The sequence below is a fragment of the Rutidosis leptorrhynchoides genome, chromosome 4 (assembly GCF_046630445.1).
Source record: "Rutidosis leptorrhynchoides isolate AG116_Rl617_1_P2 chromosome 4, CSIRO_AGI_Rlap_v1, whole genome shotgun sequence".
Taxonomy (NCBI): Eukaryota; Viridiplantae; Streptophyta; class Magnoliopsida; order Asterales; family Asteraceae; genus Rutidosis; species Rutidosis leptorrhynchoides.
Genome location: NC_092336.1, coordinates 375,588,260 through 375,660,348, shown reverse-complemented (window position 1 = coordinate 375,660,348; position 72,089 = coordinate 375,588,260). Strand labels below are relative to the sequence as shown.

The 72,089-nt window shown below is 33.5% G+C and overlaps 1 protein-coding gene across 1 annotated transcript; it reads left to right on the top strand.

Annotated features, from left to right (window-relative positions):
* Positions 1-35,950: 35,950 nt before the first annotated feature.
* On the top strand, positions 35,951-44,382 carry LOC139843927 (glutathione reductase, chloroplastic). Its single transcript, XM_071834111.1, has 17 exons — positions 35,951-36,127; positions 36,334-36,499; positions 37,312-37,376; positions 37,657-37,726; positions 37,914-37,985; positions 40,407-40,610; positions 40,803-40,876; positions 40,957-41,040; positions 41,785-41,872; positions 41,974-42,055; positions 42,398-42,471; positions 42,565-42,672; positions 42,780-42,844; positions 42,957-43,070; positions 43,529-43,628; positions 43,854-43,907; positions 44,014-44,382. Exons 2-17 carry the CDS (start codon positions 36,362-36,364, stop codon positions 44,107-44,109), a joined length of 1,488 nt encoding a protein of 495 aa, XP_071690212.1. The 5' UTR covers positions 35,951-36,127; positions 36,334-36,361; the 3' UTR covers positions 44,110-44,382.
* Positions 44,383-72,089: the final 27,707 nt, after the last annotated feature.

Sequence of the window (72,089 nt, the reverse complement as noted above, 5' to 3'; positions counted from 1 at the left end):
ATAGATTTCAAATCTACCTCTGGAGGCTGTCAGTTTCTGGGTAGCAGACTTGTGAGTTGGCAGTGTAAGAAACAGACCGCTGTTGCACAATCCACGTGTGAAACTGAATATATTGCTGCGACAAGCTGTGCATCTCAGGTTGTTTGGATTCAACAACAGCTGCGGGATTAAGGTTTGCATATCTCGAACACTCCTATCTATGTTGATAATACTGCTGCTATTGCTGTAACTAAGAATCATGTTAATCATTCTAAGACCAAACACATAGGGATCAAGTACCATTTCATTAGGGACTGTTATAAAAAGCGATTAATAGATGTCCTTCAGATAGGTACTCAGACTCAGCGTGCTGACTTATTCACTAAAGCTTTTGATCGACCACGTTTCCTATTTTTACTAAATGTTTTGGGTGTGAGAGAGAGGGCATATGTTGTGTCCGATAATGAGTTATTGAAGTAACCATCCAATCTGTTTCATTTGTAGATAGGCATCTGCATGTTGCATCATTTTTGCATGTTACTTAGTTCTGCTTCTGCTAGCATGTTAATCTCTATTTCAATTTATGTTCTGCATGTTTAACATGAAAAACCCAAAAAGATTTGCTTGTTTAATAGATTAGTTGAGAAAACGGGAACACTCGAAAATTCAAAAACAATATAAAGCTGAAAATCCCATAAAAAGTTAAAAAAATTCGAAAATGAGTAGGTGCTTTGTGAAAATGAGAGATGATTGTATTACTGAACTTGCATGTTTATCGTTTTGCGCACAATGTATGTAATACATGTTTAGTTGATGAATGTTGATAAATTTTGATGATCAAATTTTAGAATGAGATGATCACACATCAAGTAAATAATCTTGACAAGGAATTCATGGAAAGGTCTAAAGCGGTTGACGGTAGTCACCTAACTATCACTGAGAATGTACTGAGAAACGATCGTTCAGGAACTCAACAGATGGTTGAGGTCTCCCCTACTACGATTTGTACTCTAGTGAAGGACTGCCATGTAAATCAACAAGTTGAGTATACTCTGTTAGAATGTATACTTGTTTCTATTCACCTTTATTGCTTGGGCCAAAACGCTTCATTAGGTCATTCAGGTATTCAAAGGGGGTATTCTTGGTTTAAAGGATTGAGAAGTGCAATTCTGTATCACGGATACTTTCTTTTGGTTTGAGAAAGCTACTTCAACTCCTAGGATTTGATCTGCAGTGTGATTCATCTACCAGAAAATAGAAATGATGCATCATCATCAATGTATAGCCTATTTATGTCAGCTATAGCGAATATGCAACATCATAAAATCCAAAAAAAAAAATTGGATGATCATGTATATATGATGTTAAGATCTAAATAAGGATGATGCATCACATAAGAAACAAGTAGAACACACTACGTGCTGAGCAATATTGATTTAAGTTATCTTTATCCGAGGGGGAGAAGTGTCATATAGATTCAGATCTAGAAAACTCAAATAATTCGAATCTCAAATTATTATCTGGCAAGATAGTGCTTCTATTGTCTGTGATATGGATTGTGCTGATTGATCTAGATAGCTGGGGATGTCTTCTGGAGAATATGCTGACTTAGAATTCCATCACTCCAAATATCATAACATTCCATCAGAATTAGCTTTCCACTCAAGCATGGGGTTTATAGTGACCGGTATTTGAGTTCTTTCGGATTATACAGTAAAATTGTGATAAGCAAAGCTCTCCGAAGTAAAAGGTATGAGTTTAAGGTAGAAGCTCATGGCTGACAGGGTTGCTAGAAACATCGTGAGATGCTTTCTGTTAGATTAAATCGAAGTACATCGAAGTGATAGCGAACAGCTTCAATAGATTTGTGCTCAATTGACTACCTAAAAAATTTGTGCGATCTCATATGAGGACTGAGTCCAAGATTTAAGCAGACACAGAAATGTGTTCAAGTAATTAAATGCATATAAGAATATCCTCTATCATTCCGGGACATCCATCGGACATGATATAAAAACTCGAAGTACTAAAGCATCCACTACAACGGATGGGGTTTGTTGGGCCCAATAGATCTATCTTTAGGATTCGCGTCAATTAGTAGACTGATTTACTAATTCTTAGGTTACCAAGTAAAAGGGGCATATTCAGCTTCGATCGTTCAACCATAGAAAGTAGTTTCATGTATTTGTGTCTATTTTGTAAAACATTTATAAAGCTGCATGTATTCTCATCCCAAAAATATTAGATTTTAAAAGTGGGACTATAACTCACCTTCACAGATTTTTACTTCGTCGGGAAGTAAGACTTGGCCACTGGTCGATTCACGAACCTATAACAAATATGTACATATATATCAAAGTATGTTCAAAACATATTTACAACATTTCTAATACGTTTTAAGGTTTTAAGTTTATTAAGTCAGTTGTCCTCGTTAGTAACCTACAACTAGTTGTCCATAGTTAGATGTACAGAAATAAATTGATATATATTATCTTGACCCAATCCATGACCCAGTGTATACACGTCTCAGACTAGATCACAACTCAAAGTATATATATTTTTGGAATCAACCTCAACCCTGTATAGCAAACTCCAACATTACTGCATATAGGGTGTGTATGGTTGTTCCAAATAATATATATAGATGGGTCGATATGATATGTCAAAACATTTGCATACGTATCTATGGTATCCCAAGATTACATAATATATTAGAATTTATGTATTATACAATATAAGTTAGCTAGGATATGATTAATATAGATTTGTTACCAATTTTCACGTAGCTATAACAAGTAAAAATATCCAATGTTGTTTTACCCATAACTTCTTCGTTTTAAATCCGTTTTGAGTGAATCCAATTGCTATGGTTTCATATTGAACTTAAGTTTATGAATCTATACAGAAAAAGTATAAGTTTATAGTCGGAAATACAGGTTACAAGTCGTTTTTGTAAAGGTAGTCATTTCAGTCGAAAGAACGACGTCTAGATGACCATTTTGGAAAACATACTTCCACTTTGAGTTTAATCATGATTTTTGGATATAGTTTCATGTTCATAAGAAAAATCATTTTCCCAGAAGAACAACTTTTAAATCAAAGTTTATCATAGTTTTTAATTAACCCACCCAAAACAGCCCACGGTGTTACTACGACGGCGTATATCCAGTTTTACGGTGTTTTTCGTGTTTTCAGGTTTTAAATCATTAAGTTAGCATATCATATAGATATAGAACATGTGTCTAGTTGATTTTAAAATTCAAGTTAGAAGGATTAACTTTTGTTTGCGAACAAGTTTAGAATTAACTAAACTATGTTCTAGTGATTTCAAGTTCAAACCTTCGAATAAGGTAGTTTTATATATATGAATCGAATGATGTTATGAATATCATTACTACCTCAGGTTTTGTGGATAAACCTACTAAAAATGATAAAAATAGGTCTAGCTTCAAAGGATCCTTGGATGGCTTGAAAGTTCTTGAAGCAGAATCATGACATGAAAACAAGTTCAAGTAAGATTTCCACTCGAAATAAGATTATTATAGTTATAGAAATTGAATCAAAGTTTGAATATGAGTATTACCTTGTATTAGAAAGATATCTTACTATAAATAAGAAAGATTTCTTGAGGATAGATGATCACTTTACAAGATTGGAAGTAAGCTAGCAAACTTGGAAGTATTCTTGATTTTATGAAACTAGAACTTATAGAATTTATGAAGAACACTTAGAACTTGAAGATAGAACTTGAGAGAGATCAATTTGATGAAGAAAATTGAAGAATGAAAGTGTTTGTAGGTGTTTTTGGTCGTTGGTATATGGATTAGATATAAAGGATGTGTAATTTTGTTTACATGTAAATAAGTCATGAATGATTACTAATATTTTTGTAATTTTATGAGATATTTCATGCTAGTTGCCAAATGATGGTTCCTACATGTGTTAGGTGACTCACATAGACTGCTAAGAGCTGATCATTGGAGTGTATATACCAATAGTACATACATCTAAAAGCTGTATATTGTACGAGTACGAATACGGGTGCATACGAGTAGAATTGTTGATGAACTGAACGAGGATGTAATTGTAAGCATTTTTGTTAAGTAGAAGTATTTTGATAAGTGTATTGAAGTCTTTCAAAAGTGTATAAATGCATATTAAAACACTGCATGTATATACATTTTAACTGAGTCGTTAAGTCATCGTTAGTCGTTACATGTAAATGTTGTTTTGAAACCTTTAGGTTAACGATCTTGTTAAATATTGTTAACCCATTGTTTATTATATCTAAAGATATGTTAAATTATTACATTATCATGATATTATGATATATTAATATATCTTAGTATGATAAATATACAGTTAAATGTTGTTACAACGATAATCGTTACATATATGTCTCGTTTCGAAATCATTAAGTTAGTATTCTTGTTTTTACATATGTAGTTCATTATTAATACACTTAATGACATGTTTACTTATCATTTATAATGATTAAACATAGTGTATCAATATCTTAATATGATTCATATGTATTTAGTAAGACGTTGTTATAACGATAATCGTTATATATATCGTTTCGAGTTTCTTAATTCAATAAACTCAATTTTATGTATATAACTCATTGTTAAAATACCAAATGAGATACTTAATTATCATAATATCATGTTAACTATATATATATTCATATATATGTCATCATATAGTTTTTACATGTTTTAACGTTCGTGAATCACCGGTCAACTTGGGTGGTCAATTGTCTATTTGAAACCTATTTAAATTAATCAAGTCTTAACAAGTTTGATTGCTTAACATGTTGGAAACACTTAATCATGTAAATAATAATTTCATTTAATATATATAAACATGGAAAAGTTCGGGTCACTACAATTTAGGTCTGCATTTATTTCTATTTCTATGCTTGATAATTTGATAAAGCCAAAAAGATTTTAGAATTTTGTTTAGTTTCTTCGTTATGCATGTTAATATTGTACATGATTGCATAACAGTTGGTGGTTATTTCATAAACTCCATATGTGTGGACCAGGGGGAGTAAGCGTTTGAGATAGATTCATTATACTTGATTAGGTCGGATATTAGGTTATTTGACCTAGTTTGACTCGAAACGGGATCTTGGAAATGTTTGTTTGATTAGAGAGTTCTAGCACGATTAGTTGACTCAAGTTTTGACCAAATCATCATTTATGATGTGAATCGAAGGCTAGAATGGAAGGGACTTAAATGTAAAATTTTTAATCTGTTTGAATTGTTGATATGCATCCGGACGGTTAAACTGTGCAACCGAACGGTTACAACATATAACAGCCCAGATAGGTAATTGTTAAAGGGTTATTGAGCTTAATGTACAACCGCAAGGGTAAAATATGCATCCGCACGGTTACATAGTTTTGGCACGGTTACACCACTGCATCCGCACGGTTGCAAGTTGGGCGTAATTTTCAAAAAGGGTGAACAGGAGTTTGATCTACTTTTACATCTTGTGGTGCTTATTCATTTATCACATTATTTCCATAAGTGGTATAGCAGGTCTCTTTTGAGTTTATCTTTAACCTCTAAACGTGCTATTTTGATCTTTGCTTTAGATCAAGGTAATGTTGAAACTCTTTTACCCATCTTGTTTTAATTATTTGTTTGAAGCGAGTATATCTTGTGAAGTTAAGTATGGTGTAAGGTATTTGATCTTAAAATGTTAATCATCATGCTTCTTAGGATAGATAGGTTGGTTTTTGTGCTAATGTATGAATAATCATTGTCATATTCATTTGTTATGGGTTATAAAAACCACCTCTGTTTCGAAGGATGCATTCGTACGGTTGTAGTTTACAACCGCACGGTTGAGCTCTCATCCGTGTAAGCTAATCCATGCAACCGGACGATTGTTCTGAGGAACTATACGGTTACGTATACCAGATTTTGTAACAAATGATTGCTAATCTGATTTGTGTCTTGATGAGTGTTTTGTGCCTCAGTTCATCCCCATGGCAAACTGGGCTTCGAGAAGACTTTCTCAGAGTGAAACGAAAAGTGCAATTGCTGAGTGAAGAAATTCAGTAGCAGATCGAGCAATTCTCACGGGATGTCTCGTTAGTTCACAACCAAGTTTCACTATGTATCGGAGGGGTATTCATGCCGGTGTGTTTCTCCACCAGGACAGAACTTTTTGTCCTAAGTTGGTTAGGGAATTTTACACTAACTGCGTGTTTGATGAGTGAAAAGTTAAATGTGTTCACCTAAACATGTTCGGGTATCCCTACAATTGGACCTTGGAAGAATTCGCTGAATAACTTGACATACCAGCTGGAGACTTCAAATTCTTCAGTTTGAGCAAAGACGTGAACAGTGCTCCAAGAATTTCTACCACTGGTAACCTGTTTTCATCTTTTGGGTTCGTGTCAGGGTTATGTAAACCAGGTTTTAATTGGACTAGTCGTGGGCCAGTTATCATCAGAGAGGAAAATATCCTATATAAGTACAGGCAAATGATGAGAATCATCAAGAAAAACGTCATGTTTAGAGACGAGGAGGATGTGGAACTCTCTGTGACCGAAGTTCTGATCTTGATGTGTCTGGTTAGTTAGATTCCCATAAACTTGGCTTATGTGGTGGCAAAGCGAATGGTGGGCTTCCTGCAGCCACTGGAAGAGGACTGCCCTACGGGATGCTGCTAAACAACTTCTTTGCAGATGATGACGAGTTGGTGTTTCCATCTGATGTTGAGGAGGTGGAGGCTGAAACTGTGTACGCTGCCTGATGGTCGGTCCTTGGTGTTTTAAACTTTTGAACCTATGAACTTTGAACTTGAACGTTAAATTCTCTTATTTGATTTGGTTGTAATAACTTAGACTTAAACGTTTATCTATGTACTGTTATGTATGTTAGATTGCAGTTGGTTGGTTTGTTTTGCAGGTGAAGCTTTTTCTTGATCTGGTTAATGAACTGGGTCCTAGGGGGAGTTTGTTGGTGCATTATAGTCCCCAGGTTCATTACGATCAAGTTGGAATGCGTAAACGTTTAATCTTCACCTTTGGAATGCAACCGTACGGATGCAGTATACATCCGTATGGATACACAGTGCAACCGGACGGTTGCAGGGGTGCAACCGTACGGTTGCACACGCTGTGTATATATATATAGAGAACTTCGGTTTCATAATTAGGTTAACGATCCTAGCCACACTAAAACATCTAAACTGATTCTCTGGTCTTCTAGCATTCATCTGGGTAAATCTTTAACACCCTAAAGTCGTTCTATATCTAAAGATCAAAGTATATTTGTGTGTTTTGAGTATAAAACCCTATATCGAGATTTTCCGCACTCAATATAGTAGATTAGGTCATTTAATCTGGTTTACACGATCCTACAAGTGGTATCAGAGCTTGTGTACGTGATTGAACGATCGGTTTTTGTCAAAATCGTTGAATTTGTTTGGTCAAGTTTTAGGTTTTTGGGGTTTTGTTGAAAAATCCATAAATCAGCTTATAATATAACCTTGTACACCTGCTCTATGGATTTTGAGCCCTTCTTGAACAATCTTTTATCTGTTTCTTTCCACAAAAAATTAAAACAGAAGCACCAAAAAGCAGCTTTAAGGTCAATGATAGACGAGTGTTTCCGTTTAGCAGGGGGGTGCCCCAACTCTATAAAATCCTTTCAGCCATCACTAATGATAGAAAAATCCATGTGATGATTAACCAAAGACCAAACCGCATACAAGAATGGGCACACAAAATAAATGACCATGAGAATCTGCAACTTGGTTGCACAATGTACAAACCATGGATGTAGCAGTGTTAATCTCCCACGTTATTTTGCGTACGAAGCTTTTGCCTAACAAACACCCAAACCAAAAAAGAATGTTGTTGGAAATTAATTGTTACTTACACCCACAAACCTTTTGAATGACACTCATTAAACATTGTGATTAATGAACTAAAAAACTACTAAACTACAAATCAGTTGTTGGGAGTAGTTCAAAAAGTTGGGAGCAGTTCGGGAGTTGTTGAACCGTTGCCATCTCATTGTTTTTATAACAATTCATAAAGTTGGGAGTGGTTGGACATAATAAGTGTGTGTATAACTAAGAATAGTGAGAGGATTTCAACACACAAATTAACAAGAGAAAAACATACAATATAAAAAGAGAGAAATCGTGAGTGTTTTCTTGTTCAAGTAGAACATTGCAAACCGTCGAAGGAACTTAGGCCGTGAAACTTTAAAGCCTTCCTTTTGGAGATCGCTTTCCCGATCGGTGATCTAAACCTCGATCCTATCCGTTTCCGCTACTAGTTTCGGGTATGTCTCGAATCTATCTAAATACTACATTGATATTTACTTGTCTCATACTTTATAGTATATTATTAGTTCATATGATTTGATATAATGGTATATATGTTTGTAGTTTGTTTCTCAAACATAAGTGATTAAAAAAAATAAGTCGTTGTATGCGATTTAATTAAAAAAAAAAAGGTTCATTTGTGTAGTTTCATGACTCTCGTGTTTTGGACTACAAAGTTACATAGTTATTTTCGTAATAACTATTATTGAACTTAGTATAGTGCAAATACTATTTTTGAGCCATTAAATTATCTTTGTGAGAATTGTTATAAACATTTTTTTTCTTCTATATACGTTATAGATATTATATTAAAGAAAGTTTTGTATCGAGGACAAAACTTGGTTAATCATTCTATAATGATTATAATTTTATTTCTTTTGAATTAGTAATTTCGTAATGAAATTGTGATCATGACGATTAATTATTTTTAGTAATAATTATGATAAACTTTCATTTCGTTTGAAAGTAAATATTATACCTTCTATAGTTTGGAATAGATATTTCTATGTGAAATACTGAATATATTAACCATTTGTTAGTGTAAATAAACATTTCCTCGATTTGGTTTATTTATTACTCAAATCGATTCATGTTATTTTGGTTTTGACATGAAATGAGGTTATGTATCCGATTTTTTTTTCATAATTCTATATTTGTTATAGAAATTGTTGAGAAAGAGAAATAAAAATTTATACAAGGACCAAATTCATTTTATATTTCTTAGTGAAATATTGTAAACATGAATCATTACTAAGTGTAATAATTAAACTTTATTTACGTTTGAAAGTAATTTCTTAGTGAAATTAGAACCTTTATGAAATTAGCATATGTGCTATAATTAGATAACTTTGCATGATTTATTATGTTATTTGTAGTTTCATGGTAGGCTTGTGGACGATAATTGGGAACATTGTGAACTTTTTCTTCACGACCTACCGTAGACTATTATTTGGCATGATTTTATTATTGACAAAGTGTTTTGTATATATTGATGGATATTAATTAGTCTTGCATAATTGTCTATGTATTGAATGTTGGTTCAATTTAAAACTGTCTCATTTGAAATTTATGTTCTATGATGACTTTCACATCCAACAACGTTGTTTAACTTAACGAGGATTTTAAGTTAAATATAAACAATTTTTGAAAATTGAGAAGCATGAATATTGGTTCAAGATTTAGTTATTTTCTTACCTCAAAGTTTGGAGCATATGATATTGCACCTTACTTATAATGAAAACATCAAGTTTCGTTTTGGATTGTATATGGTTACCATGGTTGATAAACTTTGTGTTTGCATCTTGTTCTCTGTGGATAGTAGGTCTGAACATGGGAAACCATTTATTAAAGAATAACGAAATCTTTGGAGAGTTTTGATGAATTTCACTTTTTTAAGTGAAGTGGATATATGTGAGAAATAACTCTCTAGATGGAGTTGTTAAGAACGGTTCATACAAGTTAGTCTTGAACGATGATCAAATTTATATCCATACATGATTGTTCATTAAAACAAATATCTACGTGATATTGGTTTTCATTATTAATTTCACGAAATGCGGTTGAGTTCTCCTTAAGAAAAAGCTCATTTAATATTAGTTTTATTCTAAATGATTTTATCGTTATCTAAGTGATAACTAAATGAAATTTCCTCACTTATAACTTCAATATGTTTGAATGAAGTAAGTACGGCATACTAGTTTAGTCATATTGACTAACAATACTTCTATCTTAGTCTACCATGTTTTACTGGCTAGATAGTGATAAAGTGAAAATGTGCACTTGTAAGCATCGCCAAGGAAAAAAGCTACGAAAAATCATGTAGAAAATAAACTAAATTGTTTATTCCATTGTACATGACTCATTTGAATTATGTGATCTTATGAACGTTAGAGAAAGAGAAAGGACATATTGTTAATAATTTCACCGTGTTAGTTGATTTCTCGAAAATCCAAAGCGTTGGATTAAATTTCAAAATTATGTAAATTTTGTTGAGAATTAACTTACGCGAAAAATTATTAAAGACATATACTCCGTATAAAGGTCCAATTGAGGATGTGAATATCTTGTGATTAGTTCATAGCATTGTGTGATGCTAAAGGTATTCAAACGCCATTTATTTACTCCAATAACTCCATAACAAAACGATGTTTTGGAAAGTTGGAATAAACGATCCTCGAATTGGTTAAGGCGATGATGGGGTAATGTGAAATCCCACATTCGTACCTAATTGAATGTCCTTGAAAATTAGTAACTTCCACACCATATAAGATATGAAATGATTATGACCAAAATTACAATGTCATAGGACATTTAGGTTGTGAAACATACATATTAAATTTATCAAATAAATTTTGGAAAATAGGTCCAAGAGGTGGAAATTTGTATTCACCAAGTACGTTAACAATCAAGAAGTTACATGTTCATATGTGAAGACGTCAGTGGGAGTCTAACTCATTTTAAAACTTGAAATATAACATTCTTGGAAATGAGTTTTCAAAATCTCTAGGTACAAATAAAGTTTCGTCTTCATTTGAGTGGGAGAAATTTGTTTATCTCATATAATTATCTCATTCGAGTGGGAGAAATTTGAGGAATGATGTTAGAAGATTTGTTTATCTATGCACAAGATAATTTGTTTATCTATGCACGATTCCTCAAACTATTGCGAATGAGAATAATTCTGATTTGAGTGGGAGCTTATGAGATACCAAGAATTAGTTTCAATAAAATCTCAGTTACGACAAAGAAGTTGTCAGTATAAACCCTATTCGAAATGAGATTGAATAAGAATAATGGAATAAGAATTGGAGTGGGTATCCTGAAGTTACAAAGGTCAACATGTGGCATAAGGCTACAACCAACAAGAAAAGTTTACTTTGTGAGAACCTCGTATCTTGTTATAATTTCACCAAGTTAGGTTGATTCTAGCCATAATGATAGGCAATAGACCGTGAATTACATTATATCATTGTTAATAGTCTTAACTTCTCAATGAAGAACTGTAGCAAGAAATCAATGAGTAGATTTTTTAAACAATGGCCACAAACATATGGTTTGTAGATTTTTTGAATTAATCTATGGCCTCAAACAGTCTTTAAGAAAATGATATATGTACTTTCACAATGTAATCATATCGAATGATTTCATTATGATCAATAAGGATCATGAGTATGTACTAAAAGGTCTAAATATTTATTTTATCGTTATACGTTGATGATATTTTTGTGGGTTGAATAAATAAGAAGAATGTTATTGTGAGAGAATTTTCATGTATTCTTGAAATTAGAATTTCAAGAGGTTATTCATGGAAGTTAATATCTCTTTCACAAGAGCTTATATCAATAAGATCCTTGAACGTGTTAAATAATCTCACTGAGAATCTTATGGTGAATATTGAGCATATATTTTTGTCCTTAGACTCCAATATGAAATGAGCAAATGAAGTTTGTTGTTTATGCGAATAATGTTGGAAATCATTTGTACGTTATGCAATGTACAAAGTTGATTAATTTCCATTTAAGATGGAAAGCAATTGAAAAGCCATGAAAATGATACTAAGGTATCTAAGTAGTAATGTTATCTTATTGTGCTTTAATGAAAATGATTTGAAATCAAAAGGCTGTACACATATTGACTAGGTTGTTATCTCATGGAGTAACAAGAATTAGTCGTATGAAGCCTTGTTTACAATGGAGGCTGAGTTTTTATGTCAACTAAGGTTCAATAAGCTGTTGTAGCTTAACCAATCTTTTGAGAAACTTGGAGTTTATAACAAAGTTATTGATTGAGTACTAATTTACTCAAATAGTTAGTACTTTGTAGTTCATTCCAAGGTCCATTGTAAGTCAAGCACATAATTGTAAAATGCATCATTACTTAGAGACATGGTTGCAAGAATTTTAGTAAATATGTAGTACATATCTACGAATAAAATGGTTGCAAATCATTTGAGAAATCCATGCCTAGAGAGACATGTTTATGTGACATGTCACGTTTCAAAGGTTGCGTAGATTTTGAGATTGTATTGAGTTTTTATTTTTCCCAACATATTTACTGTTTTAATATTCATGAGTGACAATGTGTTTATCAAATCCTATATACAAAGTATTTTTGAGAGAAAAGTATGTCGGACAGAAGTGATCAGCCCACTCACATGGGTGATCCGCTCCATCATTTTAGTAGTGACTGGTGAAGTAGCGCATTTTAAGTATTTTGTCTTAGTGACAATTGAGCACAAACTTAAATATTTGATGCTACTTTTTGTAACGTTTACAACAATATGTGAATTACATAAATTTCACATTATCTGTCTTTTATATCCAGATGTGAGTTCTTGTGAGAAAGATGTGTTTTTATGAGTAGATAAGTGAACTCGAGTTTGAACATTGAGTGTGTTTAAACTGTCATCTGTGCAACATAGATTTAAAGACATAGCTCCATTGGGAAAGGAGAAATGTTGTAGCATGTGATTCATACCACATGTGATCAAGACGACCAATAAGGGAAATAGAAGAAAAGGATCTCTACTTCTATGTAATGTGAGTCCCTTGAGGTATTAGTAACCTAAATTAATATCCTTATGACTTTTTCTTGTCTCTTGAGGCTTAGTTTGATGTTTGCTATCTTAAGGCGTTGCTTAAGGGTTATGAGCTATTCAACCTGGCGGGACGTTCTTAGAAAAGCAAGTCGAGTTAAGGCCAAGGGATTTTCTAAGAGAAAGGAAGATCATTTGAAGTTCACATTGATTTGTATTCACCGGTCGGCCAATTATCTTGTCTCAGTGACAAATCTTAGTGATAAATGATAATTGAGAATACAATATAGTTTTATAAGCAAAACTGAGATCATGTGAGTTATTAATGTGATTAATGATCTAGGATATTGCATACTAAATCTACTCTTGTCATTTTGTTTTGAGACGCTATATATTCCTAACAGATGTATAGCACGTGTGCTCTCAAAGTATGCCGGTCGCACAGCCTAGTTCCCAGTATGAATGGTTTGCGTACTACACGGTATGTTTTTTTCAAGATATATGAGTATATCAAAATTGTTTGTGTGCGAGTGAGAGATGTTGGAAATTAATTGTTACTTACACCCACAAACCTTTTGAATGACACTCATTAAACATTGTGATTAATGAACTAAAAAACTACTAAACTACGAATCAGTTGTTGGGAGTAGTTCAAAAAGTTGGGAGTAGTTTGGGAGTTGTTGAACCGTTGCCATCTCATTGTTTTTATAACAATTCATAAAGTTGGGAGTGGTTGGACACAATAAGTGTGTCTATAACTAAGAACAGTGAGAGGATTTCAACACACAAATTAACAAGAGAAAAACATACAATATAAAAAGAGAGAAATCGTGAGTGTTTTCTTGTTCAAGTGGAACATTGCAAACCGTGAAAGGAACTTATGCCGTGAAACTTGAAAGCCTTCCTTTTGGTGATCGCTTTCCCGACCGGTGATCTAGACCTCAATCCTATCCGCTTCCGCTACTAGTTTCGGATATGTCTCGAATCTATCTAAATACTACAAATGTCTAGGAACGCAATGCGAAAACCCTATTCATTGCAATACATTCATTGCAATACACACGCTTGTAATCAAATGCCAACTTGTAACTTTGCCTAAAACGAGGTACAACACACCCAATTTTTACAAGTATTACTGTTGGTTTATTTTGGCTAGTAGAAGATATGTGTATCCCACATAGGTGGGAGGAAGATGTGAGGGGTGAGTGACTTGGTTATATAAGAGGGGCTAAGTCTTCATTCCAAATCGCACCAATCAATACACTTTAAGTATTTGATTATTTCTTTCTTTCTTACCCTTGTTTGAGAGTTGTATAAGTTAAATATTTTGGAGAGTGTAGTTGGCTTAAGAGAGTTGTCTATATCATTGTAACAATTTGTGATATAGTGTATTTCTCTCTTTGGGGGCCGGTGGTTTTTCTCCTGTTTTGGAGTTTCCACGTTAAATCTTGTGTTGTGTATTGTTCTTATTTCTTTACTATTATTGTTGGGCTGGGTGGTGGGAATTAGTGAGACCGTAATTTCCCAACAACTGGTATCAGAGCGTCAGGTTTGACGGAGGTCTCGGTTATAGGAGTCGGAGTATGCTCTGTGGTTGCCACGGGAGTGGATCGTCCACATCAGAAACGAGTTCTAGTGATCGTATAGGGTATCTGGTTAGACAATATTTTTTCTGATTCGTAGTAATAGTTAGATTTGTTAGTGGCGAGTTGTGGATTTCCGATTTAAAGGGTCCTGGCTACCTGCTACATCTTTTGGCTATTCGAAACGTGAGCAAAATCAGAGAAAGTTGTTGTCTATAGGATACGGATACGATGTCGAAGTTCAGTCCAATGAGGTTTGATGTAGAGAAATTTGATGGGATGATCAATTTTGGCTTATGGCAGGTTCAAGTCAAGGATGTGTTGATTCAGTCCGGTTTACACAAGGCTTTGAATGGTAAACCCACCCTTGTTCCCGGCAGTGATTCTAGCAAGAAGTTCGATGAAGAAGAATGGGATGATATGGATTTGAGGGCGGCAAGTGCGATTCGTTTGTGTCTTGCAAAGAACGTGCTTGCAAATGTGCACGGGTTATCAACGGCAAATGAGCTTTGGGTTAAACTAGAGCAGTTGTACCAGGGCAAGGGCATCTCAAATCGGTTGTGTCTTAAAGAACAATTTCATACTCTGCGTATGGATGGGGGTTCAAAGATTTCAGATCATCTAAGTATTCTTAATGGTATTGTTTCAGAACTTGAAGCTATTGGAGTTAAAGTGGATGATGAAGATAAAGCTTTGAGGTTGATATTATCTTTGTCATCGTCTTATGAACACATGAAACCTATTTTGATGTATGGGAAAGAAACTCTGAAGTTTGAAGACGTTACTAGCAAGCTCCTATCCGAGGAGAAAAGACTGGAAGGTAACGGGATCTCGTCATCAGGAGATACGATAGTGTTGTGTTCGGATAGGCGAAAGAGAAACTCTGGGAAGAATCTGGTATGCTGGAGGTGCGGGAAGACTGGGCATGTAAGGGTTAATTGTCCCGGTGGAGCTAATCCGGCAAATGGCTCCAAAGACGCTAACATTGTCTCCGTTGTTACGGAGAGTGACGAATTCCTCTGAAGTCACGTCATCCTCATGGTGTGTCCGCGCCACCGTGGAAAGGGATGTTCGTTAGCGGTTCCACAATTACACATGGGCATTGGTTTGGCGTTGATGCAGGCTGTGTGGTGGAAACTGATGTTGTAGCTGATGGGACTTTCGGGAAAGCCAAACAGGGAAGTTGCACCATAAAGTTTCAGCTGGTTGTTCAACAACATGTGCCGAGGTGAAATGCTTGGAATGTGATATTCTAAGTGCTATACTCTTAATGGTGGAGTATGATAATTCTGTTAAGAGTTATGATTGTCTGTGATGACAATGATTGTCGGGTATTGACAATGTTTGATGAAGATGCAAATTTTATTTCTTGGGTTAGAGATAATGTCAACGGCATGAAGATGAGGATCTTGAAGTTGTCGTCGAGGAAGCATCTACGTCGGTTATCTTCGCAATGTGGAAGTATGGTTATCTTCTTCTATCCAAAAGGTGGAGATTTGTTGGTTTATTTTGGCTAGTAGAAGATATGTGTATCCCACATAGGTGGGAGGAAGATGTGAGGGGTGAGTGACTTGGTTATATAAGAGGGGCTAAGTCTTCATTCCAAATCGCACCAATCAATACACTTTAAGTATTTGATTATTTCTTTCTTTCTTACCCTTGTTTGAGAGTTGTATAAGTTAAATATTTTGGAGAGTGTAGTTGGCTTAAGAGAGTTGTCTATATCATTGTAACAATTTGTGATATAGTGTATTTCTCTCTTTGGGGGCCGGTGGTTTTTCTCCTGTTTTGGAGTTTCCACGTTAAATCTTGTGTTGTGTATTGTTCTTATTTCTTTACTATTATTGTTGGGCTGGGTGGTGGGAATTAGTGAGACCGTAATTTCCCAACAATTACATCATAAAGTAGCAAAGGACAAAGACAAGTTGTATGTCGTTAAACTCAATGAGATCACTCTAAACTCTCATTACGGTTTTCGCAATGTGTAATAGAAAAGCGAAATTTCATATGATGAACTCAACAGAGCTTAAATTTCAAAAGTTCAAAAGATACTAACGGATATCAATAGCGGTATGCACCACTAAAACATCAATCATTTCTACAAAATATGTGATGATAAAGTCAATTATAACTCGACAACCATTTTTGTTAACCTTGCCCCACACATTTCTTTCTTTATTCATGGCTAAAGCATACCCACATAATCAACATTCCTAAATCTTAAGCTATTATATACGATCGGATAAGAAAAACCCCCCGAATGGATCTGGATAAGCCGCCAAATGAAACCAACAACCAACCTGCTCGTGCCTAAATTATAATGTGGTATGTGTAAACCTTCTGTAAAATAAATCCCATTAAATACTACTGATAATGCTAAAAACGAACATATATTTCATAGCATTATTCCTCAAGAAAGACAAGCTTTTAGTTGCAATTGTTCTATTTACAAGAGATATTCGTTTAAATAATAAAAGGTGAAGACAAAAGGAAGATTCAACAAATTGAAGACAAAAAGGTCCAAAGAGCTAAAAAGTACAAGATACAATTAAAAAGGTTCAAAATATTGATGAGGAACGTCTCAAAATGACAAGAGTACAAGTTACAAGACGCAAAGTACGCGATATAAAATAATACGCGAGGACGTCTGAAAATCCGGAACCGGGACCTGAGCCAAGAAGAAACGCCCGACGCAACGGACCAAAAATATCTAGTCTACTATGCACAAGAATATAATATAATATATATATAATTATATATAATTATATATTATATATATTATTATTATTATATTACATCGGCAAGAAGAAAACAAATCCATTTGGCTGGATCCAGGGTGGCCATGCGACTCGCATGGCCAGAAGCACAAATCCATGCGAGTCGCATGGAGTGAGATTGCTGGTCAGGTCCTATATAAAGCCAGTTTTGTGCCGAGTTTTAATCATCTTTTTTCTCTTCCTCTTCATACGTAAATATATTTATATTTATAATTTATATTTTAATTTTAATTATAATTCTAATAATAAGGGTATGTTAGCGAATGTTGTAAGGGTGTAAGTCGAAATTCTGTCCGTGTAACGCTACGCTATTTTTAATCATTGTAAGTTATGTTCAACCTTTTTACATTAATGTCTCGTAGCTAAGTTATTATTATGCTTATTTAAAACGAAGTAATCATGATGTTGGGCTAATTACTAAAATTGGGTAATTGGGCTTTGTACCATAATTGGGGTTTGGACAAAAGAACGACACTTGTGGAAACTAGACTATGGGCTATTAATGGGCTTTATATTTGTTTAACTAAATGAAAGTTTGTTAATGTTAATATAAAGATTTACAATTGGGCGTCCCTATAAATTACCATATACACTCGATCGGACACGATGGGCGGGGTATTTATATGTACGAATAATCGTTCATTTAACCGGACACGGGAATGGATTAATAGCCACTAGAATAATTAAAACAGGGGTGAAATTACATTCAAGGGTAATTGGTGTAATTGTTAACAAAGTAGTAAAACCTTGGTTTACACGCAGTCGATAACCTGGTGTATTCATTAAACAAAGTATTAAAACCTTGTTACAATTCGAATCCCCAATTAGTTGGAATATTTAACTTCGGGTATAATAATAATTTGACAAGGACACTTGCAATTTATATTTATGACTGATGGACTGTTATGGACAAAAACCAGACGGACATATTGAATAATCCAGGACAAAGGACAATTAACCCATGGGCATAAAACTAAAATCAACACGTCAAACATCATGATTACGGAAGTTTAAATAAGCATAATTCTTTTATTTCATATTTAATTTCCTTTATTTTATATTTAATTGCACTTCTAATTATCGCACTTTTATTTATTGTTATTTTATTTAATCGCACTTTTAATTATCGTACTTTTAATTATCGAAATTTAATTTTATCGCATTTTTATTATTCGCAATTTCATTATCGTTATTTACTTTACGCTTTAATTTAAAGTCTTGTATTTATTTTATATTTTACATTAGGTTTTAACTGCGACTAAAGTTTTAAAATCGACAAGCCGGTCATTAAACGGTAAAAACCCCCCCTTTATAATAATAATATCACTTATATATATATTTGTATTTTTATAAAAGTAAACTAATATAGCGTTGAGCTTTGTTTAAAGATTTCCCTGTGGAACGAACCGGACTTACTAAAAACTACACTACTGTACGATTAGGTACACTGCCTATAAGTGTTGTAGCAAGGTTTAAGTATATCCATTCTATAAATAAATAAATATCTTGTGTAAAATTGTATCGTATTTAATAGTTTTTCCTAGTAAAATATAAGCTATTTTATATACACCTCGTTCGACATCAAGTATTTTTGGCGCCGCTGCCGGGGAATCACTCTTAAACGCCGGAAGCGCAACGCTAATATAAAAATAAAAAAAAAATTTAGTTACTTTTATTAAAAGTCGTTTTTGTAAAAATACGTTTTTAAAAATTCGAAAAATATAAAAAGAAAAACAAAAATATTAGTATTTTTAAGATTTTGTGAATATTTAAGTTTTATAAGTTTCTTTATTTCTATTTTAAGTTTATAAAAATATAAGTTTTATTTTTTATTTATTTAGAAAAACAGAAAAAAAAAAAAATAATAATAATAAGTAATCGGGCCAAGGTACTGTAGCAGCCCAACTTTTGGCCTGGATCCGAACACCATGCGAGTCGCATGATATTTCTACTAAACCCCATGCGACTCGCATGAGGGGTCTGACAGGGCCACATCCAAACCCTAATTTCGCATTTATTACGGTTAATATATTATTATTATTAATTAAACCCTAAATCTTATTATTATTATTATAATTAAGTTTTTACTTTATTTTATTTATATTACTTTTAAACTAGTTTTATAAATTTAATACTTTTATTATATAATATAAAAATAATATTTTTATAAAATATAATATTTTTATAACTTTTTATAATTTTTATATTTTGTCCCTTTTTAATCATTGTAGCGTAACATTTGTATTTTTAGCTCATATTTAATTTTAAACTTAGTTTTTGCTATAGTTATTTTTACTCCTAGATTTTTAGGCTTTGCCGTAGAATTCCTTAAGTGCTTTTTCTTTAGATTAAGATTTAGGTGCTTTAGAATTTTGCGACGCCTTTTTAAGTTTTAGTTTCTTTTTAAGTTATTTTCATTTGGGATTTAGTTTTTCCTGTAAGCTTTAATATTTTTAGATCTTTTACTATGTACCAATTATCATTCCAATTAGTAATTTCAATTTGCGATTATAATTTTAAGTTAGTTGTAATAATAAGGTTAGGTTAGTTAAGTATTTTTAAGTTTTTATAAGTTTCTTTTATTTTTCCGTCACCTTTTATTTTTCAACCATTTTTTCTTTTTCGACCTTTTTCGACGAACTCTTTTTCTCTCTTATTTCTCGCTATTCTAGTTTTAGGACTTAGAATTTTTTCTACTTCTTATCTAAATTTCTAAAAATTACGAAAATTTATTTTAAGTGGTTAAATTGATAGACATCAAAATTTTCTGGTTCGTAGTAATAGTTGGATTTGTACGTGGACCGGGTTATTGGAGCCAAACAGTCCTCAATTATATTGAGACCAAACGAATCCTGCCCCTCTGCTGCATCTTTTGGCTATTCGAAACGTGGGCAAAATCAGAAAAGTCTATTGATTGGATAACTTATTATAATTTTTCTTTCCTTTTTAAAACTAATAGGATATTCAGTGAATGCACCGAGCAAGACGTTCATCACCTTTTGTACGTTCACCACCTGTAACTCGATCAAGACATCGTTTAACAAATATAACCGCCGTTGATTTTTCTTTAGAATCGTCATCCAGTCGACCAAGTACTTCAGTTCAAATTTCCGATAATCCAGTTTTTGAAACAAACCTCACAATTGAGAATCCAGAAAATATTCAGGAACGGTTCGTAGATCCTGAACCATTAAACTTTCCTCCGGAACCACCAATCATTCAAACAGAGATTGTTGAGGAACGAACTATTAAATCAGAATCATCTAGTGATACCGATTCAACAAATTCAATTATGGAGAATCTGGAACCTTTAAGTATGGAAGACCGAATGAGAGCTAAACGCACTGGCCAAGGTCACGCAATTACTCATCCAGACATTAATGCGCCAGATTATGAAATCAAAGGACAAATTCTACACATGGTGACTAATCAATGCCAATTTAGTGGTGCGCCGAAGGAAGATCCAAATGAACATTTACGTACCTTTAATAGGATCTGCACACTATTTAAAATACGAGAAGTGGAGGATGAACAGATATATCTCATGTTATTTCCCTGGACTTTAAAGGGAGAAGCCAAAGATTGGTTGGAATCGTTACCTGAAGGGGCGATCGATACATGGGATGTTTTAGTTGACAAATTTCTTAAACAATTTTTTCCTGCATCTAAAGCCGTAAGACTTCAAGCAGAAATTGTTACGTTCACACAAAAGCCAAATGAAACTCTATATGAGGCGTGGACAAGATATGGAAAGTTGTTAAGAGGATGTCCGCAACATGGTTTAGACACCTGTCAAATAGTACAAATATTTTACCGAGGATGCGACATCACTACAAGAAAAGACATAGATATAGCAGCTGGTGGTTCTATTATGAAGAAAACCGAAACTGATGCTTACAAAATTATTGATAACACTGCTTCCCACTCGCATGAGTGGCACCAAGAAAAAGACATCATTAGATCATCTAAAGCAGCTAGAGCCGATTCTAGCCATGACTTAGATTCCATTTCGGCAAAGATAGATGCTTTCGAGAGACGAATGGAAAAGATGACTAAAGATATTCACTCAATACGAATTAGTTGTGAGCAGTGTGGAGGACCACATTTGACAAAAGATTGTCTCAGTATTGAATTAACAATGGAACAAAGAGAGAATATTTCATACATAAACCAAAGGCCTGGAAATAATTATCAGAATAATTATCAACCGCCAAGACCGATTTACAATCAAAACCAGAATTATAACCGAAATATTCCATACAACAACCAACAAGGTCCTAGCAATCAACAAGTATCCAATAATACTTATAATCAGCAAAGACCGAATTTTCAAAACAAACCACCACAACAAACCGATGATAAAAAGCCGAATTTAGAAGATATGATGACGAAGCTAGTTGAAACTCAAACGCAGTTTTTCACATCTCAAAAACAAACAAATGAACAAAATGCTCAAGCATTTAGAAATCAACAAGCTTCTATTCAAAATCTGGAACAAGAAGTAAGTAACCTAGCAAGGTTAATAGGTGAAAGAAAACCGGGAAGTTTACCTAGTGATACAAATGCTAACCCCCGGAATGAAACAGCTAAAGCTATTACCACAAGAAGTGGTACAACACTTAAACCACCTGAAATACCTGTAACTTCTGATGAAACTATTCCTACTCCACAAGAACCACAACCTGATCAAGATAAGGAAAAAGAACCGGTAGTTGAAAAGGTTAATGAAGATAACACAGTTAAGGATAAACCTTATGTTAAACCATACCAACCACCTCTTCCTTATCCGAGTAAAATGAAGAAAGAGAAACTTGAAGCCGAGCAATCCAAATTCTTGGATATGTTTAAACAGATAAATGTAAATCTTCCTTTCATTGATGTGATTTCAGGAATGCCAAGATATGCTAAATTCTTGAAAGATCTAATCACGAATAGAAAGAAAATGGAAGAACTCTCGGCTGTTACTATGAATGCTAATTGTTCAGCAGTGCTGTTGAATAAGATACCAGAAAAACTATCTGATCCAGGAAGTTTCACAATTCCATGTTTTCTGGGTAGCCTTAGTTCAATAGAAGCATTAGCAGATTTAGGTGCTAGTATAAATCTAATGCCGTATTCGCTATACGCTAAACTAGACCTCGGAGAATTAAAACCAACCAGAATAAGCATACAACTAGCCGATAGATCAATAAAATATCCTAGAGGGATAATGGAAAACATGCTAGTTAAAGTTGGTACTTTAGTATTCCCAGTAGATTTTGTTGTTCTGGACATGGAAGAAGATTCTCAAGTTCCTCTCATATTAGGAAGACCATTCTTAAACACGGCTAAAGCAATGATAGACGTGTTCGGTAAGAAACTGACCCTAAGTATAGAGGATGAGAGTGTTACCTTTTCAGTTGATAGAGCAATGCAACAACCACAATCTGCAGATGATACATGTTATTATATTCAAACTATAGATGCACATGCAGAATTATTAGAAGAATTTCCAGAATTACAAGGAACGGGAGAATGTTCTTTAGGAGAAGGGAATGAACCAATTGATGAAGCTGAAATGTTAGCTACACTTATAGCTAATGGATATGAACCAACAACAGAAGAAATTCAAATGCTAAAAGAAGAAGACAGATATCGATATAAATCATCGATAGAAGAACCTCCGAAATTAGAGTTAAAGCCACTTCCAAACCATTTGGAATACGCTTATTTACATGGTGAATCTGAATTACCTGTAATAATATCGTCTTCTCTTACTGAAAATGAGAAATCACAACTCATTTCTGTGTTGAAAGCTCATAAACCAGCCATTGCATGGAAGATTCATGATATTAAAGGAATAAGTCCTTCGTATTGCACACATAAAATCCTTATGGAAGAAGGTCATAAAACGTATGTGCAACGCCAACGAAGACTAAATCCTAATATGCAAGATGTAGTTAAGAAAGAGATTATTAAACTGCTAGATGCAGGTTTGATATATCCAATCTCTGATAGTCCATGGGTAAGCCCAGTTCAATGCGTACCTAAGAAGGGTGGCATGACTGTCATCACAAATGAGAAAAATGAGCTTATTCCTACTAGGACTGTAACAGGATGGCGTGTATGTATTGATTATAGAAAATTAAATGACGCCACCAGAAAAGATCACTTTCCCTTACCTTTCATAGATCAAATGTTGGAAAGATTAGCCGGAAATAGTTACTATTGTTTTCTAGATGGATTTTCCGGATATTTTCAAATTCCAATAGCACCCGAAGATCAAGAGAAAACCACATTCACGTGCCCTTATGGTACTTTTGCTTACAAAAGAATGCCATTTGGACTTTGCAACGCCCCTGCAACCTTTCAAAGGTGTATGATGGCGATTTTTCACGACATGATAGAAGAATGCATGGAAGTATTCATGGATGACTTTTCAGTCTTCGGTGATACATTTAAATCATGTCTAGTTAATCTGGAACGAATGCTAATTAGATGCGAAAAATCAAATCTAGTACTTAATTGGGAGAAATGCCATTTCATGGTTAAAGAAGGCATCGTTCTTGGACATAAAATTTCAAAAGAAGGAATTGAAGTGGATAGAGCTAAAGTAGATGTAATTGCTAAACTTCCACATCCCACCAATGTTAGAGGAGTTAGGAGTTTTCTAGGGCATGCCGGTTTTTACCGACGTTTCATAAAAGATTTTTCTAAAATTGCCACTCCTATGAATAAACTCCTAGAAAAGGATGCGCCATTCATCTTTTCAGATGAATGTATCAAATCTTTTAATATTCTTAAAGAGAAACTCACTAATGCACCGATCATGATAACACCAAATTGGAATCTACCATTTGAACTAATGTGCGATGCAAGTGATTTTGCAATGGGAGCCGTTTTAGGACAAAGGATTGAAAAACGATTTCAACCTATATATTATGCTAGTAAGACGTTACAAGGAGCACAAACGAACTATACAACTACTGAAAAAGAACTCCTTGCTATTGTCTTTGCTTTTGACAAATTTCGATCATATCTCGTTCTAGCAAAAACGGTGGTCTATACCGACCATTCTGCTCTTAGATACCTATTTTCAAAACAAGATGCTAAACCAAGATTAATCCGTTGGATCTTACTCTTACAAGAGTTTGATATTGAAATCCGAGATAAAAAAGGAGCAGAAAATCTCGCCGCTGATCATCTTTCTCGTCTTGAAAATCCCGAATTAGAAGTTCTGAATGAATCGGCCATACAAGACAACTTTCCTGATGAATATCTATTGAAAATAGATTATAAAGAAATCCCATGGTTTGCAGACTATGCAAACTACTTAGTTTGTGGATTCCTTGAAAAAGGATTATCGTACCAAAGACGAAAGAAATTCTTCAGTGATATAAAACACTATTTCTGGGAAGATCCACATCTGTTTAAAAGTTGTCCCGATGGAATAATACGCCGATGTGTATTTGGAGATGAAGCTAGTAAAATTTTAAACCATTGTCACACAGGACCAACAGGAGGGCATTATGGGCCTCAACTAACAGCAAGAAAAGTTTATGAAGCTGGATTCTATTGGCCTACAATTTACAAAGACGCACACCTTCTTTGCAAATCCTGTGATGCATGTCAAAGGGCCGGAAAAATAAGTCAACATGATGAAATGCCACAAAATGTCATCCAAGTATGTGAAGTATTTGACATTTGGGGTATTGACTTTATGGGTCCATTTCCAAAATCTCATAATAATCTATATATACTCGTAGCCATTGATTATGTATCTAAATGGGCGGAAGCACAAGCTCTCCCAACTAACGATGCACGAGTTGTAGTCAACTTTTTAAAACGTCTTTTTGCAAGGTTTGGAACACCGAAAGCTTTAATAAGTGATCGGGGTACTCATTTCTGTAATAATCAACTTGAGAAAGTTCTTAAAAGATATGGAGTAACTCATAAAATCTCCACCGCATATCATCCACAAACAAGTGGACAAGTTGAAAATACCAACCGAGCTTTAAAACGTATTCTAGAGAAAACCGTAGGATCAAATCCGAAGGAATGGTCCATTAAATTGGAGGATGCACTCTGGGCTTTTAGAACAGCCTACAAAACTCCAATTGGAACCACACCTTTTAGACTCGTTTATGGAAAAGCATGTCATCTTCCAGTAGAAATTGAACACAAAGCATTTTGGGCTTTGAAAACATGTAATCTTGATTTACATGAAGCCGGACGTCTACGATTAAGTCAACTAAACGAATTAGAAGAATTAAGACATGAAGCATACGAAAATTCGTTAATCTATAAAGAAAGAACGAAGAAATGGCATGATAAAAGAATCAGAAGTTCAAAAGAATTCAAAGAAGGAGACAGAGTTCTTCTTTTCAATTCACGATTCAAACTATTTCCTGGAAAATTGAAATCAAGATGGTCTGGACCATTCATAGTCAAAAGAGTTTTCCCATACGGAACGATAGAATTAATAAATTCAAATGGGATTGAATTTAAAGTTAATGGTCACAGAGTTAAACATTACATACATGGTCCGATGGAAGTCGACAACGAAGTTAATCACAATTTCGACACCACAGCTAACTAAGTGTGGGGAGAATCAAGTCTTTAAAGGATAATATGTATTTCTGTTAGAGTTAGATTGTCTGTTTTCGTGTAGTTCTCGAAAATGGAACACGTATGGTCTTTCCCTAGCAGACCCTAAAGAACTAGTCTTCTCCCCCCATTCTGAATTTTTATTTTTTTTAGGTTTTTACAAAATGAAGACTGCCTGTGAACTAAACCATGGTCTAATGCTACACGCTTTGATCACTAAAAGAAATAATGACATACTCCCGAGTGAAATAGTATCAGTAATCAGAGAAAGAATGGACGGAGTTAGAAAAGGATCCAGATGCGAAGATAATAAGTTACAATTTGGTAAAGGAAAATCAAAATCCGCAGCAAAAAGAAGAGCACGACACCTAGAACGATGTCACAAATGCGGAAAATGGTCACATGGAGGTAAATGTTCAAATAATCAAACCTATTCAAATACCGAATTTGTTACTTTATGCAGAGACGGACCGTTCATATGTTTAGAAGAAAAGACAATGAATGCTCGAGGTTACGCCTATGCAGCCATGGAAAATCAATTAAACCGACTATCTTATGAATATAATAGATCATATAACTAAGAAATCTATTTCACAGGTATGTCTGTACAGTTTTTATTTTTATTTTTATTTTTAACCTTTTGATAATAAACGCTAATTTGTTCGCTAAAAAGTATTAAATTGGTATTAAATAAAATTAGGTTTGGCGACCGAAATTATTGATATCGTTCAAAAATTTATTACATCACTGCGAAATTTAACGTTTATTCTTAAGGTATAAATATCTTTAATCAATCAACCCAAAATATTTCAAAAATTCGTCATGAGTTAAATTAGGTCTTGGAACCGAAATTACTTTACCGAAAAGAGGGGCGCATATTTTTGATAATATTTGATTGATAAAAGTGGGATAAAAAGACAAAAAGATTTTTAAATTTATTTTTACCATATTTTTAAAATTAATATTTAAATCTTAAATTAATATTGTAAACTTTGTAAAAACAATATATTTAAAATTGTAAATATTTGAAAAATTAATATAAGTTTGGTGTGAATTTATAATATGAATTTTTAAATTAAGTTTGGTGTGAATTTTTAATTTTTAAAAAAATATGAATTTTTAATTTTATGCATTTCAAATTTTAAGTTTGGTGTGATTTTTTTTTTTTATTAATTTTGAATTTTATATTTAAGTTGTGTGAATTTAAAAACAAAAATTTACTTTATCTCATTAAGTTAAGAATATGATTTTTAAAATTCGTCGTAAGTTGAAGACTAGGTCTTTGAACCGAAATTGCTTTACCCGAGAGAGGGACGAGAACTTTTATTATCATTATTTTTAATCTTATTGATTTAAAGTATGCCAAAAACATTAAAAAACCCAAAAATCTAAGCTTTTAAAACAATCGCTTGAAAATGACAAAATTTTAAAATTTTGTCGAGGGACGGACTAGGGCATCGTCCCGAAACGACCTCGTCTTAAAAAGAAACAAAATTTTTAAAATTTTATTAATTCTATGTTTTAAAAGTATAAGGTTTTAAAAAAAAAAAAAAAAAAAAAAAAAAAAGAAAAAAAAAAAAAAAAATTAAATCCTGGATTTTCACCCCATGCGACTCGCATGGGGGTATGCACAAATCCATGCGAGTCGCATGGCTGTTAAAAACTGGACAGGATCAAATTATCCAGCGAGCTGCTCTTTTTCACAAACACACATACATATACACGAACCATCTCCAAAACCCTCTCAAAAATTCATCATTTTTCATCAAAATTCTTGCAAAACTTCACAATAATCATGCCTAGATTCAGTAGTCTCAACCCCTTCAGGAGAAAGGTAAAGATTTCACCCCTAATCTCTTTAAATTCGAATTTTTGTGTTCTTGAGCTAGAAAATTTATATTTTGATTTTGTTAAATTTAGGTGTAATTAGAGCTAAATTGTTGTTATATTATGCATGTATATCCTAGATAGAAGCTATTTAACATGAATTGAAGCTAAAAACTTCAAATTTTTAAGAATCTAGGGTTTGTGTTCTTGAGCAATTTGGGGCTTTTTGATATAAACAGGTTATGGCCGATTTTTGTCATGAATTGTTGCTAAATTAAGTAGTGTAACATGTTTAGGTAGTTAATTGATCCAAACTTTGAGCCTAAACATGTTTTTGAGAATTAAAGTGGACTTTTTAAGTCTAAAAATTCATGAACTTGGATAATTTGATATAAAGGCCATTTGAAACTTGTTTCATTGCTAGTAGTGATTATTTTGGCATGTTATTTAAGATAAATGCTTATGAACTTGATGTACATTTTTCGTATATGCTTAAATGACAAAGTGTAGACTTGACAAAAATATGAAAATAAGCACTAGTTTGATTTGAATGCCATGTCACAAGTGTTTAATTGCTATAATGATTATTGTTGACATGTTTAAGAGTTTAAATGTGATAAAACATTGTACACATTTTCGTATGTAAAAGTGTAGAATTGTTATTGTTAAGAAAATGTGTATAAAATGTGTTATGAATTGAACATGTCATCATAATTGTTTCAAGTTATTATTTTGCTAACACTAATGCATATTTGGATGCACAAATTTTGTGTTTAATGTGCTTTACAGAGAGCCGATACTGGAGGTTCAGGTGCATCATCGTCCAGGCAACCAGAGCCCGAACCGGAAATGTTTCATGAACAAGAACAACATATGCAACAAGAAGAAGAAGAACAGGAGGAGCAACATATTCCATATCACGATCAAGATCAATTATTCATGAATCAGTTTCGTCAATTCGCTCCACATCAAAGGATTCTGAGCTTAGACATTAATGAAGATCAGTTACACCCAAATCTGAGATTTGATCGATGTTGGATAGAGTATCCAGATTATCAAAAGAACATGCACATTCTCTACTTTAAGGTTGTTGAAATGCCAAGGGCAATTGACTGGGTACCTTTGGAAACAGTTGACCTTGCCGAACCGATTCGGGAATTATTGGTGCAAAGGTATGGTAATTCTCAGTTTAACGATTGGATGCGTCTATTTTCCATTCGTAGAACCATATATAGGGAATGGTGTATAGAATTACTTAGTACTATTAAGTTAAACAGTGATGTTAGGAGGATAGATGATAGAAGCTTTATTAGATTTCTGTTAGGTGGACGCATGTACAGAATGTCCATGATAGATTTAGCTAGGGCCTTACAGATTTACACCCCTGCTGAACTTTTGAGCCCCGACTGTAATAGCCTGATTGCCCAAGGAGAAAGGGTAGATAGGGAATTTGATATTAACGCCATCTGGAGGCGTATGTCCCACTTTAATGAATTTCACGCCAGTGGAAATCATACATACTTAGATATAGACAGAGCTGAACTCCGGGTGATTCATAGATTCTTAGCAAACACAATTACACAAAGGGGTAGGAATAAGGAGAAATTGACCGTAAACGATTTGTTCTACCTCAAGTGTATTAGAGACCCGAGGAGTTTCGTTAACATTCCCTATTGTGTTGGTTATTATCTCGCTAATGTAGTTTCGGGGATGAAATCGGGGAGTATTATAGGTGGTGGTATTTTCATTACTCTCGTTGGAGAGTATTTAGGTGTAGATAAGCACCAAGGGGGTCCAATGAACGAAATAGAGGACGGAGGTGAAACTATAAGTTCAAACCTTTATCACGGTGCAAGGGTATTATTAATGAGACGTGGTCGGGTATATCGATACGAGGGACCTCAGCGACAGGTAGAGAGAGGTTCGGATGACGAGATGGAGGAGGCGAACAACATTATAGGAGTTGTTCGGGAGACTGCTCTTGATTTAGGCGTTCGTATGGAGGATGAATACATGACGAACTATGATAGGCATATGCAGTACGAGGCATGGCAACGCCGGAATGACTACGAGCATTCCCGGCAACGAGAGCATGGCCGATGGGATTATCATCAGCGCCAAATTATAAGCCAGTTGCAGCCTGGCGAGATGTATTATCCGACCCGACCCGCATACTATCCCGCACATCAGCCAGAAATGAGACCACCCTATGATTCATATGATTATGACGCAGCATACCAGTTCACCTATAATCAGCCATGGAACCCGGACGCGAACATGAATTGGGATCCATATCCTAATTTTCCTCCTAACCCACCTCCTGATCAGTAGAGATAAGTTGATAAATTTTATTTTTATTTTAAACACTTAACATTTTATTACGTTTATGTAATGTTTGATATTCTTATTATTATTGTGTACTAATATTTTTCTTATAGTTTGAAAGTGGGATGCCAAAGTTCCATTTCAAATTGCATGTATGATTATATTTGTATTGTATGTATTCTCTTTTATGCACAAAACAGGGTAAAACAAAGCGTTTTCAAAGACTGGCATTAAGTTCAGCAAAAGCAAGTAATTTTGACGACAATGATGCAAAATGTATGTGAAATAACAACAAGACGGAATGAACAAATGACGTGCACCATTTATCATTCAGCAAACAAACGCCAATATATTTGGAAACTTTGGTAAAAATTTAATCATTTTCACACAAATCACCCTCAATAATTTAAATTGTTACTGATTTTTTGCAAATGAGGGCATTGCAAGATCTTAAGTGTGGGAAGGGGTTAAATTCTTTCGGATTTTAAAATTTTTACTTTATACACTTGGTTACCATTAAAAATACTAGTAAAGCAGTAGTTGTATTAGAATCTAGTGCTCTCTGATAAAAAAGAACAGCCCTAGTCTTATATACTGACTACCCAATTCTAGTAAAATTTTTCAAAATTTTCAATTAAATGAATTCAAAATCATGTTTATACATATTTATGAACGATAAAACTAGGTTTTAACACCGAAATTATTGTTACCTCGGAAAGGACATAAATTGAGAAACAAACTAAAATGTTAAAATTCATTTAAAATGGAATAGAGGACGATAAAAAGAAAAATAAAAAGCCAAGTGTGGGAAAATTTACCAAGTTATTTTAAACATATGCCACATATATTTGTAACAAATAACTGAAAATACTTTTGCTTTGGACTAAACTAAACTGTTTTACCCAATGAAAGAAAAGAAGAGATGGATCTACACGATGAATCAATTCCATCATTAAAAGGAAGTAAAGTCTTCCGAAAAAGACACGCGCTTCTTGATTTAGGTCATGAAGTTGTCGTTCAGACCAGCTGTAGGTTGACGAAAAATCTAGAAAAGTCATCACTAAAATCAGCTGGAAATCCACGGACCTCAGCATTAAACAGGGTCGCCAAGTGGTCAGATTTATCCTAACCATGAGAAGGATTTATCTCGTACAATGGGGGGGCACCATGCAAATTAGCTGGATAAGACTAATGAATCAGATCCCCAGAAAGGATAATCTCCTTAAAGATTAAAAATCAGCTTTTAAGACTGATATTACTCAATCCTAGAGATTGACCTTAAAGATTGAGAATTACAAACTCATGGAATTCGATGATATCTAAACTCGAGCTTGAACGAGAAAATATTTTGATCAAAATTACAAACCGATTTGTTTTCTGAAAACCCTATTTTCAATACGTTCATTACCATTGAACGTAAAATCCTAGGAATTCACCTGGAATTCATTAGGTCACCTGAACTAAATCGGGTATCAACCGTAAGAACGGTGGTTGCATAACATGGTCAAAGACAGGACCTTGTGCCAGACCGAAAAATCAAAGGATGATCTTTACTATTGCTCCTACCAAGGATAGTTCTAGCATCCGACACGTTAATTAGACCATGAACAAATGCATGTCATTAGACATTGCCTTAACAGTTTCTTGTTCATCGCTTTCCTTTACAACCGGACGGTAGTTTACCGAAAGGTAATATACGGGACAAGTAAACTGGACGTGTTGCTTTCCAAATACAAGGTTAGCAAGTGGGTGACACAAAACCGCAAGTTTTGAGCTAAAATTTTCAAATCTGAAACCCACCAAACCCACAAAAATATTTTGCAAACACCGGTAAAGGGTTATTCCGGAAAACTTATCTAGGGTAAAAATAGATTTCGAAAGATCAAATGTTTTCATAAAGATCCAATTTCCTTAATGGATCTAAATTTTTATAGTCATGTGGGACTGTAAACCATATCGTTACTTCCATTGTTTATACCGCCGTATAGAAATCACTGATGTACAAAGTGTGAAGAATAAAGAAGTGATTCTAGTATTTCAAAACAATATTGCTTGAGGACAAGCAACGCTCAAGTGTGGGAATATTTGATAATGCTAAAAACGAACATATATTTCATAGCATTATTCCTCAAGAAAGACAAGCTTTTAGTTGCAATTGTTCTATTTACAAGAGATATTCGTTTAAATAATAAAAGGTGAAGACAAAAGGCAGATTCAACAAATTGAAGACAAAAAGGTCCAAAGAGCTAAAAAGTACAAGATACAATTAAAAAGGTTCAAAATATTGATGAGGAACGTCTCAAAATGACAAGAGTACAAGTTACAAGACGCAAAGTACGCGATATAAAATAATACGCGAGGACGTCCGAAAATCCGGAACCGGGACCTGAGCCAAGAAGAAACGCCCGACGCAACGGACCAAAAATATCTAGTCTACTATGCACAAGAATATAATATAATATATATATAATTATATATAATTATATATTATATATATTATTATTATTATATTACGTCGGCAAGAAGAAAACAAATCCATTTGGCTGGATCCAGGGTGGCCATGCGACTCGCATGGCCAGAAGCACAAATCCATGCGAGTCGCATGGAGTGAGATTGCTGGTCAGGTCCTATATAAAGCCAGTTTTGTGCCGAGTTTTAATCATCTTTTTTCTCTTCCTCTTCATACGTAAATATATTTATATTTATAATTTATATTTTAATTTTAATTATAATTCTAATAATAAGGGTATGTTAGCGAATGTTGTAAGGGTGTAAGTCGAAATTCTGTCCGTGTAACGCTACGCTATTTTTAATCATTGTAAGTTATGTTCAACCTTTTTACATTAATGTCTTGTAGCTAAGTTATTATTATGCTTATTTAAAACGAAGTAATCATGATGTTGGGCTAATTACTAAAATTGGGTAATTGGGCTTTGTACCATAATTGGGGTTTGGACAAAAGAACGACACTTGTGGAAACTAGACTATGGGCTATTAATGGGCTTTATATTTGTTTAACTAAATGAAAGTTTGTTAATGTTAATATAAAGATTTACAATTGGGCGTCCCTATAAACTACCATATACACTCAATCGGACACGATGGGCGGGGTATTTATATGTACGAATAATCGTTCATTTAACCGGACACGGGAATGGATTAATAGCCACTAGAATAATTAAAACAGGGGTGAAATTACATTCAAGGGTAATTGGTGTAATTGTTAACAAAGTAGTAAAACCTTGGTTTACACGCAGTCGATAACCTGGTGTATTCATTAAACAAAGTATTAAAACCTTGTTACAATTCGAATCCCCAATTAGTTGGAATATTTAACTTCGGGTATAATAATAATTTGACAAGGACACTTGCAATTTATATTTATGACTGATGGACTGTTATGGACAAAAACCAGACGGACATATTGAATAATCCAGGACAAAGGACAATTAACCCATGGGCATAAAACTAAAATCAACACGTCAAACATCATGATTACGGAAGTTTAAATAAGCATAATTCTTTTATTTCATATTTAATTTCCTTTATTTTATATTTAATTGCACTTCTAATTATCGCACTTTTATTTATTGTTATTTTATTTAATCGCACTTTTAATTATCGTACTTTTAATTATCGAAATTTAATTTTATCGCATTTTTATTATTCGCAATTTCATTATCGTTATTTACTTTACGCTTTAATTTAAAGTCTTGTATTTATTTTATATTTTACATTAGGTTTTAACTGCGACTAAAGTTTTAAAATCGACAAGCCGGTCATTAAACGGTAAAAACCCCCCCTTTATAATAATAATATCACTTATATATATATTTGTATTTTTATAAAAGTAAACTAATATAGCGTTGAGCTTTGTTTAAAGATTTCCCTGTGGAACGAACCGGACTTACTAAAAACTACACTACTGTACGATTAGGTACACTGCGTATAAGTGTTGTAGCAAGATTTAAGTATATCCATTCTATAAATAAATAAATATCTTGTGTAAAATTGTATCGTATTTAATAGTTTTTCCTAGTAAAATATAAGCTATTTTATATACACCTCGTTCGACATCAACTACACTTCAGCTAATTACTATACAAACAAGAAAACGTGCCAAACTACAGGCGAACTTCTAAAAGAAGAGAAATTAGAGACTAGGAAATCATGTCATACATAACTTGTTTAAATCAAATAGCACAATGTGATAGGATCGCATAGCTCAAACAACATGTCCTGCAATATAAGTCAAGAGTCCATCATTTTCTAAAATCAATTGGTGATAGAGGGATTTCCCCTTAGACTTATATACATAGATTTGTTTTGTTCCTTGACCGATGTGGGACTTTGGTTTGCACCCCAACAAATCTCCCCTCAAACCCAAGTCCATAAGGCCTCTCCTCCGGTCCAATCTTTACCGCCGCAACCTCAAAACTCTCCACATGATTAGGTCCAGGATCAACGGGATTTCAGTACAAGGCTTCAGGAGCGACTCAACGTCGCCAGGGTGCGCACGCATGCGCTGAGAGTGCAACTATCACTTCAAACACATCTCGTGCATAAACTTGTAGGCAAAATAAGATCACGACGTGTGACGTGCTTTGCTACATGAACCTTTTCATGTAAATGTTCAAAGAACTCTTGCTACATCATGGGAGATTTAGCTATTTGAGACTAAAAGAGAAGGAGACCAGGGGACAGCTTCTTTTATAACTTCTTCTGCACCTTTTTTTAACTATGATCAACAAAAAACAAACCCTAAAAATCATGGAATTTGAAACCAATTAAAGGGTAAAAACGAATGTAAAGACTACCCTAATATATATGGTCATACCTTTATATGTTTTTTTTTACCTGCAGCCACAACTTATTAAAAAAAAATCAAGTTCAATTAAGCTTACATTTTAGAGAACAATACATAGCATAATTTTTATCCTAAGGAACATTGTAAAAACGTTCACCTAATGTATGACTGTACACATGTAAACTCAAAAATGACAAAAACTCAAATATATAACAAAGGAGAATAGATGGTTCCTGTCAACCCAACTCAGTCTATATAATTTTTATTACTTTTAAAAATTGTGAGAATATTTAGTTCGGGTCAACCTACTATATAATTAGTATTTATTAAGATAAGGAGTATAGATGGTTCGGACTGACCTAACCGAATCCATCCAACACAAAGCTTACCCATTTCAACCTGTTTCCAAGCCTACATGACCCACACAGTTGTCTACTTATCTAGGAGTGATTAAGGGGTTACATACATGTAGTAATAATAATTATAGCACATATATGCATCAGAAAACATTAGTAGAAGAATAATGGAGGAGAGTACAAAATGACTACAAATATGAGTAGATCAAATGACATGTTAGGTTCTGTATTGATATGTAGTTAATTCATGACACACACTTGATTTTAAGATAGCTTGTGTATAATTAGCAGCAAAAATACATGTTCAAACAATATAAGATATCATACAATGTAAGAATTGTTGAGGATAAACAAAGATATCATACAATGTAAGAACATGTATTTTTGAAAAAAAAAAAAGTTTGAATTTTTTTTTTTCCAATCACATGTGATTTATCGCACTCTGATTGATCCTTTGGATCTCAACTTAAAAGTTGGTTTCATTTGAATATTTCTATTAAATTGAAAGAAGAGATGTCATACCTTCCGATCAAAAACATTTCGACTTACCCATTATACCCATATCCATGAATCCAAAAGCCCAATAACCCCATTAACCAATAGCCCAATAACCCAGTAACAAAACAAACACCCACAAACAATCTCAATCAACGCAACTTTTTTGACTTTTTCCTCCGAATCTTCGATCGACATGTACAACACCAAATTGCACACGGTACCACCACCTACATAAACAAATCTCAATCAACGTAACTTTTTTCAAACCTTTAATAATATTCGTTAATTAATTAATTAGTTAATACTACTTTTTTAGCGATTAAAATACAAAGACGTAGATACAAAAAATCAATCATTCCTCAATTGTATCGTGGCAAATTCTCATTCGTATTCATAGACTGTCCAGATTCACTTCAATTTCTTCGAACTACCACTTAAAACCCTAATTGTACCGCCATCGTTCATCGCAATCACTATTTCACTGTTATCAATCAATAAGGTACGATTACTAGTATTTTAAATTTAATTATTTTCGGATCTGTTTGCTATTTTTGAATTATTCGAACTTTTATTGTTTTATTATAAGTAAGATTTAATATTAATACTAATATTTAATACGAGTAATAATAATAATTAATAATTTAATAATAATAAGAGTAAATGATATAGATATATTGATGATTTTGAGATAAATTGGTGATGTAGATTCAGTAGTGCTATTGTAATCAGAATCATGTCAAGAAAAATGTTGATCGATGGAGGTGATGTTGGAAATGATAATGAACAAGAGTTTGATTTTGATTTGTTTGTGATTGGAGCTGGTAGTGGTGGTACTAGAGCTTCACGGTTTTCAGCCCAATATGGTGCTAAGGTACTTAATATATTTTTTTATATTATTTTTTAGTTGTTGAAATATCTATTGCTAATAATTGTGGATATTTTTTGAAGCTCATAGTTGGTTAACATGTGAAATTAACTCAACTCTTAGGTGATTTTTTAACGCATATATGTAATTGTTTAGATTGTGTAAGTGTTTCATTTGAGATATATGAACTTCAGTTGTTTTTGTACTGAAAGTATTTGGTAGACGGAGTATATGCATTTCGAGACGAAACTTAATGTTTCCCATAACATACGATTTTACTACAACGCAAAGTGGAAGGTTTTAAAATGTAACAAAGGTGTTGTTTGACTTTTGTGTCTACCTTAGAAGTGATTATGGTAACGGAAATATCTATGTTATTTGTTGGTGTTAGACATGGTGTTTTAATGCTGTTGTATGTACATTTTAATGTCCGGAACACCATTTAATTTAATATATGCATAATACGGAGTATGATTATTAACATCATCAATTCGTAAGCAGGTCATAATATGTAAGTATGTAATATAAGCTTTGAATACAAGAAAAAGACCTATTTGGTATGCTTTGTTTTTAGACATTTTACTGATATTTGATAGAGGGAAGCTTTATATGAGACCCGTGTGTTTATATTTATTTATATATAATATATAATAATGTCATTGTGACCTTAATTGGTCATCATAAATTTTTGCATAGAGTTATTTTGACTTGTGGGAAAACTTATTCATGGTAATTAATGTAGTTAGTAAATACGGAGTAGTAAACTTACCTGACTATAAATTTAATTACTGGTCTTCTTTCATAACTTTTGTTCTAAGGTTGGGATTTGCGAGCTACCATTTCATCCGATCAGCTCAGAAGTCGTAGGAGGTGTTGGAGGAACGTAAGTATTCTTCTAGCTCTTGTTTCAAGTGCACCTGGTGATACACATGGCGTTTTGTTTTTTTCCTATTTTGTTCAGCTTATATTCCACATATATATAAAACTTTAATATATGATAAGCGTTATTATTTATAATCATATATTTTGTCGTCATTATTATGGGATGCTGCTTGAAGCATAATTTGTGGTACACAATTAAGCAATCATGATTCTTACGTTGAAATTTATTGACATTATGTTTTGGTGCACCATGCATATAATACTTCTTACATGTGGTGCAGGTGTGTGATTCGTGGGTGCGTTCCTAAAAAGATTCTGGTCTATGGAGCATCCTTTGGGCCTGAAATTCAGGTGATATTGAGCTTCTACTTGATACTGCAAAATGGGCAGTCTCTAATATATTTGATGTGTATATGATTATTAATTTTTGTTTATGGTTCTCTTGATGATGTTATTTCAACTTATAATTGCCTTCATTAGCTTTCTATGTATGATAATTATAGAACATTTTTACCCATTCCTGTTTCAACATGCGTAGGATGCACGGGAATATGGATGGCAAGTGAATGAGAAGCTTGATTTTGATTGGAAAAAGCTTCTGCACAAGAAGGTAAGTTTCAAAGTTTGGTGGATGTTTGGTTTAAACTTATAGTCCATTTATAACTAACATATTTGCTTGTTTGTTTTGCTTGTGCTGTACCATAAATTAATCTAAATGTAAACGGCTGAAATTAAACCTCTAGCAAATTTAATAACAGCTTTTGATATATCAATTCTTTGTTCAGCGTGTTCTTATTAGTTACAAGAACTGATGTGTAGTTGTTCAATATGATATTAATCTACAAAGTCTCGGTATATGGAAAAGATCAATAGTTTATAAAGATGATTGCTAAATGTTGAAATTGTCATGTTTTTTTCCATCTTAGTACAACGTCCAAAAGTAAGAAGCAAGTTGATAACATCTAAAATTGTTAATTTTTCCCTCTTTGCTTGTAACATACGAAGAATCATTACCTCTATAAAACCTTGCAAAAAGGTCACAAATTTTTGAAAGGTCGCATGACATTAAGTATTACCTGAATGTTTTGTAACTCCTTTTAAACAACTTATCTTTGTTATCTTCGTATCCACTAAGATTATCATGCGTATGTCTTTTCTTATCCATTGGGAGATGTTCTTTATGCTAATGACGATACATTTTTTTTTTTTTTTTTTTTTTTTTTTGCAAAGCAAGCATTATATAGAAACCAAACACAGATATTACAAAGTCGCGACCTAACCAACATTTGCAACTAAGCAAACAGAGAGAACAGTTTGATACAGTGAAATAAGACTTGAAACTCGAATATAAACAAAACAAAGTAATTAACCGATCCCTAGCCTCTTATTTGTTGAAGAAACGAAGAAGCCAGGGTTTATCAACCATTGATGCCAAACCAACGAAGAATTCTTTAGCCGTTTTGAGATCCACGCGAAGCTAGAAGTTTGGATGCTTGTTAGAATTTTTTGCGGAATCCAGGGTTGATTTTTAAAAACCGAATCATTCCTTTCCTTCCATAGAACATAACAAGTTACCCATTTCAAACTTTGCCAAATAATTTTACCCGTCAAAGTAGCATTTGAACCTAACGAACAGTCGTCGAAGACTTGGTCAACGGTGAGGGATGAAGTAGATGGAAGATTCCACCATTTCAGCACCATATTCCAAATCTCCAAGACCTTTGTACATTGTGTGAGAAAATGATCTGCCGTCTCGATATCTATCAAGCAAAGAGGGCACAAAGTTGAGTCTAAATCGATACCTCTTTTCTCTAATTCAATCTTAACCGGGATCCGCTTTTTTTTTTGCTCTCCATACGAAGACTTCGACTTTTAAAGGGGCTGTTTTGTTGCGTAGCGTTACATCCGGGGTTGCATTACCGAAAGAGAATTTTTTATCGTCTATGAGCGTTGACATCGTTTTCGATTTGTAGAAGCCATCGTCGTCCAGGCTCCACTTCCATTTATCGTCTTGGTCTGCATTTAATGTAATCGAATTCAGGAGTGTTTTAAGACCCATTAATTCGGTTTCAGCCCGACCTCTGACGGGCCTGACCCAGTCTTCGCATAGCACATTGTTGCTGAACCGAACCATGACCGAAACCTGCTTGCAGTTTTCTAGAGCATAAAGCCTTTTGAATTGGTCCATTAGCTTGAGATCTCCGATCCATGCTTCTTCCCAGAATTTGAAAGAGCTGCCATTCCCGATTTGTTTGACAAAAGACGAACTGAAATCTAGCCCCATAGAATCTATGGAAACACCTGCTTTAATAATATTTTGCCAAGTGGAGTAACCTCGAAACACAAAATCACCGTTAGTACCAAGTAACCCACCCCCCGCCCCATAGATGCTTGAGATGACTTTAACCCAAAGGGAGTTTTGGTCGGTTTTGAAACGCCACCACCATTTCCCCAAGAGGGCTAAGTTTTTTGTATCTAACGACCCAATACTCAGTCCCCCCGACCCATAAGGAAGAAGAACCTTGTCCCATTTTACCCAACACATTTTTCTTTTGTCACCCGACCCGCCCCAAAAAAAATTGCACCTCAAAGATTCAAGAAGCTTTAGAACACTACCAGGAGCGCGGAAGAGCGAGAAAAAGTAGAGAGGCAAGCTGCTTAACACGGACTTTACCAGGGTTAATCGACCACCGAATGAGATAGACTTAGATTTCCAACCCGAGAGTCTTTTTTGGAACTTTTCGATGACGGGCTGCCACATATTAGCTTTGTTCATCTTAACACCGATTGGTACGCCTAGGTAGTTGAGTGGGAAATGATCAGGGGTGCATTTGAGCCTATTCGCCATAATGCTTAGTTCGGTATCATTGACCCCAATTCCATATAAGTTACTTTTTTGTATGTTTACTTTAAGACCCGATAATTTTTCGAAGCACAAGAGGAGTTTCATGATACATTGAATTCGTTTTCTACATTTCTTTTAAGAAATGCCACCTGTAACTGTTTCATTATCTTATATCTGTAAATGCAGACTGAGGAAATAGTGAGGCTAAATGGGATATACAAGCGCTTGCTTTCAAATGCCGGAGTTAAACTGTTTGAAGGAGAGGGAAGAATTGTGGGCCCTAATGAAGTGGAAGTTATTCAATTGGATGGCACTAAATTGTCCTATTCAGCAAAGCATATATTAATCGCAACTGGTAGCAGGGCACACCGACTAGATATTCCTGGACAGGTAAATATAATTATAATTCGAACTCTTATTGGGAAATTGAGATCGGCTAATGAGACTTCAATTCACCGTAATCAGCTTTTTAGTGTTTGGATTAGTGAATTGTGGTTCTGATTATTTAATTGTTTATAATCAGTTCCATATATATAATATTACATCTTGATTATTTCTTACTGTCCGCGTCTGTTATTTCAGGAGTTGGCTATAACTTCGGATGAGGCATTGAGCTTGGATGAGTTACCAAAGCGCGTTGTTGTACTTGGAGGAGGGTATGTTGACTTTTCATCCTATAATTCTTGTACACGTTTAGTTTTGCAATTTCAAAGATGACTAATTACTATCTGACTAGGTATATTGCTGTTGAGTTTGCATCAATTTGGCGTGGGATGGGGTCCACAGTGAATCTATGTTTCAGAAAGGAACTTCCATTAAGGTTTGTAGAAAGTTTTATTTATTCCTGTTGAATGTTTGATTTTAAATCTGTTACAAATAGATACCAGGCTGGACTGAACCGAACTGAAAAGGACAAAATAACGGACCCAAAAAGTAAACTGATTCAGCCCAGTATAGAGACGTTTTGGTCCCAAGCCAATTACCTGACCTTGAACCAATTAATTGGGTTTTTAGGATTGCTTTTTTCAGCTCTTATCTGCTTATTTTGACAACAGAAAAGCACATTCAGACACTCATTCAAACCTGCTTATCTGCTTATTTTAGAAGGAATAAGCACTTAAATATAAGCATTCTAGCACCTACACAGTTTTTATACAGATAACTAGATAAGTACTTGTAATTAACCCATCCCAAGCACCCTCTAAAACCTTGGGTTTTTTTTTTTTTTTTTTTTTTTTTCAATCTTTTATTAAATTACATAAATCTATAAACGAAAAGAGCTTTTCTCTGATCTGAAAAATTAGTTTTAGAAAGAACTGAATGGAACATGATCAATTGTTAAATAACATTAGATATGAAAACCAAACAAAAAACAAGTTTATAAAAGAATCTAGTACCACGAACCTGATATAGATGCTTTGGGTCTGTCACTGATTCGGTGTTGTGGGTACGGGCAAATAAATGCCTAATAACATATGAGCACATTTACTAGCCGTATTTAGTCAACATTGACATTTTCTGTGAACTTATATAAAGCTTCCTTGATAAAATTCTCGTTGCACAGGGGTTTTGATGATGAAATGAGGGCTCTAGTAGCAAGAAATCTTGAAGGAAGAGGCATAATATTGCACCCACAGACAAACTTGACCCAGGTTCTTATAATTTAGATAATAAAGATAATAATTATTAATCTTACCACTTTGAGTTTATAAGATCTTCCAGTTTATATTTAAGTTGAATACGTATGTTTCAGCTGGTGAAAACGGAGGATGGCATAAAAGTGACTACAGATCATGGTGAAGAAATAATGGCAGATGCTGTACTTTTTGCCACCGGTAATATTATGCCCCTCATAAAAAGATAATCATGTTAATTAGATCTCAGATTCTTCTAGAAAGAATAAAGTTATATATCCATGTGTTGGGTTACATAAATAAATCTTTTGTTTTATGGTGCTAAAGCTTACATTTTATTTATAGCACTAAATGGGTAGTAAATGGATCATCATTTTTGTATTTACAGAGTATCACCTTTTGCTATTTGATAATAACATTCATGCTCATATGCATAGAAAGCTCTCTTTATATGCTATTTGAATGAATAAATGTTGTTTGCTATAAGACTTGACTCACTTATTCATTTCTGGTGATTTTGACATTTTTCTTTCCTGGTCGCAGGGCGGGTCCCGAATACAAAACGGTTAAATTTGCAGTCTGTAGGTGTTGAAGTTGACAGTACAGGAGCAGTGAAGGTTCTTTTAATAAATCCTTTTATTTTGTTACTCTAACGCATGCATTCTTATTTTGATTTTTCTAAGTTTTTTGACACTGATTCTTACGTGCAGGTTGACGAGTATTCTCGCAGCAACGTGCCTACCATTTGGGCCATAGGTGATGCTACTAACCGGATGAATCTTACCCCCGTTGCCTTGATGGAAGGCACTTTATTTGCTGTATGTGAGCTCTGTTTTAAATTTTTCTCCAGGTTAATTTATTAATTTGGGATAAAAGGAGTACTTCAATGTTTCTTTATGTAATTCTGCTCTTGTATTGCTTACAGAAAACTGTGTTTGGTAACGAGCCTAGCAAGCCTGACTACAGCAATATACCTTGTGCTGTTTTCTGGTAACAGAACGTTTTCATGACTTATACTATTTGCGGTATCTTTTATATCCGTTAATAATGAAATACTGATTAAATGATCATCTGAAACTTATTTTATTTTCTCTCTGTTCAGCATACCACCTCTGTCAGTTGTGGGTGTAAGTGAAGAAGAGGCCATAGAGCAAGCCAATGGAGACATTTTGGTTTTCACATCAACATTTAACCCTATGAAAAACACAATTTCTGGGTATGTGAATTCGCTCTACTCTTAGTTTGTATTGTGTGATATAACACTACGAAAGCTGTTTTTGTAGTTTAGATTTTAATAAGAGGATTATGACTTAATTAGGTTTAGTACATAATTAAAACACGTTGGTCTACTTTAAAGTTTTTTTATCCCTTTGACATGTTCTCATTGATATAACTCATGCTAAGTTTGTCCATTTAAGTTCAATAAAATTATAACCCAAATTATCTCTGGTAAGTGCCGAGCTTAGATGTGTAAATCTCCAATGTCTATACTATCGTATTAAGAGAATTCGGTTAATTGTTAATAAATGTTAGTAGTCAGACTCAATCCATATAACCAAACACCACAATATATATATTACCCACTCTCAAAACACACACACTCATTCTTTCATCACTTTAATTCGCAGTAATCAGTTTTTTTTAACATTTAATCTGCATTTCTGGTATCCACAGACGACAAGAGAAGACACTCATGAAGCTTATTGTCAGTGCCGATACCGATAAAGTTATCGGTGCGTCAATGTGTGGGCCAGATGCTGCTGAAATAATGCAGGTAAGCTTAATCATTCTTGATCCCATTGAGCATATGGTTCATATCGTTGAGCCTCATATGAAACTACAAATACTTATTGAAACATTTTTTTAAATGACACAAAAAAAGTTAATGCTTTAAGAAGGTTATGTAGGTTTAAACATTATCTTTTGAACATAAAGTACCTTCGTCCACTTCTATTGCTTTGTCATCTTTTTGAGTTTGAGAAGATTATCTGTTTCGTAGGGCATTGCTATTGCAATGAAGTGTGGAGCTACAAAAGCGCAATTTGATAGCACGGTGAGCTTGGACTTTTTTTTTTTTTTTTTCCTTTTTTTTTGAACAAAAGATGCATTTAATTGTCAAATTCTTCAACATCTAATGTAAAAGTTGGTATCTTTTACAGGTGGGTATACATCCTTCATCTGCAGAAGAGTTTGTTACAATGCGATCAGTCACAAGGCGTATTGCTGCAGCTGCTAAACCAAAGACCAATCTTTAAACATGTTGACTAAGTTTCTTACCATTTCTTGCGAATCACATCAAAACTGAAATTCGGTATACCTTTCACAAGTTCTGATTACTTTAAAAGTTCATGTCACAAATTGGTTGTTGCAACATTTGAATAATGTGGGCTGCTTGGATGTGATTTTTGGGTTTTTCTTTCTATAAGTTATAATAGGAAATATAATGATATGGAATTTGTCATTTTCCAGTACCATTTCATTATAATGTTTGTTTTTCTTGTGGGAATAGAATGAACTGTTTTTTGTTACGTGTTTGGTATTTGGTAAGAAAAAAATAAATGAACAATAAATAAAGACTTGGGGTGTTGAAAACGATTTTGTTTTAGATTGTGTTGATTGAGTAACACAATGTGGGCTGATAAAGGCCCACTTCCTCCACTATATTGACACTACCTTCACACCTAGTTACCTACATCCAACCCCAAACTTGATGCTGCCACCATCACCACCATCTCCTTCAAGGGTCATCACCACGTCCGAAACCTCCACCTGCTCCAAAACCTCCATCAGCACTACCATCACCACTCCTACTTCCACAACGACCATCTCCACTACCTCCACCATCACTACCCAGAGGTGAGGAGGAACTCACATAATTGCCGAGATAGGCAATGAGGGTCGAGTGGTTGGAACTCGCATAATTGCAGAGAGAGGCGGCGAGATTGGTCCATGCGATCCCAAAATCGAACGATTCAATAGACAGTTGCGGAACTTGAGTGAAACTATGGATATTATGATACTTTTAATTATAGATTATTATATATAGAAGTAAATTGCATGCTGTTAAATATATCTAATTGTGTAATTAATAAGTTACTACGGAGTATATTTGTATTATTATTATGAGTATAAATAAAGATTTGGAATAACCTAGTGTAAAAATGAATCAAGTAGGACTTGAACAGACGTCCGGGGAATTGATTTTAAAGCTCTGAATAAATGATCCACTAGCAATTTTGTTATTTTAGATCGAAAAGTATAGTATATAACTTATTTTTTTTTAGAACAGCGAATTTGGGATCAGCCGAGGGGGACTTAACCACCCGTTGCGATCATCTCCCGTTTCGACTATGCCGATGCAGTGATATTATCCCGCCCCCTATCGCTGCCCGGGAGGAAACCTTGAACCGATCCAAGGGCACGGCCAAGTAAAACCCCCCTCCCCTTTACCCCCCAACACAATGTGGGAGAGGTGCCATGGGTGGATCCTTACATGGCAGGGATAGAATTGCATTAATTGTTGCCCTGGAGTTGAGTCGAACTCCTGACCTCAAGTGTGTTAGAGGCAGGCCACTGCCACTCAGGTACAACTGCAATCCTTATAGTATATAACTTATAACCTATAGTATATAAACTAACACCACAAAGTATAGAATATAACTTATAACCTATAGTATATAAACTAACACCACAAAGTTTAGGAGGGACGGCCACCCCCTTCCGTCTCTCTTATCTTCCGCCACTACCGTTGGTTCAATCAAGACACCTATGGATATTCAAATCATCGGGTGGCCGCCCCCAAACGACATCTAGTGGCTAACTCATAGTCACAAGACTCCAAGAGTGGACTTGTGAATCATCAAAGGAAACTGAATTTGAAACTATTGTTTAGGACGGAGGTGAGGAGGAAGAGGAGCATCCTTTCGGCCAACCCATCATTTTGTCCCGAACTGTGAAGATTTTTCTTGTAGCTTGGGATTAAAAATGGAGATTCCCGATTCTAAAGGAAAGGCACAACCAGATTGAACAATAGGTACGGTTGAATATGGAAGATAGGTACGGTTGAACAAGTTTTTAATATGGAAGATGCTCCCAAACTTTTGTGGATGAAGATACCGAACCCGTTTATGATATTTATGGTGAGGAAGACGAGACAGACTTTACTTGAGAGAGTCTTTCCAAGAAAGGGAGGAGAGCTAGGCATTACATAAGCAGGTTATATCAAAGTTGGCAGATGTAAACGATAATGTTATCAATGTCGATGATGATATTAATTGAGATGGAGATCGTTCATGTTAAAGAAACACAAGTCAGTTAAATAGTTTGAGCAAGAATTGTGTGAGTTATAGTTCGTCGAGTTCTACCTTAAAGGGCTATTTGTAGTCTCGAAACCGGGTTGAGTGGCGATGTTGTGGACTCCAGGTCGAGTCTTTCTGAAGAAGGGGAGGAAAAAAATTAACAACGCATTCAAAATTGAACTCCTGGGTCATTACAATGTGAAGGCCACTTTTAAGGTGGCTGATTTGTCACCATATGTCAGGGATAATGGCGATGTTGTAGACTCGAAGACGAGTCTTTTTAAAGAAGGGAAAGATGATGTAAATACATGTCTTAGTCTTAGCGAATATGTGGAAGTAGGCCCAGATGTATGCCTAATCTACATTCAACCCACAACCATGGAGGCCTATTTTGGGCCTGGAAGACAGCTTTAGAAATTATAAACGAGGCAGGATATCAAGACTTTTTTGTTATAAATAAGGAATGTTTCTTCTATGTTTATCAGTTATATTTAATTCCTATTTTGTAGTGATTTTAGTTACTTCATATTTGAGTTGTAAATACAGAAACAATTCAGTTTTGAGTTTGAATAAAAAAAAGTTAGCGACAGTTGTATTGACTTTTTATCTTGGTGTGTTCTTTGTTTGTCAACAAAGGAAAAACTTGAACTTTAATGTTGAACTAGCTTGAAGATGATGAAAAACTAATGAAGAAGTCCTAAATTCGCCCAAAGTAGCTCCAGAATTCGTGTGTATCAAATTTTGGGGTTTTCCTTCGTTTAAATAGAAGTTTCCAAAACTGCTCAGAACCGCCAGGCCTTGCGATCGCGAGGCCCCTCCTCTTCATTTTTCGCGATCGCGAGGAACATATTTCAGGATTCGCATCCGCGTATGATAATCTCGGTTAGCGAAGTAAGCTCGGAACACTCTTCGCGATCGCGACCAGATAACACTACGAATTTCGGGATAGCGAGGCTAGATTATCCAGTTTACCCCTCAAACATCTTTATAAACTGCACAGCAAGTCCTTCGATCTTGACTCATGAAAACTCATTTTTCTACCCAAATTAAGTCTAAAACATCCAAAACTCTTCAAATATCATTCTCAAACCAAAAACTTCAATCTTTAACAAATATCATCATGAAATCCTCAACTTGAAACCGAAAATCATTAATTTGGAACCGATATTTCGCATAAGAATATATACTATAAATGAGGCAATATCATTTTTATTATTTTTCATTTCTTTTTTCAACTATAAATAACTTAAGTTTTATACAGTTTTCACACAACTTTTACCGTCACTCTGTAATTCTGTTATATATTGAACAAACAATAAAAAAATGTATGAAATCATATTATATGATTTTTTCTTGGGAACCCAAAGATGAAATTGTAATCGCTTTCGCTCAAAACTCGCAACTACGAGTCTCACGTAAACGTCTCTATTCCGAGAAAAAGTGAAATTGCTTATCGAATATTATGGTAGAATTACTTTTCAGAGACACTCAAATATCACGAGAGAATTACTTTTCAGAGACGCCTAAGTATCCGCGAAACGTTTTTCGGTGACGTTTTTGTATGCGCTGTCAATTATTTCTCTGAATCATAGGTATATCTCAGTACTCCGAGGAACCAATTCTCAAACACTTTCATTTTTTAAAATAAACTTACGATGCGACTGGTCAACAATTTTTGAGTACACTACAAAAGTGTACATCCGTCTTACGTCAATTATCGTATGGCACAGCCGCAGACATTGATTGATGAATATATACTGATGAGCGAGAAAACATCGATTAACTGTTCAAACAATTTTTGTAAGTGTATTGTTGAGCTCTACCGGCTCGGGTATATGAGAAAACCGAATGCCTAAGATACTGTATCATTTATTTAGTGAACACGAAGAACTTGATTTTAGGGAATGCTCGAGAGTATTGACTATACGCGTCGGGATTGAAAAATTGTCCACCTGTACCATTTGAGCTAAATGTGCATCATTATGCGAAAGATTACTACTTAACCGATGGTATATATCAGAATTGGGCCACACCTGTCAAAGGGTGCTCATGTCCTACTCACGAGGTACATGCCAAATTTACAAAATTTAAAGCAAGTGCACGTAAAGATGTTGAGTGAACTTTTGGGGTACTTTAGGGACGGTTTGCTACTTTGAAGACACCTTTACTATGAGTGTGAACATGATAAGAAAGGTAATGTACACTTATGTTATATTAATCAATATGATACAAGAAGCCAATGAATTCGACACTACCACGTCACTGTAACGACACAAAACATTTACGAGAAAAACACGTTTTTTTTTAAACAACAAGTAAATTCTTGCCAGGCCATATGCGCGGCGCGCGCTAAAGCATGAAATGAATCCAGAACTTGTGCTCAGCACTTAATACCTGCTATTGACCACTTGCGCGGCGTGCAAGGGAACGCGAGGCGCGCTTTAGTGCACAACAGTCCCCTGCACTGTTTTACATGTCCAAAACCCATTTTCTCACACACAAACACTTCAATTTAGAATCGTTTAAACAACCATCACAATTGTACATCTCATGAAATCGAGTTTACAAAAGGGTACAACGACCCGTACATTCCCAAAATAATTTCGACCCAAAGAGTTTAATTGCCAAACAAAAGACGAGCATGGTGTTTGGGTTTAAACTACCCAAACCTAGATCGAAATCCAAAAGCATCGTCTAGCGTATCAAAATAGGGACATCCCTAATCCAAAAGTATCCCCTTGCCTTTATCCACACCGGAACCTAAAAAAAAGGGTAACAACGAGAGGGTAAGCAAAACGCTTAGTGAATGCAATAATTATACATATACATATATAATCTACTTACTTGCAAAGACTTACACAATTACCGCATACATGCTAGCAATCTAATTAGCATACCGTCGCAAAGTATAAAGCTAAAAGTCTCCAATACCGCAAGCTAGCACAATCAATTGCATATAACCCACACAATATAATATGCTAATAATAATACACACATAACCATGGTTAACCAATCGTATAAGGGAATGGTGCTCGCGAAAGACCATCAGTGTTCACAACGTCCGTTAGTGTACTTAAAACGTCGTATCACTAACCCCCCGGGTGGTGTCTTAACATGTCGACACTTCACCCATCATCCTTCCCGGAGTGGTGTCTTAACACGTCGACACCTCACTCGTCACGTGAAATGTGGTGCCTTAACACGTCGACATTTCACATCTTACGCTACTCAAGTAAATAAATTACATACATACACATATAATTATTTCACTCGCCTTAACAATTCGGTAGTAGTCAAAACCAAAACCCGCAACCTTCAAAGCAAAGTACCTAATTACATTAAATGCACAATTAACACATAACTAAGTTGGACTACTTACCAACTTGCCACTCTAGCGCATTAATAACTTAAGGTGCAATTATGACCCGTTTGCATTTATGACATCCACATGAGGTCAAGACTACTACAAATCACTATTAGCTAGTGATTATAGTCTTAACACACTAACCAACACAAATTTTGGGTATTTAGACTCGTATCTTTCTAGTTGGGTCACACTACCCCCATTTGACCCATTTCAAGGTCAACACTTGCATTTGGGTCACCCATGAACCCTAATGACACCCATTTCACTAACACCAAAGTGTGCTAGTGATCTACACCCATTTAGACTTACAAACCTTAAATTAACAACATCAAACCCTAGATTATGGATCTTTAAGTTTAGTTACTTGCATCTTACCCAAATTCACCTATTTTTCATGGAAATGGGACTTACACCAACCCATGAATAAAACCCTAGCCAAAAATCAAATTAGACACTAGAGCTTGAAATTGAAACTTACCACAACACCAAAACGTCGCTAGCTAGTGGATGTGACAAACTTCAAGCTTCGAATGGCAATATTTGGCTTCTTCTTCTTCAATTTAAACTTTCTCTCACTAGGGTTTCACTCTCTATCTAATTGAATGTGGGTGGGTGAAATGAGGATAAGATGAGAAGTGGATAGGCCTTGGTCAGTTTTGTGGCCTCAAACCCGTCCCTAAGGCGAAAAGACCAAAACACCCATCTTAAAATAAGAGAAAAACAAAATTTGTTGTCAGCACCTTATGCGCGCTGCGCAGGCAAACTCGCGCCACACGTTTCTTCTGTCACAAATTCAGCAGCTTTTAAATAATATGTACAATATATACGTTCGAGTTTTGGGTCTTACAGTCACAGTTGAATTTTCTCTTTACTTCATCTAGACCATATGCAACGGAGTGTCACTATTTAAACCCGAAGACATTTAGCAATCTTAACGACCCCTAACGCCATTAATGACACATGTCGTCAGTCAAAATTCTGAAGGAAAAAATGAGGCTTTGTAAAACATGGCGAGCTATGATTGGTGATATCTTGAACGATTTTTCGAAAGCTAACTTTATCATTTTATATTTTTTTATACATACTTATTTATAATTCAACTTATCATCTATATACACCACACAATTTACATCCATATTCACATAGAGTTCTCCTTCAAACTTCAATTTCTTTCTTGCCAATTTAACAAAAAATTGCATATCCCATTCAACAACCAAATAAATTCAACAACTCAAATCAATTCAACAACCCAAATGATTTTCAAAATTATATGGCGTACGATAGTTACACTGACCAATGTTCATGAAACTCGAACCTGCTACAATAAATTCCAAATGTTTTTCACATCGACCACCTATCCGCCTCAGATCTTTTGGCTAGCTTGTTTGGTGTTTGTTTTGTTTGTCGTTTTGTGTTATTTCTTCGTCGTGAGCTCACCTTTTAAGTAGTGGGTAGTTGAGCTCGTAAGTTCATTTATTTATCTTCGGATGTTTTTGGGGCTTCATCTTTTGAATGAAGTTTTCGTCTTTTTTATAAAGTTCAAAAGTTTTTTCACAAAATATAAAGAGTAACCCGTCCTAAATAAAAGATATTTACAATAATCTTATTATTTTTTGTATCGAAAGGATTGTCCAATTGTTAGGAATCAAATTCCTAGTGATTAATAATAGATATATGACAGATGATTAAGTAAGCTAAATATTGTGATTAAGTCCTTAATGTAAGTAACTAGATATGAGGTATAAATACCTAGTTACACCTTTAGAATCACAACCCTTCACCTCCCTTGCTCCTAATTTCACACACTTAAAGTATGTTTCCCGAAATACTGTCTAGCACTTTTCTTTTGAACATAGATCATTCAGGGGAAATTAACCACACACGCGTACATCTGCCTGCAATTGGATAACCGGCCCCTAACTCCTGCCTAGGAGGAAACCTGGCCCAATCCGAGGGCATAGGCAGTAAAACTTCCCTCCCACTGCCCCCGCAATGCGATGTGCGAAAGGCACCCATGGGTGGAATTCAAGGATAAATGGAGAAACCTTGTGTACTTTGCTTAGTACTTGGTTAAGTTCTGAACGCCATTTGATTAATACCAATTGTGAGTTGAAGTAAGTTGTGGATTGAATTCGATTACGAATTTAATTCCATTGGCATTGCATTGTATCGATTACAATTAAGATTCAATAATACAGGTTCCATTTATCCAATTAATTTTCACTTTGGGAATTGTAACCTTTAATATTTGATTGTTCTCCTCTATCTTGATTGCGCTTGTGATGAAGAGATCACCACATAGACTTATACTTACAGTGTACAATCCAAGATCGTCTTTATCTTCACATCCTTTTTGCGATTTACGCCGGATGACAAGCTCCGCAGGTGTATTTACTAATGAACGATATACACGAGATTGACCAAAATAGTGTTGGAGGTTTTATTTATTTTTCGTGTAGGGTAAAATAATCGAAAGCCGGATAAATCACTGAATCGTGTTATCACTTTCCGAAATTAATTATTCGACCCTTATTGCCTGAATTACACGAATATCACTTTGGGATAAGATAGAGATTAGTTCTTGTTATTGGCAGTAAACAAGAACTCTTTTGCAGAGGAGTATTAGATGTTCGTAACTTGTATTTTTATCTCATGCATATTGGTTAATATATTTATATACACCCTTAATCATGAAAGAGTCTTTTATTAAAATCAATTGGCCGATTGATTAATAAAAGTATCTTCTATAATATTCAAAAGTGGTTACAGGAAGAATATTTCTATAAACATATATTATCACTTCCATCATTAAAGTAAAAGTTATTACTTTTACAATAAAGAAATATTATCACTTCTATCATTAAAGTAAAAGTTGTTACTTTTATAATAAACAAATATTATATTTTACAACTATCAAAGCATAAGTGATCACTTTATAATAAACAAGTATTATTCCTTCCACTATTAAAGTAAAAGTGGGTCCAGGAATAATTCTTCCGTAATCACTCAAAATTGTGTTAAGTGTTTTCTTGCTACTGCCTCTTAAGGACCAGCAACGCAAAAGTCAGCAAAAGGACCAGCAGCGCAAAAGTCAGCAAAAGGACCAACAGCGCAAAGGAGTCAGCAAAGGGACCAGCAGCGCAAAAGTCAGCAAACAGGACCAGCAACGTAAAAGAACCAGCAAACAGGACCAGTAGAGCAGAGGAACCAGCAAACAGGACCAGCAGCGCAGAGGAACCACCAAACAGGACCAGCTGCGCAGAACAACCAGCACAGGGACCAGCTGCGCAGAACAACCAGCACAGGGACCAACAATGCAGAACAACCAGCACAAGGACCAGCAATGCAGAACAACCAGCACAAAACACTTAGCCAAATTTCAGCTTACTAAGAAAACTTAGTACTGAAAACACTTAGTCAAATTTCAGGTAGACCAAGTCATGATAGTAAATAATGGAAAACCACTTTTGGGTCCGGGTAATCTATCACTTAATGGGTGTACACTCCGTACCTCAAAACCCATTTAAAAGTGTAGATTAAAACCCACAATTACACTAAATTTCCAACAATCCTCCCCAATTTAGTGCAATTCGTTTCATGAGAATTAAACAAATTAAAACAAAACTCATGCATAAATGAAAATATCTTGAAGATTGAATTTTCACCTTAGTACATTACGCATTCCAAATATTCGAGAATCGGGGTGTTCTAAGAATTGAACCCTTCAACCCATTTGAATAATTGAAAATAACATACACATAAGTTTTCAAATACTCTAAATCTATCCTGACACTTTACGAGCCATGTGTCCATATCCTTTCATGAATGTATCTAAAGCAAAAGTCCAAGCTTTGTTGAAGCGGCAAAACTTCACATTCACATAGGTAGTTCATTTCAGTCATGCACCTGCTCATGCACTTTTTCAAATGAACTATTAAAAAGCCAGACTTCAACCTCTCCTTCAGCAGGTCCGAGTACATACATTACCTTGGGATGATACAAAACTTATGTACTCCAAATTTCTAAGTATAAGCCTTCCACATTGAATTCAACTTCTAATTTTTATCAGAAGGGAATTGGGTATATTATAATTAGAAATTTATGCGGACTTTAAACCCATCCCCACAGCAGACTTGTCAACCAAGTCTCTTGCCAATCCCTTCGTCAAGTGATCAGCTAAATTCTGTTGTGACCTCACGAACACTATAGAAATCACCCCATTCATGATGAGTTCACGAATCATGCTATGTCTAACACCTAAGTGTCTAGACTTTCCATTGTACATCTGGCTATAAGCCTTTGCCAATGTGGCAGCACCATCACAATGGATAGACGTGGGTGCTATAGGTTTAGGCCATAATGGTATCTCATGGATCAAGTTTCTAAGCCATTCTGCTTCTTTACCAGCAGCAGCTAAAGCAACAAACTCAGATTCCATCGTTGAGTTGGTAATACATGTCTGCTTCTTAGAAGCCCATGAAATAGCACCTCCCCCAAGCAAGAACACCCAACCACTTGTTGAAGAATGATCTTCAATATTGGTTATCCAACTCGCATCAGAATATCCTTCTATTACCGAAGGAAACCCATTATAAGATAAACTATAGTCCATAGTTTTCTTCAAGTACTTCAGTACCCGCCTAATTGCTTGCCAGTGATGAGTACTAGGATTACTAGTATATCTACTCAGTTTTCCCACCGCAAAAGCAATATCCGGCCTTGTACAAGTCATGGCGTACATCAAACAGCCAATCACCTGAGAATACTCAAGTTGTGATACAGCTTTACCTTGACTAGGCATAAGCTTCTCACTTGGATCCACAGGGGTACTCACAGGAGTACATTCAAAGCAATTGAACTTTTTCAACACCTTCTCAATATAATGAGATTGAGAAATTGAAATTCCTTTGCTTTCACGTTTGATCCTAATGCCAAGGATAACGTCAGCCTCCCCCATATCTTTCATAGAGAATTTTGATGACAAAAATTCTTTTGTTAAATCAACATGACTTTGGTCAGTCCCAAAGATTAACATGTCATCAACATATAGACAAATTATAACTCCTTTACCAGAATCATCAAATTTACTATATATACATTTATCTGCTTGGTTTAATTTAAAACCACTAGATAAAACCACTTCATCAAACTTCTGATGCCATTGCTTAGGTGCTTGTTTCAAACCATATAAGGACTTCACAAGTTTGCACACATTGCCTTCATTTCCTGGCATGACAAAGCCCTGAGGTTGGTTCATATAAACCTCCTCATCTAATTCACCATTCAAGAATGCTGTCTTCACATCCATCTGGTGAATAACCAGATTGTGAATTGTAGCCAAAGCAATCAACAGTCTAATGGTAGTGATACGTGCCACAGGAGTATAAGTATCAAAATAGTCAATTCCAGACTTTTTTCTAAAGCCTTGAATGACTAACCTTGCCTTGAACTTTTCAATAGTTCCATCCACCTTCATCTTCTTTTTGAAGATCCATTTGTAACCCAAAGGTTTGCAACCAGGAGGTAAATCAGCTAACACCCAAGTGTTATTGCCCATGATGGAATCCATCTCATCATTAATTGCCTCTTTCCAGAATGCAACATCCTGAGACCTCATTGCTTCATCATATGTTTTAGCATCATCAACATTGAAGCAATATGAATATTGGGTAGAAACATCATCCCTGAAACCTTCAACTAAGTATAGTTTAAAATCTGGTCCAAATGATTTAGGTTTCCTTTCTCTTTTGCTTTTTCGAAGCTCGAGTGACTGATTAACAGCCTTTTCAGAGACTTCATTATTACAATCCTTATTGATTCCATTGTTACTTGGAATCATATCTTTTGGTCTAGGTATAGATGAAAATTGATTTTCATCAAAGATTGCATCCCTTGAATCAATCACAGAATTGATTGAGACAAACTCATTAGACTCTATTACATAGAACCTATATGCCTTAGAATGTTCAACATATCCAACAAATATGCAATCTATACCTCTTTCACCTAAACTTTTCTTCTTGGGATCAGGCAGTCTTACGACTGCCCTACAACTCCATACCCAAAGATAATTCAAGTTAGGTTTCCTTTTATTCCAAAGTTCATAAGGTGTAATCTTGTTTCTTTTGTTAGGAACTCTATTAAGCAAATAACAAGCTGTTAACATATCTTCTCCCCAAAATCCTTCACTTAAACCCGAATAGGATAACATAGAATTAACCATTTCCTTAAGGACCCTATTCTTCCTTTCAGATATACCATTTTTTTGTGGAGTATAAGGAGCTGTGGTCTCATGGATAATACCAACGGATTAGAAATACGATTGGTCAACGTATTCACCTCCCCTATCCGTTCTAAGTCTTTTAATCAAAGCCTTTTGTTGCAATTCTACTTCAATTTTAAATATTTTAAATTTATCTAATGCTTCATCCTTAGTATGTAACAAGTAAACATAGCAAAACCTAGAAGCATCATCAATAAAAGTAACAAAATATTTCTTATTCCCTAAAGTAGGAGTTGCATGCAAATCACACAAATCACTATGTATTAATTCCAAAATTTCAGTATCACGATGTACATTTTGAAATGGTTTCTTAGTGATTTTTGTCAACATACACGTTTTACACTTTTCATTGTTCATATCAAAGGGCGGTATTAAACCATCTTTAGACATATCTTGCATTCTTTTTAGTATGTGAGACCGCGATCCACAAACTGATGCATGGGACGTGTCCTAGTCTAGCATGCCAAAGTGTAGAATTATTTATGCCAGAAGTTGAAATAAAAGAAAAATTAACATTTAAGTGATTAATGTTAAGTCTAAACATTCGATTACATAAATAACCAAAACCAACAAACATACCATGTTTTGACAAAACAAACTTATCAGATTCAATCACTTGTTTATAACCACAACAATTTAACACACTACTGGAAACTAAATTTTTCCTTATTTGTGGTACATGCAAAACATCAAACAAACAAACAGTTTTTCCAGAACTAAAACATAAATCCACACTTCCACGTCCATGAACAGGAGTTGTTGACTCATTTCCCATATGAAGAATTGATCCATCAGTCACGGACTCGTAAGTCTTGAACCAAAATCTATCCTTGCATACATGGGTGGTAGCTCCCGAGTCAACCCACCACGCAACATCATCATCCTGCACAAAATAAGCTTCAGATATATATATATATGAAACATAATTCTTATTTGAATTATTAAACATATTCTGACCTTTCGAGCTTTGGTTATTTAAACCATTTCTCAAACCGCTTGTGCTAGTTCCTTTGGCATTATTATTATTACCAAATATAACCTTGCAATCCATTTTCAAGTGTCCAGTTTTACCACACTTCCAACAAGTCAATTTAGACTTCTTATTCGGATTAGCCTTGTTATAACCTTGATGTTTACATTTGCCCTTTTTGTCATTTTTACTAGTGAACTTTTTATGTTCCACCATATTGACAACAGACGTACCAGCAACTTCGTTGCTCTTTGGCTTGTCATTATCCTGCAACCTGAGGAATTCCTCAATACGTAGATGACTACCTAACTCAACAAGAGTTAACTCCTCCTTCTTATGTTTCAAAGAATGTTTAAATTCTTTCCAAGATGGAGGTAGTTTATCAATGATACTTGAGACTTTAATAGACTCATCCATATTCATTTTATGTTGTGTGAATTGACCAAGCATACGAATGAGCTCATTGTATTGTTCCAAGACCGGTCTAGAATCGACCATCTTGTAATTATTAAAATTACTCACAAGGAACTTTTTACTAGAAGCATCCTCAGACATATACTTGGTTTCTAAATAGTCCCATAGTTCTTTAGCAGATTCAACATTTTGGTAAATATCAAAAAGGGAATCAGCCATACCATTGAGGATTAAACCTCTAGCGATGTAGTCATCGTTCTCCCACTTGCACCTTTTCCGAATTTGTTCAACAGTGGCATCATCACCATGATCTTCAGGAATTGGTGTGCTGAGTACGTACACCACACTCATGCTGCTCAGAAAGAAGTGCATCTTCTTTTGCCATCTCCTAAAATCAATTCCCTTAAACTTATCAAGTTTAGAGAAATTCGCCATCATGTGTTTCATCGTAGCTGCCATCGATTATAAAAAATAATTACTTTCGATTGTTGGAGGTTTTATTTATTTTTCGTGTAGGGTAAAATAATCGAAAGCCGGATAAATCACTGAATCGTGGTATCACTTTCCGAAAGTAATTATTCGACCCTTATTGCCTGGGTTACACGAATATCACTTTGGGATAAGACAGAGATTAGTTCTTGTTATTGGCAGTAAACAAGAACTCTTTTGCAGAGGAGTATTAGATGTTCATAACTTGTATTTTTATCTCATGCATATTGGTTAATATATTTATATACACCCTTAATCATGAAAGAGTCTTTTATTAAAATCAATTGGCCGATTGATTAATAAAAGTATCTTCTATAATATTCAAAAGTGGTTACAGGAAGAATATTTCTATAAACATATATTATCACTTCCATCATTAAAGTAAAAGTTATTACTTTTACAATAAACAAATATTATCACTTCTATCATTAAAGTAAAAGTTGTTACTTTTACAATAAACAAATATTATATTTTACAACTATCAAAGCATGAGTGATCACTTTATAATAAACAAGTATTATTCCTTCCACTATTAAAGTAAAAGTGGGTCCAGGAATAATTCTTCCGTAATCACTCAAAATTGTGTTAAGTGTTTTCTTGCTACTGCATCTTAAGGACCAGCAACGCAAAAGTCAGCAAAAGGACCAGCAGCGCAAAAGTCAGCAAAAGGACCAGCAGCGCAAAGGAGTCAGCTGTGATGACCCGTCCTAATCCACCTGGACGAAGTCATCAACATCTGGTCCCATTGCGATGATCGACTCCAAGTAATATCTTTAAAATGAGCAAATGCACAGCGGAAGACATAATTCGTACCTGAGAATAAACATGCTTAAAAGTGTCAACCAAAAGGTTGGTGAGTTCATAAGTTTATCATAATAATCAGTTCAATATATAAATAGACCACAAGATTTCCGTTTATAAATATATGTACACTCGCAAGTGTATAAAAGTATTCTATAAGTTGTAAGCACCCGGTAACAAGCCTTAACATTCATGTTTTACCCTCTGAAGTACACCAGATCAGATGTGTTTAAAATAACCTCGAAGTACTAAAGCATCCCATAGTCAGGATGGGGTTTGTCAGGCCCAATAGATCTATCTTTAGGAATCGCGTCTACCGTACATAGACAAGTAGTTTAATGTTACCAAGCTAAGGGTATATTTCTGGTTTAAACCCACATAGAATTTGTTTTAGTACTTGTGCCTATTTCGTAAAACATTTATAAAACAGCGCATGTATTCTCAGCCCAAAAATATATATTGCAAAAGCAATTAAAAAGGGAGCAAATGAAACTCACCATACCGTATTTTGTAGTAAAAATTCATATGACGACAATTAACAAGTGTAGGGTTGATCTCAGATTCACGAACCTATAACAAATATATATATTAAAACCTACAATATAATCAAGTAAATTTATATATTAATTTTTAGTATTATACTTTATATTTTCATTTTCTATCTTGTTAATAAATAGTTAACATTTATTCTTTTCAACTTAAGTAAGTTCTTAAATATATCAAATACTAATAATAATCGATGATCTTTATAATGATAATTTTTAATAAAAAAAATAAATAAATTTAATAAAAATGATATTTTCTAATAATAATGATAGTTTTTGTTATTAATGATAATTTTAACAATTATAATTCTTTTAATAATAATAATAATAATTTTAACCTTAATGATAATAATATTAATATTAATAATAATAATAATAATTTTTGGTGATATTTTGTTAATGATAATATTTATAATAATAGTAATCTAATTAATTTTGTTAATATTAATGATAATAATAACAATAATAATAATAAATGAAAAATAATTACCTTATAAGTTCTTTTTAAAAAAAATGTACATCCTGCAGGGATTGAACCCGAGACCTCTCGCTACTCAGACAACCTCACAAACCATTCTTCCATTTTAATTTTCCTGATGTATAACCCATTTAAATCTTTATTAAACACTTCTGTTTTCTATCTCATTGTTCATCTTCTTCAACTGAAATCCATCGACCGAGGATCTCTTAAACATAACCACTAATTATTTGATCAATTTAGAACCTCTTTATGAAACAGAATCGATTACTACTGGTTACTTGATTTATTTAAAACAGAAAAAAAATTAAAATTTGATTCTATAGCACCCGTCATGAACCTTATGAGCTCATATAGTGATTTTGATATTAAAAGCGTTTTAGATTTAACTTATAACATGAATTAGTTTCTAAACGACTCCTAGAAACTATATAGAACATTTATTGATCCTAATACATCACGATTAACTCGAATTTCATGAAAAACAGATTGGTTGACTTTTGAATTAAAAATTTGACTCGAAAAATTGGAGCTCGATATTGGAAGTTGGGACTTGAGATTATTCAGATAATTTAAACAAAAGTTTCCTATCAACTCTGCACTTTTAGATTTTAAAATGGATTCGGTTGTTGAATTATAAGCAAAAAAAAAAAAAAAAAAAAATTTGAGGGTGCAGGCAGTCGACTAGTTCTTCCATCTGGGTTTGGGTTTTTAATTCGATTTATAGCAATAATAGATGATATAAATAATGGTAATCAACTGGTTGGCTGTAGCAAACAAAGTAATATCGATCTAAATTTTGTTAGTGAGACTTTAGGAGACAGAATATCACGAGCAACACCTAATAACATAAATATACAAATGAATCAGACAAGTAATAGAATAGAACAGATCAAATCACGATACTGTTTGCTGTATATATATAATTTGGCGTAAATATACATATATGTATATCTGTTTATCTGTATACGTAATTGTATGTATGTATGTATATATATCTTATCTTGTTTTGGTGCATATATTTATGTATACCTATATATACATCAGTATTTATTTATTTGCCTTTATATCTTTATTAGTATTTCTTTTATATATATATACATATATATATTTTTAAATTATGATTAATAAATATAATAATAATATCTTTAATATTTTTATCTAATAGTAATACAAGTATAATGATAATATTATTACTAATGATAATAGTAATAATTTTTATGAAATATATAACTATAATTTCATTAATAAAAAAAATGATACTAATTATTCTAATATTATTGATAATAATAATAATTTATCAATCAACTTTCCATATTCATATATTATCTATATATATATATATATATATATATATATATATATATATATATATATATATATATATATATATATATATATATATATATATATATAAATATAAATATATATATATTTACTCTATATATAATATCAATGATACAAATATTTATGTTAATATTATTAATATTAATAATGATAATATTATTAATACAATATTTATACCTAAACCTATATTTAATATGTTACAATTTATTAACTATATTATATTTACCAATTATATAATATATTAAATCCTCATTATTTATATATTACATTATATATAATATTACTTATGTATAGAATTTGTATATATATATATATATATATATATATATATATATATATATATATATATATATATATATGTGTGTGTGTGTGTGTGTGTGTATTCACATTTTTATTTACACGCAATTGTTCGTGAATTGTTGAAAATAGTTAAAGACAAATGCATACATGAACACAATTCTAGGTTTTTAAGACTTCAATAATACAGACTTTGCTTATTGTGTCAAGATCATATAAAGATAAAGTTTAAATTTGATCGGAAATTTCTGGGTCGTGACAGTACCTACCCGTTAAAGAAATTTCGTCCCGAAATTTAAGTAAGGTGGTCATGGCTAACACTAAAGATGTTTTCATAACGAATATGATTTGATAAATAGAGTTTTCTCGTCATTGAGTAATATGGATAAAATAATTTGATTACTCAAAGAGTACGAATGAAGCTATCACAAAAGAGTGAAATAGATAAATGTAAAATTGTTTTAACAGATGACGTAGTTATGATTGATTTTCGGAATTCATGGGATTTAAAGAAAATCTTCGTAATAAGATTTGGTGTTTTTCGGCCATTTAAGAAATCAGAATCTTCTTTGATTAAATACAATAATCTGTTTTGATTTCTCTGTCGGATATTTCACTATAAATCCACCCCCTTTACTTCCTTATTTCCGTATCTCACATCTTCTATTCTTTCTCCTTAATTCCTACTTTAAGACATTCGTCAATATGCTCCATCCCATTCTGATCCTTGATATACTCTTAATTTTCACATCTGTCATTCTTCTCTTTCATCTACCACCGGAGGATCTTATTTACTTCTACTATTATCTTGGGGTTATAGTGTTATTAATTTTCCCGTTCCTTTACGTGGTAATACGTATTGATATGCACGGTTTGTAATTTTTGGGTGGTTGTTGGGCTTTATATCTTCCCTTATACTTAGATGTCCCTGCTTCTGTCTTCTATAATCATTGTCATCCACAGTTAACACTCTCTCCTATTTGCTGCGATTTATACTCCAATTTCTATTTTTGAAGCTTTATTCATTCGTTTCCTCCTCCCGTCCTCAAGTCAAGCGAGCAATGGTCCGGTATTCGTAGGTATGAAATTCGAAATGAGCATGGCTAATGCCTTAAGAAAGAATTGGTAGCAGCACGATTTTTGATTAGTTAAATTACCAGAATATCCTAGAAAAGACCGAATCATCAAGAAATATCTTTCTTGATATTTTTAGAAATTAAATAGAATGTAAGAGTCATGTAACATGGCACATGATGATGGTACTGTGAATCATCACATTTCATTAGAAACTCAACATGACTTACTGTAATATAATGACGTTGATCAAGTGTCATTATATTATACTAACTCATGCTTCAGTTCCCAACACTACTTCAAAAGCATTCATAATTTAAGTTCGAATTTTTCAGAATTTAGAAAACTAAAATAGTTCCCTTTTATGATATATCACAAATAGCGCGGAGAGATATTTAATATCGGACAAGAATATTTATGAAGATATCTTCAGAAATATTGAGGATATTTATAATGAATGATATGATAATATCTTAGAATTTCTAATATCGATGGATGATGAAGATTATTGTCCGTAAGAGTTTAGAGTAAGGAGCAAGATATTCGATAAAGACTTCAGCAGGCATTGAATCATTTAGATTCTTTGAAGTCAAACTTATTCTTTGTGATTTGTCCACGACTTTCTTCATAGTTTCACATAATTCGCTTTCCGGTACTAAATTTTCTATTGAATGTTTCCATCACTCCATTCTTTATTATCAAACTCTTAGCCATCTAGGCCATCTACAATTTTACTATTTCTTCTGCATTTAATGCAGCCATATCTGAATCGTCGGTTATCAATCCGAGGTGATTTCAAGATAATTGTGTTTTTAGATGATTAAATGCTGACGGTAATAGAGTAGAATATAAAAGGTTCTCTGGTAACAATAAATAAGCATGTATATATATCAAGGTTATAATAAGGTTGTTTTGAATGAAAAGTCTTGTTGGAGCTGTGACAAAATTAGCTATTTTAGAGAGGGATGGTAAAGTTATTTTCGATAATATCAACGCCAAAGGAGCTAGCACAGATTCGTGGTTATCGTTTACTCAGGTTTCGAGGGTTTTTAGGTGCATAGCTATATGCATCGATCTTTTCTTCCGTAGATGAAGTGCGTTTAGTTCATCCTCTTGATTGAGATGTTTTCAAGAATTATGAAAGGTTTGAACGCAGATTGTAATCGCCAAGATACAAATGAAGTTTAAAATAAAATCAAGTGGCAAACTTGAAGAAATGTTTAGTTTCATATGTTATAATCAATATTTTAATTCATTTTAATTGTCCAATATTATTAGTCCACAGTCGATAGTCCACAGTTAACAGTCCAATAATTCATATATAGTTTAATATATAATATTCTAATTAATTAATACGTTTCGTGACCCGTATACGTCTCAGACTCGATCATAACTCAAACTATATATATTATTGTAGAATCAACCTCAACCCTGTATAGCTAACTCCCGCATTACTGCATATAGAGTGTCTATGGTTATTCCAAATAATATATATAGATGCGTCGATATGATATGTCAAAACCTTGTATACGTGTCCCGACATTTAAAGTGCGTAAAAATAAATAACAGAAATTAAATGACGATAAATAAAGTGCGTATAGTAAATAACAGAAATTAAATGACGATAAGTAAAATTGCGAGAATGTAAATTGCGATAAATAAATTGCGATAAATAAAATGTAATCAGTTAGCTAGGAACAATTAGCTAGAAACATTTAGCGTGGATTCTTAACAACATTTTTCTCATAGTTAATTTGTTTGTTTCTAACAAGTTTTATTTAGTCCAGTTTTTTTTCCCTTCATTATGCCACTTGTTGGATTCTGATAAATCAAAATCCAAATACGAAATTGAATGAAACTGGTTATTCTGTGGTGAACGGATACGTATATCGGTGGTTGTAAATAGGATCGTAAATGACTATTGAATTAGATTTGGAAGAATGTACAGTATACTTATTAATGTGAAATCTGAATATTCCTCGGGTATTACCTACCCGTTAAAATATTTTCAACATTAATAGTTTGTACGAAAGAATTTTTAATTACAATCTTTATGAAAATATACTTACATATATATTTTCTTCAGATTTAATCATGGATTTAATGAATTAATATGATATTAATCTCATTTGCTTTTCGGTTTGAGCTAGAATAGCTAATCTATAAGACTTTAGAGATTACATAATCGCCATGTTCCGTGAAGATAAATGATATAGAACGATTCGTAGAACGAAAATTAATCGATGTAGAACAAAGTGTAAAATGAAGATTATGCTCGAGGTACAGAATGAGATGTTGAGGCATGGATTGTTGATGGTACTGGTGTTGTTATTGATGGTACTGTTGGTGCCGGTGATGTTGCTGAAGCTGGTAAATTTTGCACCATATTCTCCCAATTGATTTACTAGAGCGCGAAATTCGTTGACTTCTTCTATTATTCCAGGATGATTGTCGGTCGAAACGAGAGGATAAATAAGGTTCAGAATTGTGGATAGAATATAATCGTGTCGAACTACTCTGGAACTGAGGCTGAAAATGGTGTTACGAACAGGTTCGCCGGTAAGTGCTTCAGGTTCTTCATCAAAAGGTGAATTCGGTTAGTGGAAGGGATCGCCTTCTGCACATCTCCATTGATTAAGTCGACAACGAATCCATCAGATGAATTGGGGATGGATGATTGGTTGATTCATTCCGTGACACTAATTTCGGAGCTTAGGTGAAACTCCATATTAGAATAGCTGTCAGAATTCGAAGAATTCGAACTGATTGAGGGATTCATCTCGTACGATCAGATGAAGGATTTTCGATAAGAAATAGTTTATAGGATGTAGAGTACCCTGCAATACATAATTTACATATGCATATATAATACTAAAATCCCATAAGTTACGGAGGAATCTACGGAATATGTTAAGCAAAGTCTACAGTAACAGGTACGCTAAGATATGAATTTTTTCTATACACTATTCATGCAGTCAATGCAGTAAAACATGTCTAGACTAAGAATGATAAGCAGGAAGTTTTTCAACGAAAATGATAAGCAAAACTTTTGACATGCAGACACGGTCGAAGTCCAAACTCATTAGTGCATCCTAACGACTACTAGTTAGACACACTAATGCAAGACCTGGTTTGTTAAGACCACCGCTCTGATACCACCTGTGATGACCCGTCCTAATCCACCTGGATGAATTCATCAACATCTGGTCCCATTGCGATGATCGACTCCAAGTAATATCTTTAAAATGAGCAAATGCACAGCGGAAGACATAATTCGTACATGAGAATAAACATGCTTAAAAGTGTCAACCAAAAGGTTGGTGAGTTCATAAGTTTATCATAATAATCAGTTCAATATATAAATAAACCACAAGATTTCCGTTTATAAATATATGTACACTCGCAAGTGTATAAAAGTATTCTATAAGTTGTAGGCACCCGGTAATAAGCCTTAACATTCATGTTTTACCCTCTGAAGTACACTAGATCAGATGTGTTTAAAATAACCTCGAAGTACTAAAGCATCCCATAGTCAGGATGGGGTTTGTCAGGCCCAATAGATCTATCTTTAGGAATCGCGCCTACCGTACATAGACAAGTAGTTTAATGTTACCAAGCTAAGGGTATATTTCTGGTTTAAACCCACATAGAATTTGTTTTAGTACTTGTGCCTATTTCGTAAAACATTTATAAAACAGCGCATGTATTCTCAGCCCAAAAATATATATTGCAAAAGCAATTAAAAAGGGAGCAAATGAAACTCACCATACTGTATTTTGTAGTAAAAATACATATGACGACAATTAACAAGTGTAGGGTTGATCTCAGATTCACGAACCTATAACAAATATATATATTAAAACCTACAATATAACCAAGTAAATTTATATATTAATTTTTAGTATTATACTTTATATTTTCATTTTCTATCTTGTTAATAAATCGTTAACATTTATTCTTTTCAACTTAAGTAAGTTCTTAAATATATCAAATACTAATAATAATCGATGATCTTTATAATGATAATTTTTAATAAAAAAAATAAATAAATTTAATAAAAATGATATTTTCTAATAATAATGATAGTTTTTGTTATTAATGATAATTTTAACAATTATAATTCTTTTAATAATAATAATAATAATTTTAACCTTAATGATAATAATATTAATAATAATAATAATAATAATAATAATAATAATAATAATAATAATAATAATAATAATAATAATAATAATAATAATAATAATAATAATAATTTTTGGTGATATTTTGTTAATGATAATATTTATAATATTTATAATAATAGTAATCTAATTAATTTTGTTAATATTAATGATAATAATAACAATAATAATAATAAATGAAAAATAATTACCTTATAAGTTCTTTTTAAAAAAAATGTACACCCTGCAGGGATTGAACCCGAGACCTCTCGCTACTCAGACAACCTCACAAACCATTCTTCCATTTTAATTTTCCTGATGTATAACCCATTTAAATCTTTATTAAACACTTCTGTTTTCTATCTCATTGTTCATCTTCTTCAACTGAAATCCATCGATCGAGGATCTCTTAAACATAACCACTAATTATTTGATCAATTTAGAACCTCTTTATGAAACAGAATCGATTACTACTGGTTACTTGATTTATTTAAAACAGAAAAAAAATTAAAATTTGATTCTATAGCACCCGTCATGAACCTTATGAGCTCATATAGTGATTTTGATATTAAAAGCATTTTAGATTTAACTTATAACATGAATTAGTTTCTAAACGACTCCTAGAAACTATATAGAACATTTATTGATCTTAATACATCACGATTAACTCGAATTTCATGAAAAACAGATTGGTTAACTTTTGAATTAAAAATTTGACTCGAAAAATTGGAGCTCGATATTGGAAGTTGGGACTTGAGATTATTCAGATAATTTAAACAAAAGTTTCCTATCAACTCTGCACTTTTAGATTTTAAAATGGATTCGGTTGTTGAATTATAAGCAAAAAAAAAAAAAATTGAGGGTGCAGGCAGTCGACTAGTTCTTCCATCTGGGTTTGGGTTTTTAATTCAATTTATAGCAATAATAGATGATATAAATAATGGTAATCAACTGGTTGGCTGTAGCAAACAAAGTAATATCGATCTAAATTTTGTTAGTGAGACTTTAGGAGACAGAATATCACGAGCAACACCTAATAACAGAAATATACAAATGAATCAGACAAGTAATAGAATAGAACAGATCAAATCACGATACTGTTTGCTGTATATATATATAATTTGGCGTAAATATACATATATGTATATCTGTTTATCTGTATACGTAATTGTATGTATGTATATATATCTGTATCTTGTTTTGGTGCATATATTTATGTATACCTATATATACATCTGTATTTATTTATTTGCCTTTATATCTTTATTAGTATTTCTTTTATATATATATATACATATATATATTTTTAAATTATGATTAATAAATATAATAATAATATCTTTAATATTTTTATCTAATAGTAATACAAGTATAATGATAATATTATTACTAATGATAATAGTAATAATTTTTATGAAATATATAACTATAATGTCATTAATAAAAAAAAAATGATACTAATTATTCTAATATTATTGATAATAATAATAATTTATCAATTAACTTTCCATATTCATATATATATATATATATATATATATATATATATATATATATATATATATATATATATATATATATATATATATATATATATATATATATATATATATATATATATATATATATATATATATATTACTCTATATATAATATCAATGATACAAATATTTATGTTAATTTTATTAATATTAATAATGATAATATTATTAATACAATATTTATACCTAAACCCTATATTTAATATGTTACAATTTATTAACTATATTATATTTACCAATTATATAATATATTAAATCCTCATTATTTATATATTACATTATATATAATATTACTTATGTATAGAATTCGTATATATATATATATATATATATATATATATTTGTGTGTGTGTGTACTCACATTTTTATTTACACGCAATTGTTCGTGAATTGTCGAAAATAGTCAAAGACAAATGCATACATGAACACAATTCAAGGTTTTTACGACTTCAATAATACAGACTTTGCTTATTGTGTCAAGATCATATAAAGATAAAGTTTAAATTTGATCGGAAATTTCTGGGTCGTGACATCAGCATAGGGACCAGCAAAAGTCAGCAAACAGGACCAGCAGCGTAAAAGAACCAGCAACGTAAAAGTATCTTCTATAATATTCAAAAGTGGTTACAGGAAGAATATTTCTATAAACATATATTATCACTTCCATCATTAAAGTAAAAGTTATTACTTTTACAATAAAGAAATATTATCACTTCTATCATTAAAGTAAAAGTTGTTACTTTTATAATAAACAAATATTATATTTTACAACTATCAAAGCATGAGTGATCACTTTATAATAAACAAGTATTATTCCTTCCACTATTAAAGTAAAAGTGGGTCCAGGAATAATTCTTCCGTAATCACTCAAAATTGTGTTAAGTGTTTTCTTGCTACTGCCTCTTAAGGACCAGCAACGCAAAAGTCAGCAAAAGGACCAGCAGCGCAAAAGTCAGCAAAAGGACCAATAGCGCAAAGGAGTCAGCAAAGGGACCAGCAGCGCAAAAGTCAGCAAACAGGACCAGCAACGTAAAAGAACCAGCAAACAGGACCAGTAGAGCAGAGGAACCAGCAAACAGGACCAGCAGCGCAGAGGAACCAGCAAACAGGACCAGCTGCGCAGAACAACCAGCACAGGGACCAGCTGCGCAGAACAACCAGCACAGGGACCAACAATGCAGAACAACCAGCACAAGGACCAGCAATGCAGAACAACCAGCACAAAACACTTAGCCAAATTTCAGCTTACTAAGAAAACTTAGTACTGAAAACACTTAGTCAAATTTCAGGTAGACCAAGTCATGATAGTAAATAATGGAAAACCACTTTTGGGTCCGGGTAATCTATCACTTAATGGGTGTACACTCCGTACCTCAAAACCCATTTAAAAGTGTAGATTAAAACCCACAATTACACTAAATTTCCAACAATCCTCCCCAATTTAGTGCAATTCGTTTCATGAGAATTAAACAAATTAAAACAAAACTCATGCATAAATGAAAATATCTTGAAGATTGAATTTTCACCTTAGTACATTACGCATTCCAAATATTCGAGAATCGGGGTGTTCTAAGAATTGAACCCTTCAACCCATTTGAATAATTGAAAATAACATACACATAAGTTTTCAAATACTCTAAATCTATCCTGACACTTTACGAGCCATGTGTCCATATCCTTTCATGAATGTATCTAAAGCAAAAGTCCAAGCTTTGTTGAAGCGGCAAAACTTCACATTCACATAGGTAGTTCATTTCAGTCATGCACCTGCTCATGCACTTTTTCAAATGAACTATTAAAAAGCCAGACTTCAACCTCTCCTTCAGCAGGTCCGAGTACATACATTACCTTGGGATGATACAAAACTTATGTACTCCAAATTTCTAAGTATAAGCCTTCCACATTGAATTCAACTTCTAATTTTTATCAGAAGGGAATTGGGTATATTATAATTAGAAATTTATGCGGACTTTAAACCCATCCCCACAGCAGACTTGTCAACCAAGTCTCTTGCCAATCCCTTCGTCAAGTGATCAGCTAAATTCTGTTGTGACCTCACGAACACTATAGAAATCACCCCATTCATGATGAGTTCACGAATCATGCTATGTCTAACACCTAAGTGTCTAGACTTTCCATTGTACATCTGGCTATAAGCCTTTGCCAATGTGGCAGCACCATCACAATGGATAGACGTGGGTGCTATAGGTTTAGGCCATAATGGTATCTCATGGATCAAGTTTCTAAGCCATTCTGCTTCTTTACCAGCAGCAGCTAAAGAAACAAACTCAGATTCCATCGTTGAGTTGGTAATACATGTCTGCTTCTTAGAAGCCCATGAAATAGCACCTCCCCCAAGCAAGAACACCCAACCACTTGTTGAAGAATGATCTTCAATATTGGTTATCCAACTCGCATCAGAATATCCTTCTATTACCGAAGGAAACCCATTATAAGATAAACTATAGTCCATAGTTTTCTTCAAGTACTTCAGTACCCGCCTAATTGCTTGCCAGTGATGAGTACTAGGATTACTAGTATATCTACTCAGTTTTCCCACCGCAAAAGCAATATCCGGCCTTGTACAAGTCATGGCGTACATCAAACAGCCAATCACTTGAGAATACTCAAGTTGTGATACAGCTTTACCTTGACTAGGCATAAGCTTCTCACTTAGATCCACAGGGGTACTCACAGGAGTACATTCAAAGCAATTGAACTTTTTCAACACCTTCTCAATATAATGAGATTGAGAAATTGAAATTCCTTTGCTTTCACGTTTGATCCTAATGCCAAGGATAACGTCAGCCTCCCCCATATCTTTCATAGAGAATTTTGATGACAAAAATTCTTTTGTTAAATCAACATGACTTTGGTCAGTCCCAAAGATTAACATGTCATCAACATATAGACAAATTATAACTCCTTTACCAGAATCATCAAATTTACTATATATATGTAGTGACCCGAACTTTTCCATATTTATATATATATTAAATGAAATTGTTATTTACATGATTAAGTGTTTCCAACATGTTAAGCAATCAAACTTGTTAAGACTTGATTAATTGAAATAGGTTTCATATAGACAATTGACCACCCAAGTTGACCGGTGATTCACGAACGTTAAAACTTGTAAAAACTATACGATGACATATATATGGTTATATATATAGTTAACATGATTTTATTATAAGTATGTATCTCATTAGGTATTTTAACAATGAGTTATATACATAAAAATGATTCTATTAATTTAAGAAACTCGAAAACGATATATATAACGATTATCGTTATAACAACGTCTTAGTAGGTACATATGAATCATATTAAAATATTGATACACTTGGTTAATTATATTAAATGATAAGTAAATATATAATTAAGTGTATTAACAATGAAATACATATGTAAAAATAAGACTACTAACTTAATGATTTCGAAACGAGACATATATGTAACGATTATCGTTTTAACGACATTTAACTGTATATATATCATACTAAGATATATTATATATCATAATATCATGATAATATAACAATTTAACATCTCATTTGTTATAATAAACAATGGGTTAACAACATTCAACAAGATCGTTAACCTAAAGGTTTCAAAACAACATTTACATGTAACGACTAACGATGACTTAACGACTCAGTTAAAATGTATATACATGTAGTGTTTTAATATGTATTCATACACTTTTGAAATACTTCAAGACACTTATCAAAATACTTCTACTTAACAAAAATGCTTACAATTACATCCTCGTTCAGTTTCATCAACAATTCTACTCGTATGCACCCGTATTCGTACTCGTACAATACACAGCTTTTAGATGTATGTACTATTAGTATATACACTCTAATGATCAGCTATTAGCAGCCCATGTGAGTCACCTAACACATGTGGGAACCATCATTTGGCAACTAGCATAAAATATCTCATAAAATTACAAAAATATGAGTAATCATTCATGACTTATTTACATGAAAACAAAATTACATATCCTTTATATCTAATCCATACACCAACGACCAAAAACACCTACAAACACTTTCATTCTTCAATTTTCTTCATCTAATTGATCTCTCTCAAGTTCTATCTTCAAGTTCTAAGTGTTCTTCATAAATTCCAAAAGTTCTAGTTTCATAAAATCAAG

What these genes read in the sequence shown, in the direction of transcription:
- LOC139843927 (XM_071834111.1), top strand. Translation starts at nt 36,362, where the DNA reads ATGTCAAGAAAAATGTTGATCGATGGAGGTGATGTTGGAAATGATAAT. An exon ending in AAAAGCTTCTGCACAAGAAG is followed by an intron (nt 37,986 to 40,406) that starts GTAAGTTTCAAA and finishes CTGTAAATGCAG; the next exon opens with ACTGAGGAAATAGTGAGGCT. An exon ending in CACAGACAAACTTGACCCAG is followed by an intron (nt 41,873 to 41,973) that starts GTTCTTATAATT and finishes CGTATGTTTCAG; the next exon opens with CTGGTGAAAACGGAGGATGG.